Below are 59,186 nucleotides of genomic sequence, written 5' to 3'. Positions count from 1 at the left end.
AGAGGGCACCCGCAGCGCCCTGTGCCTCCTTCACCCCGCCAACCCGGCGCTGGGGCTGCGAGAGCGGACACCCCTCACAGCGAGGCCCAGAGGCCGCGGGCGGGGGCCGGGGCGGGGCGCAGGCCTCCCCGCTCGGCGCCGCGCTCCCGTGGCCATGGCAACGCCGGAGGCGGCCAAGCCAGGCCGCGGCGGGCCGGGCCCAGCGCCCCGCCCCGCCCCGCCCGCCCGCAGCGGCGGACGAACGGCCGTTGCAGCCGGGAGCAGGCCCGGCCGGGAGCATGGGGCTGAGGATGGAGAGCGGTAGCAGGCGGAGCCAAGGTGCGAGGGGCTCGGTGGCGGCTCTACGGCCGAGCGGGGGGCGCGGGAGGCGGCGGGGCGGGGGCTGCCTGCTCGGCGGGGCGCGCTGCCGCCCGGCCTCCGCTGTGCCAGCCGGGCGTTGGGGGTGCCGGGCGCGGCCCGTCTCCAGCCGGGAGCTGGGGGCAGTCGGAGCCTCCCCCTTCCCCGCTGGCGTGTGACTGGGGGCTGCGGCGGCCCGCTCCAGGCGCCGTGGCTCTTGCAGCTCGGCTGCTCTCAGCTGTGCCCCTTGTTTGTCACGCGTGGGGGGCTGGGCCCGGGGCCGGGCTGTGAGGCAGCGCTGCTTGTGCCGCCCGTGCGGCGGTGGGAACAGCCAAGTGCAGGCGCTTGCCCTCAGTGAGCGAGGCTGGACAGCTGGGGCTGTGAAAGGCTACACAGAAAACCCCTGAAAGGTTTTAATTCTCCTAGAAACGTGGCCTTAAATTGTCCAGCTTCCAGCCAGCATCACAAGTGTGCCTATGTATTGTAACGACGTTTAATGCTGCTGTGGTGAATGTTTCAGGCTGCCAGTATCAGACGCTTCATTTCCGAGGCCTAAATTTCTGTGCTGTTTGGAGTCAACTTTTTTCTTCTCCAAAACTGGTATTCATGGGTTACAATGGATTTTACCCTCTGTGTAGAACAGCACTTACATCGTGTTTGGATGTAGACCCAAGTTTTTTTGGTTTGGTGGGATTTTAATGCAAGTATAGTTGAAAAAGAAAAAACTCAAAAGCTTTGAAGCTTTTATAAAGTGATTCCTTACCCAGATTTAACGAGCTGTGGACTGCTCTTGTGTTCTGTTCCTATGAATAATCTTGCTGTGGACTGCTCTTGTGTTCTGTTCCTATGAATAATCTTAGGGGCATTTGTAATTCATGATGAAAACAGGCATAGACATGCAAAAATGTTTGCACAAGCCAACTGTGGCTCTTGGAAAATACCTAAAATATTTTCAGATCTGAACTGGATTATATGCATACTATAAAACAATGGTAGGAATTATTCAGTGCGGCACTGTAATGTCAAAATCATACATACCTGTATAAGGTCAGATTCTCTGAGATAATGATATGCTTTCATGTTGCATTTTGGTGCCAGTTCCAGTCTTTGGAAATAGTGATGGATGTCACTCTAGAAGATGTCTGATATCAAAGTAGAGTTTGAACATGCATTCTAATACTACATGGGGAATATGAAATTCAGAGTAAAAACTAGTATCTTGTGTACCCAATTTTTATGCTCTCTTATGTGTTGTGAAGGCAATTTTATTACAAATTTATCCTTTTTCTGATTATTACTAATTTTTATTCTCAAAATATTTTTACAGACAATCAGAAAACATGCTGGTTGTCTGTTGACTATGAAATGAGAATAAATAGCATGCAAGATCTAAATTTCATTCAGGTTGTAGCAAGCTTTGCATGAATGACTCCTGTTTTTTAAAAAAATAAAATTAGTTCAAAAGTAGGAAGGAATGAATGTGTGTGTTTACACGGGAAGCTATTGTTTGGCTGCATAGAAGTTATCATTGAGCCAGTAGTTCGTGAATGAACATCCCAATGTCTAGTTTCACTGACACACGGGAAGAATCCTTACAGGCAACAGGGATTAGCACAGGCAGAGATACTAATTCCTGTCAGTGATCTAACCTAGAAGTCTGTGTGCCTGAGTAAACTTGGCAGAACAGCCATTGGATTGCTTGCAGTTTATGAAAGAGACGGAACACATCGTATTTGTGGTTTCTCTATAAGACAGTTGTCCACGCACTGTCTATCCAGAACATTAATACAGAAGAAGTGGGATACCCTATTTCATGTCCTGGTATACACTATGCAAAGTTTCTTGTTCAGAGATGGCCTTGTCGTTGTAAAGAAAGAACCAAAATTTTATACTTGTTTTGTATCAGGGTTTCTGTTTTGTCTAGTGAGAATATTGCTCAAAAAGGGAAAAAAAAAGTTTAATATATTTGTCTATATAGAATTTGCATGTAGGTCTTTTCAAAGTTCAAATAAAGCTGAGATTTTTTCCCCCCATAAAAATATTGAAGAATTAATCCTTAATGTTTTTCCCTAATTCTAGGTATAAACCTCCAAGTTATTTACTGTAGTAATTTCAGGAGTCAGTTCATACAGTCACAGATTTATAGTATGATGTAAAATAATCTGAATACTGTAATTCTAAACCAGCTTTGTTGTATAAATCCAGTTTTCTGTATTGGGCTGTTTAATTCCCACAGCCAGTGATTGGCACATACCCGAATAGCAATGAAATCATATGCTTATTGTTAATAAATGACACACATTTGTGTCACTTTTATCTTGCAACAATGGGGAAGTCACCATTATTGCTGCCCGGAGGCTACTGTTAGGTTTAGGCAGTTTGCACAGCCTTCAGTGACTCTAAAACAAAATTAAAATACTTCACATATTTACAGACAACACCATCTTATTTAGATTTTTCTTGCATTGCAGGAAATCCTTGCACTAATCTGACTGAAGCTGCAAGGGTTTTAACACACATCTGTGACTTTTGAACTGCATTCGTTTGGTAATACAGTTCAATTTTTTCAGAAGCTGAAGTTGCCTTTGACCAGCAGGGAAGTTGAAAAAGAATCTATTTATATCTTCAAAGAAGGAAGGGCATTTAGAAGTTATATTTGAAACATAATAGTACATTTTAACTGAAATTGGGAAATGTTAATCACTGTCCTTAATTTTTTACCAAATGAAAACCTTGGCTCAGCAAATCACTTAAACCTATGCTTAATTTGCCCATTAGCCAAAAAGTCTATTAAGTGAGTTTTAGCCACTTAATGTGACTAATTTCATCTCAGTTCAGCAAATAATTTAAATCTGTAGTAAGACTTAAGTACCTGATTGGTCCCGTTTCATTGAAGATTTCTTGCATGCTTCAAGTGAAATATGTGCTAAAGTAAACAGGATTCAAATCATTAACCCTAACAGCTATTTTGCTCCAGACTGTACCCTGCAACTTTCTCTGAAGTACAGTGGATCAAGGTTTCTCTGCTCTCCATTCTGGGTGAGGCTGGCTGTGCCATAGTTTTGCTAATGCGTTTTCCGTTCGAAATATGAGGGGCTGGAAGTTAATAACACTAATGGGGAAGGGAGGCTTCCGTGTAGGCACAGATTATACTAGCGAGATTTTTTCCAGTATGTATAGAAGAGTCTAAATATAACGTGTCTACACATTTAGATGTATACATATATTTTATCTGTTGGTTGGTTTGACAGTAGATATTGAAACACCTTCAAAATGCATGTTCATGGGATGCCATAATGTTGAGTTCACGTAGCAGTAGAAACCAGCAGATACATTCATTTGTCATGTAGGACGTGCTCATGAGCTAGTGTTCTAGCACCCTTGAATAATAGCACCGTTCCCAGAGGAGAATTGTTACAGCACATGGTAGTGTATACTCGTGGATTACTCTGTGCCATCTTGCACAGGCATAACTATCCAGTGAACTCAGGTTAGTAACCTTTTAAGCCAGAATTTTCTAAACTGTGATATGAGTATTGATAGTTGTACACATATCACTTAAAAGTAGCGTACGGTCACTCCTGGAACACCATCCCTTGCATACCCTCCTAGAGAATTGGAAACTGCTGGTACCACTGCTAACTCTAGAGATGCTGCCCAAGTGAATGATGATAGGACTGACTTACGTTCATTTGCTTCTGCCTGAAATTTGTATAACAAAATGTGCCGCTGATACACACAGCTGTTTGCTCTATTCATACTCCAAAAGCAGAAACAATAACCTGCATCCAAAACTTCCCTTAATGATCATGTGAAGCCTGTAGCTAGGAAAATTGGAACAAATATTTTTCAAGAATTACTTCATCAAATATGATTCAGTTACCATATTTGAAGGCTACTGTACGCTACTATTTCATTTGATTTCTTACATTTGTCAAAGGAGGGTTTGACTCTTGAAACTGAAATATGATTTTGATTGCATGTTTTTAATTTATGCAGAATACTGTTAGATTATTAGTTGTAAAGGACTGAGAGACCTAACTCTTGGGCATTAGGAGTAGGTGTAAAGAAGAGCTTTTGTGTAATCCAGCATAGTAAGTGTATAAATAGCATCCATCTAATTAATGGCTAAGAAGATTATATATGGTGCATATGTCAGGGAGTGATACATTGTATCACTTTCATCATATTTTGCCTCTGACACAAATGATCCCATGCAAAATTCAGATGGAACGTTTGGGACTTTATTTCAAAATCAGGGTATTGTAGCTGCTTGGGGCTTTATTCATCAAGTTTTGCTTCAGAAAATTTAGAAAATAATGACTATTTTTTTCCACTGGTGTATTCTGCCATTTCTTAACAAATCTTAAACATGATCCTGTTAAAGCAGGCTTCACATCTAAGACTTTATACTCTCAGAATTTATAGGAGTTTTGTTATCACTGAAAGCAGAAATGGGTCCAAGAGGCTTCTGTCTTGCTTGCATGAACAGGAAAAAAAATACAGGTGTGATTATGAAATGCTCAGTTTTGCCTCACTGCACGTTTCAAATAAAATGGAATACTATCTGTATTCAGTAACCAGCTAAATCTAAAGCCATGTTTGAAGGTCCTTTGTGATTGCATAGGTGCTGCGGAAAAGTAGTGGAGACTTGCCGTGTTCTAACCTGTTCTCCTAAAGGAGGAGGGTGGGTCACTGCTGTCTGCTGGCCTTTCCCTCCTTCCAGTTCTGCATCTATTAGCCGACTTCATCCATTTGTGAGTAAGAAGTAGGTACTTAGTGGTCAGTGGCTGGGTAGGAGAAAACCCAACGAATCAATATATATTTTTCTAGAGGAAGTCATTCTGTTCTGTGTTCATTCCCAGATTATGCAACTAGAGGATAAGAACTAGTCAGCCAAGGATAAGCAACCGGAGAAGCTTAAACTAGGTGACCAATTATAACACCTATAGCACCTCATCAGCCACAGTAGGGGATATTAGAGTGATGGGGGAATGACCGCAGGTAAGGAAAAGGCAGCAAACGGGAAATTGAAAAGAGTTTAGGGGGTATGGTAGGAAGATGTAAGCCACATTGGTAGGAAAGCAGGGCTCATTAGTAGTACTACTAATAGGGCTTCCTATTCTTCTTTTTTTTAAAGTATATCATCATGCTAATATAAAAGAAAAATAATTAAACATAGAAAAAATAGTTTCCTATTTAAATAAATCAAATTTAAATCCAGTCTGGATTTTCATAACCAGGTTAATGTCTTAATGCACTTTGAGAAAGCAGTGTTTACTCTGTATATTTCAGTGTTGTATTCATATGCACAACAATTTCTGTAGCATAAAGACTTAATGGATACTCAGATTTAAAAATTCTCATGGTACCAACATCCAATATTTCAGGTCCTAATTTCATTGCTTTAAATATGACCTTTTCAGATGTGTTAGATTAGATGCTTGAAGGAGCTTCCATCACTACTACTAAGTCATTCAGGATTTCACAGAGATTATTTAAACTACTTCTGTTCTTTCCTCAGTGTGTGTACAGCATTAGTACTGTAGAATACTGTTAGTGTGTACAGAGTTAGAAGAGTGAATCCATAGAAGGAAGCCCACTGAAAAGATGACTAAACTAGTCAATAGAACAAGGGTGGTAGTGATAGAGCATCCTTGACTTGTATTAAATTCACAGTACAAAACCCCTTCTGCATGTAGTTGCCTGAATTGCCCACTTGGACAAAGGTGTCTCATTATTTTTGGTTTAGAGCACTGAGGTATTGGGGAAGAAGAGAAGCTGGTAGTGGAAGAGACAACAGCACCAAACCTTTAAAAATTAGCGTAGTGGCTAGTGTGCTTGCAAAACATTTGTCAATGTGGGTTGAGTGTCCACATCTCATGCAAATGACGCAATTCTAGTCCCTTAGAGACAGAGGTGCTTCCTTCATTTCCAGATGACAGGAGGCCACTGTGCAGCTGGGAATGCGAAAGTCCTGGGGCCACCAAAAAAACAGTGCACAAAAGGGTTGGTGCTTTGGCAGAGTGATGAGCGTGTTCCTCTGGGACAGCTGGGGAGACCTGAGGTCTAAGTCCACCTGGGGCTGAGCCTTGTGTGAACCCAAGCTAAGGTCTAGTTGCTGCTCTTTGTACAGATGTACGAACACTGTATTTTCCACAGTTAGACACAGGAGGTTTTATGGCTTGTAGTGCTGTATTTAGATGCCTATATCCAATATCCCACCTAAGGCCTCTGTATTTTTTATGGATTATCTTTTAAGTAACAAGTCTTGGTGGGTAAAGGTAGCCTGATTGATCCCCCCATTTGCCCTCCAGTATTTTTTAATTTGCTGTGTCTGAAGTACAGTTTTGTTATAAAAATAGTAAGTCTAATACTTGTTTTTAAAACCCTTCCTATGAGAAAGTTGTAATGAAAGACTGGGCTTCTTTCCAGCACATATTCACGTTCCAAATCTGAAATGGCTTTATAGAAAAATAATTTCCATAAATTCTGCATATCCACTAACAACTAGGAAACAAAGTAACAAATAGAAGCCGCCAATTTCCATCATTTTTAAGACTGTAAAATTAGAAATAAAGATAGGATGTATTTTAAATGAAAATATAATTTAAACAAAATATCTTAAAAATCTCTTTGGAATAATATAGTTGTTACTCACCTTAGGTACCAGCTGGAAAGAATTATAGAGAAAGAGTTTTTAAAATTTTTTCTCTCTTTGTTGTGTAGTGTCACACACTTGTAGGGGAAGCTTACAAGAAGCAAATAGAAGCATTAATAAGGAACTGAAAGTTCTAATGAATTTTTAGAAATATTTAATTTGTTTGCTTTCTGTACTTTAGAAAAACATACAGTGTGAGAATCCTGATTTTTTTATTCATTGTGGACAGTCCACTTACATCTATGAGGAAATGTATGTTTAGATCACAGATAGGAGTCCATTATATGTCTCGGTTTCTGAGGTTTAAATCTCAGAAAATAGTTTCTTAAACAAAATGAAATTGTCTTGAAGAGTTTCCAGTCCAGTTCTGGAAATATATTTACATAGACCTTTAATTTGTGACCAGAAGCTTTTTATTGTAAGAAGTAGACATTGTGCATTTTAGTCAGGAAACCTATTGCGAAAGCTGCTATAGTACTGCAGGTACTAGGATGAGTTCTGCTAAGTCCAGTTCAGACAAGTGTTCCCAAGTAATTTATTATTTAAGAATCATCAACATCAGTAGAAAATTTTTCACTGAAAAAATTCTCACTTGCATGCCTGGTTTTGAAAAAAAGAGGTGAAAGAGCCAAAATGCATACTGCTTTCACTCTGCTCACAGTCCTGAACCACCACATCTTCATCACTCCTGTAGCTATCCAGGTGCTGTAATTACTATGCTGTGTAGTTATCATCCTTTCGTCTGGTTTATATTTGGTTACTATGTAATTTGCTGAAAATCCCACCTTCTCCTTTAAAATTCTCTTCACATATCTAAGCCTTCAATTTAAGTTTAGTTTCTGCTATTGTGCAGATAGCCTTGAAAACACAGACTGAATCTAAAAAAATACTTGTTCAAGTCACGTAATCTGGAATTATAGTTGTAAAACATTTGAACATTAACACTTTCTACCTCACTTCAGTTGTTTTGTAGAAACTGTAAAATATATCAGATATCCTCCACATACCAAATCCTCCAATTTCTCCTCTGACATTAGCAATGTAAGTCTTCACTGTAAACATTCAATGCTATAAAAAGCGGTTTTGAGTTTCAGACTGAAGATACAGAATCATAGAATAGTTTGGGCTGGAAGGGACCTTTAAAGCTCATCTAGTCCAATCCACGTATAGGGAGGGTATCATAAGTTTAATTCAGTGTAAAAACAATACATTTGATGGAACATCCACATGAAACAGCCTGGGATCCTAGTAAAACAAAGGTTTACTTGTTATTATTCTTTGCCTCTTCTGGTTTCAACAGTGCTAAGCATTATTTCAGCCAAATTAGTGTCTTTGACCCTTTTTCTGTGATAAATTTTCTACATGTTTTCTGAAAACAGGTAACTTACAGAAAGTGAGCCTCAAATGCCCTCATTGATGAACAGATTACAAAAATATCTCAGTGATATTATTTGGCACAAAAGTCAGAGAGTGTAGGAGCGAGCACCATGGGAGGACCATAGCAAGCAAGTTCTGCTTTCTGTTTATGGAAATATTTTTAAGTTAAAGACTGTTCTGCTCTTTAATTGAAGCTATAAGGATTATACCTCCGCCCCAGCCTGATGCGGATTAATTGCAAAGGACAAAACCAGTAGACAGTATTTTTTTCGATAGAGTTTATCCGTGTGCCATCTGCTGGTGATGCAAAGCAAGTGAACGTTTCAAAATCGTCCGCTTTGCCTGTAGTGCTGAACAGGTGCATCTCCAGCTGAAGACAGTAAAAGTGACAGGTTTCTGAGCGTCTCTGATCGTCTTTAACTCAGGGCAAAGTCATTTAGCTTACCTGAAGGGAATCAGCTGTAGTTTTGACAACGTCTCTGCTTTTTTAAGATGCCTGTGCTTACCTTTCTATGATTCTGTCACATAAAAATTAGTTAGAGGTGGTGGTGTATATCTAACAGTACCACGTGTCTCCATCTGGAATTATAACCTAGCTCTCAAATACAGAAAATACTGCAATATTTAGGCTATTTTGAGCAACTGTGAATGAAACCCTTTGATTTTCAGGTGTCTGCTATAATCTAATTTTGTAGCATATGCCTTTTTTTTTATCATTAGGACAAACTTTTATCAACTGAAATGTTATAATCTAACATTCAAATGCTTCTGAAGACTTGCATTCTTTAAACATGTGAACTTTGTAACTTCAGGAACTCCTGGGTTTCAGGGTGGGTATCCAGCTAGATTTTGAATACCACTCATCTGTAATAGTGTACGGTAGGGAAATATAATACTTAAACAAGAAAGAATGCCATTATTGACAAAGGCTTGCAGTTATTATGGAGACAGTAATTCTAAATCTAATAAAGTCTTGCCATACGTTTGGAATTGCAGTATTTTTAAAGTAATTTAGCATTGTTTGTCCTTATCTATGTTTAGATCACAAGTAGCCATTAGCAAAAGTTGTACCACGAGAGGAATTTAAAATTAGCAGGAATGTTGTCCTTTGGCTTTAAAGAAAACCATATAAAGATAAAACAATTGCAGGGCAGGGTTGGAAAAATCTGCAGTAGCATTTTCTTCTTTTTTTTTTTCTTGTCCCTTTCCTACTGCTGGTCTGGCAACTTCACAGCAGAGTAGTGGGAGCACTATTGTTGCAGACACCGCCTCTAATACTGTAAAGCCAGAGAAGCCTGTACTGTATAAAGGCTGGCTTTTCTAAGCGTGAAATCCTCATACTAATTCAAAAAGGCCTTGATATTTTCTGGGCTTTGTAAGAGTGGGGATTGAGTTTATTGATCCAGAGTTAGTGTAATTCAACAACAGGGTCTCAAGAAAGTACTCTGCAGATTTCCATATGCTAATAATTTCAATTTTATTTATTTTGTCAAGGTACATTTTGTTGCTTCCCAAACTAATCCTAGTCACTTGAAATTTATTAAGGTCTTTTTATAAGGCCTTTGCGGAAAGGATATTAAAATGTTATTAAAGGAATAGTTTGTTTTGCTGCAATCTCTACTAATTAATAGTCAGTTTGTTAACCATCTTGTGCAACATGCTGTTGCACTTAAAGCAGAGCTACAGAATGTAGTACTTTCATACATAATTGCAGTAGTACTGTAACAATCATTATACAACAGTGGGAAACGGGAAAAAAACCAACCCTGTAAAGCCAGGTGCTGGGCATGCAGGAGGTAAGAAGCCACGAGAGGTAGAATTAAGGGGCTTTCAACATGTGTGGCATGACTTCTTGCACCCGCCCCCCCCCCCCCCCATCAGTCTGTAGTTATGTAAGCCTTTGTCGACCCAGATGAAGGCCACTGAGAAGAGATTCCCACTCAGCTTGGGTAGGTCTAGCTTGCTGCTTCATCTGATGAAGGGTGGAAAGCTGGAGGTGCCCTGTAAGCGTAGAGCAGTAGAGTTACTGCCCCAGAGCTGTAGTGGCTGCAATTGCTAGGAGACACTTACATGGCAACTGCAGACTCTTGAACTGACAGATGAGAAGTAGGATGGGAATGGGAAGACCATATGGACCTTGATAGTAATAACAAATTTGTAGAAATTGACTGTATGGTTTTATAATTGATGTTAAGTAGGTGTGGTATATTTACTCTGTTAAAGAAATCTTGTTTGTTTTTCTCTACTTTTTAAGCAGGATCCTGGAAACCTTAAAGGAAAGCTTTGTATGCACTAGTATATATAGTAATAGGGTATCTCCTGTTAAAATTTGCTCTAAAAATGGTGCAGTTTCTTAATTAATTCAGGTGCAGGTTTTGAAATTGTAGGTTGTGTAACAGACAGTAGTTGTAAGCCTGACAGTCCAGCATTTCTTTTCAAGGAGGAGATGTAGAGGTTTTAATTCACATCCTTCAGTTTTTTGGAACAACTGGTTGGTTGTGTTTTGTCAGTATCTACACTTGTCTGTGGAGTTGCCAGTCTATTGAACTGCCAGAAGATTGAATGGCAAACTGAATTCCTCTTACATTAACATCAGATTTTTGAAATAGTGTATTCTCTTTGACAGAATGATTTTCACACAAGCATAATTCCTTCAATCCATTAAGCTTGCATTTTAGTATAATACTAACCACAATCATTGTCTACGCACAGAACATTTTTCACGTTAGTAGTTTGATGTAATGGTAAAATTTGATCAATGAAACATCAAAATAGTTGAGAGGTTAGCATAGGTACAAAACTGTGGCCATATCTGCGTGCAGTTTAATGACCAGTGTAAAGTTCAGACTGAAGTGATCTAGTGGTTTCTTCCGCTATTTAAGTCCATGAATCAGTGAAAGTACTACCATTGTATGTTGGTGTTTAGATTGTTACTTAACTACACTGTTGTACTTCAGTAATAGAATTACATTTAAATACAATTTTTTTCCTCTGTGAAAAAGATCCGCTACAGTTGTTCGTGAGTTCTTTGTGGAAGGATTCTCTGCTTTATCTTGTCTGTCAAAATACGCATTTTCTTTTTTCTAACATTTTGTTTTGTTTGATACTTTAACAAAGTGAGTGAATACCCAGCTGTTGGCATTCCCAGATGTGGTCCAGCAAGTCCTTTTAAAGGACACTTGAGTACTAAGAGTAATGGTAAGTAACACATGCTTTCATCAGAAAGCTGACATGGTTCTTTTATGTGAATTCATTGACTTTATGATTAAAATGTTTTTATAATTAAAACCTTTGCATTGATCTCAATTGGTAAAGTTTAATAGTTGCACTTAGTGTGCATTACTGAAAATACTTTTGAGGAGTAAGTTTTGCCTTGACTGTACTGCTAGCTAGAAACAGTTAGCAAGATATCCAAATATATATAGGTGTTGCATCTACATTAGTTGAATATAGATATGGTTACTGTTTTAAAGAACCCTTGAGATGAAATGTATTCCTTTACAGTCAGTAATTTACATAGTATGTGTTTCTGTGCCATACTGCCACCTCAGAGACTTTTTTCAAAAGAGCGTAGAATGGAGAAACAGGAAGTTGCCATGCTGACATTTTTGTAGTCCAACTTCAGCCACTTCTGCAGCTATTTATTGAGTTAATGGCTCAGTGGGGAAAAAAACCACAAAGGAGACAGGATGATTTCATGTGATAGTAGCTGCTAAAGAAAAATTAATTCCATGGAGCAAAGAAGTTAAGCACACAGTTATTTAAAATTTGTGGCTTTGAATTGTGGTTAATAACTGTTTAAAATTTTAGTATTCTTGTGCCTGCCTTTATAATGTTTAAATGTATTTTAATCTTACAGCTTTCTGCATTGACTCCTCCCGAAGTCTAACTAGCCAGTACCTGATCAGAGATCACATGATGTTTCATTATAACAAAATCCTTTCAGCCAAAGGTAAAAAAATGCATATATGAATGACCTTTCTACCCCCAGATTTAGCTCATTCTTTCAAAATAGGCTCATATCAGAGGGAATGATATGATTGTAGGAAGTGTGGTTTTCTTTCTGTTACATACTTGGACTGATGTTGGCAAGGCTGCTACTTAACAATGCTTTTGTATTATTGGAATGGGAAGTTTTGTCTGAAAACGTTTTCATTAAGTGCTACCAAAATTAATACTTTTATTTCAGAGTACTTTGTGCTGTATTCTCTTCATTCCACTTTTGATGAAATAATGAATTATGAAATAATATGCTGAACTGAAAATCATGGAGATAGTCACAATAGCAAGCATACAGAATTTATTTTATGAATGAATGCAGAACATTTTCAGTTAAACTCAGACCACTGTGTCTTGTCTTTCTTTTTTTCCTTTTTTTAAATTTAAAAATGCTCATTGTCTTTTGTTCATATTTCCATCAATGGTACTAGGTAGTTTTAAAGACTTTGCAAATTGCCCCATGTGTTTGCAAATGAGAAAATCATGCTACTAATCTGTATTATTAAGCACTGAATATTGATATGATTATTCTTCCTTCAAATACATATTTTACTTTAACATATTTATCTTGCAAATTCTCTGGCTGTATTACTATCAATCTAATACTTTAAATACACAGCAACTAGCATATTTTAAAATAGAGGAAAGTTGCTGTGTTCTAATTAAATTAGTCTTCATGTTGTTTTATTGCTACTTTTTTCTAGCCACCTCAAATGCTAAGTAAATATTGAATCACTTTTATTTTTTTCTTATTTTCAGCAGCAGTAGACTGTTCAGTACCCAAAAGTAGGTTGACCAGCATCAAACGTAAGTATTTGTGATACGTTAATTCTGCAAAAGCTTCTGTAAAACTAACTTAACAAAAGAGACAGAGGACTAGAGGAATAACAATAGCATTCATCTATTTGCTTGTTTCTTCAGCTTTTTTTATACTGCTCCAGCTGTTTGTAAGAATGCTAGTGAGATGGACCTAGTCTGTTAGTGATTATGTGTGCTTAGCATCACAATTAATTTTGCTTAGGGTTCTTTTCACCCACACAGTTAATAGAGCACATAAGGAGAATTTCAGCATTTTACCTCTCCTTTCTTGTGATATGCGTGCTTGAACTTTCAAGAAGGGAGCTCACTAGTGCAAAATCAGGAGGAATTTTGGGAGTGTGGGCACCTGGAGACTGGGACTGAAACCTCTTGTTCCATTTCACAAAAAATAGAGCCAGTTACAAGTGCACAGTCTGTATTAAACTGCAGTAACTTTTCCTGGGAGTTGTCTCATTTCTTAACACTGCTTAAAGATATCAGTACTGTGGCCTTACTTCACAGTGTTAGCTGAAGAGTAATACTTTCAAATCATTGATTTGTGGAATACTAAATGATGTGTATTAATCAAAGGGGATAAATAGCTGCTTGTTAAAATAACAAAGGTGTATTTCTGTTACTTGTCTTTTTCTCTAATGCAATTAGAGAAAGTTCTTTTTTCTCGATTCAATACCTCAGCATTACAACTGCTGAGGTACTGGAAAAAATTAAAGTATTCTTTTGGGATGGAAAGATAAATCTTCTGAGGACAGAATACTTTGTGGTTAGTCTCAAATCCAGTCAAACCAGAGTGATACTGCCATGTGAAATGATCACAGTAACTAGAGCTGATGCAGGAAATCAGTCATGCTTTTGACAGAAAGACTCAATTTCATTAGCATTTTTTTCAGTACTTCTGCATAATGGGTTGAGACTGAATTAAGCAACAAGCTTCACCAGGATCAGAGATGCTGTATGTGGGTTTGCCTTCTGCTTTCAAATCGTGCAGCACAAGTAGCAACAGTATCGCAGGGATATCTAGAGTCTGCAGGTTGCAGTAAGAAATTTCAGATCACCTGTTCTGCAGAGTACTCTGCAAAAAGTATTCCTTCTCATGCTCCAGGTCTACCAAGATTTGCTTTGAAACGAGCATGAAAATACCAGGTTGGTGTAAGAATAAAACTTACACCTATGTGTTTATGTAATAAAACCCTCTTGTAGCTTTTCTTTCTGCATCTGCTAGAATCTTTCTTAGGTTCCTTAATGAACAATTATTCTTCCATACCCTTTCAGGTCTTGGGTCATTCTTAACACCAACAAATTCCCATTTATTTTAGAGTCTTCTGTCTCTACAGATAAAATGCTCCTGAGCTGTTAGCTTGTGTGTTTTACGCCAGAGGGAGTTTCCCTGAATAATGTGTTCATTTTGGGAGACAGCAACAGTGCCTTGACCTTAACAGATAATTGTCGTGACACTAGCAGGTGTACTCTGTAGTGAGGAAATTTCCATTTCAGATAGCAAGGTTTTGTGCAATATGTTTCTCTTTCAGTTCATCTTACTCAGACCAGTGTCTGACTATGTAACTCTGTCCTGGTCACAGACAGAACATTAATCTCCTATACAGGGTGTGATGGAAACATTTCACCTTTGCTACTGCTTTTGTTTTTACCCATCTGTTTGATAAAATTGGTACACTAAATCCTCACTAAATTGCTCTTTCACCTATTTTCAGACTGGGCTGGGAAAAGGTGCTTCTGTGTTTTATCTTATTAGAACATGCATACAACCAACACAGCCCTAGACTATATTCCTGTTCACAAAGGAAAAAGTCTAGCTAGCAGAAAAAAAATAAAGCCTTTGATTAAAAAAAAAAAAAATTCCTCAATTTACCTACTGTTTTTCTAGCCTAAGACTTGGAAGTGCTAATTGTTACTTAGTTGAGAGTTACTATATTCCCAAAATAGAGCTAGCTCATAAAGTGAAGCTGAGCATTGTAGCTTGAGGATCAGGATCCTCGTCAGGAGCACAGGATTCATGGAAGAAATGTTGGACTTACTTCTCGATCTCACAGAGCTGAGTATCCAGTGTGGTTAGAGCTTTTTATATTTAAATTTAGCTGAGTTCTAAAATGTAGTTTATTTGCTTGATGTTCTGCACTGAGAGGAATTGTGCAATTATAAAGTGACAATTAATTTGTCATTTTTAAAAAACTGTTTAACAAAGCAATAAATAATGTTGTGGGGGGTTTTTTTCCCTAAAAGTGGCTTCTCAAGACAGTATAATGTCTCTGCCCTAATTTTCAGGTTTTATTTTGTGAGGTACTTCATGCTCTCTAATAAAAATTAGTGCTGAGTGAAAGACAGAAAGCAAAGTAATAAAGCAAACTTATGTAAACAATATCTTTTTATTAGAATAATCCTCAACACAGTGTTTTTACTTTGCAATGCTGAATAATGTTCCCATTCACATTTTTATCTTAAATTGTCAGCATGAAGTGCTACAGATACTTAACTTTTCTTGCAGTAGGAGATTCCCTTTTTTTTTTTCTGCAAGAGTGAGAAATGTCTCAACATCTGATTTCACTGGAGATCAGCACTTGCCCCAGACACAAGGCTAGAACTTCTACAGCTTGCTTGCTGGTTCTGTTTACCATTTCAGAAGACGGTCTTTCTACCCAGTTGAGATGAGAAACACTGGTTCATAGATTTCCTGTGTAGTGAATTCTTTTCAACAGCTGAGTCTGTATACATTGTCATTTCTCCTAATGTTTTGGAAGATCAACTTCTGTTACGTACCTGCCTTCATGGAAGCATAGAAATGTTGGTTGTAAGGGGCCTTCAGAGGTCATTTAGAGGTCACTTGAGCTTCCGCCTCAAGGTAGGACTTCTGCCAATGCTAGATCAGTCAGACAAGTCTTGGAAACCTCCAGGGATGGAGATTCTGCAACCCGAGTAACCTGTTCCAATGTCGCAATATCCGCATAGCTAAAAGTTTTTTTTTTTTTTCCCAGATGTCCAATTCAAACACTATCAGGATTAGAACTGAATTTACTTGAAAGCATTTATCCTGGTAATTCTGGTTTTAAAGGGCAAATTTTGGATGGTGGAATATAAAGGATTTAGATGCCATAGTTGAAATTGTTGTTTCGTGATGGCCAATGGCAAAAGTGTCTGAACTGCAGTAGGTTCAGGATTTTCACTTATGCATTTGTACCAGATACTTAAGATTATCCTTTCTTAATAAAAGTCTTTGAGGATCAATATCTATATTCAATGTGTGCGTGTAACTGATATTTTTTCTTCTGACCTGCTTTCTTCATATGTTCATATGTCTCACCTGACTGAGATCACTTTATAAGCAGATAAGAAACTCTGCCACAGGCTGAAATTTGTGCAGAGTTAGCAAAGGGATAATTCCATGGTGCGCATCTACATTCAAATTCTTCATTATTGGTCTCACTGCTTTCAGGGTATTTAAGGTTAATACTACTCGGGTATCCCTTATCCAGTATCTGCACTGTTCTTATAAACTCTAGAAGTTTAGAATGAAATTGAAAATTATTTCAATTTATTTCATACTTAAAATTAGAATGGTTGGGTTTTTTTCCTATGGTTCTATGCATTATTCATCAAGAACCACAAATTTCTGTACTGTAATAATAGCACAACCAAGTGTTATGTGTTCAGGTGTTAAGCTCAGTGCAAGGTATCATTTGTGGTGTCTCTGGCAATCCACCAGAGAATAGTTTTTCTTCCTCTGTCTTTTATGAAACAGATTATGTAGAGATGACAGACAATAGGTCAGGCAGTAAGACTATTGAAAATGTACTGAGGAAGAAAGTACGGGCAAAGGATTTTTAGAATATTTTCAAACCAGTTTCTTTTTTCTTGCTGGAGATGGGACACACGATTTCTCCAAGCACAGTTGCAACATCAATATGACTGAATATGGGGGGAATCTCTGTAGTTGAGGGGTTTACAGCTTTATTCTCCCAGCGGTTTTCTGCCTGTCGTTGCCTCAACTGAAGCATATTACTACTTCTTGCTTTTTGTATACCTTGTCTTACTACTTATTGCATCCCAGATAAAGTTTCAGTTCCCCCTCATATTTCAAAAGGCGTTTGGGAAGGGGGGTAAATTTTCAGGTTGGAATGCTAAGATTTATTAATAGCATAGAGTTACAAAACAGAATTCCTGCAGATAGTGTTAGAAAACATTCCCTGAAAATGTGCTTCATGTACTGCTAAAATAGCAGGTGAGTATTTCCCTTTGGGGTTGTTGCCATGAATCAGTCATTAGTGTTTAAGAATTAAACATGATACTGTAGCTGGCATTCCCCCTGGCCAACTGAGTGTGTTCTGTCCTTAAAGTGGATTTAGTTTCCACTGTTCTTTTCCTGGTATCTTAGCTGGCAGCAAAGTAGGCAAGCTGCCATGCCACTGGGCTAGCAGTGAGCATGTTCTTGTGTATTAGATCAGCCTTATTGACTTAAAATAGTTGTTAAAATGTGAAACTTCTTGAAATGTGAAACTTCTGTGTTCAGAATTAGTCCAAGCATGTTGATTGATACCAGTGGCCATTAGAAGTCTGTGGTTGTGGAATTTGTGCCAGAAAACTTGACAAAAGCTATGCCAAGACAGACAGCTGCTGCTACACATGCCTGGTTTCTAACAGTACTAACTTTTCAACCCATATGTTTAGAGGTTTTTCCACAGGGCATATTGATAGTACAGCCTGAACCCAGTGATTAGTGTGCTTGGGAATGCAGGTCTCTGATACTGAGGGGTGGGGGGAAGAAGAAGAAAAAAAAGAAGTATTCTGAGAAGTTACCCACCAGAAATCTGTTTTAGCCTGATGGAACTTTAATATCTGGGGTGGATGGAGGCTGAGAGATGGGGGGAGACAACAATTCAGACTGATCAGTAATGTTGTTTTTCTACTTTTTGGGGGGTTAGGTTCAAGTGCAACTGATACAGGTTCTTTAAAATCAAACACTCGGCTAATTCTAACATGTATGTTTTCAGGGTTCAAGTATGTCTTTGGAAAGATGTTCTAGTATATTTATCAAGTATGAATTTCTGAAAACCAGGAAGACCCACTGTGTAAAATATCTTTATGAACCTGTACTTTTAACTGTAGTGATTTTACTTTCTTTTTGTGGAAGTTATTTACTTTAAAGTCTTTTTTTCAGAAAGGTCCTTTTTTTTATTAGAGGTAATTCATTTGAGATATGCATTCAGTACATCAAAAATACATTTTTCACAGAGTTTTTCATTGTGAAAAGACACTAGATCATCTAGTCTCACATCATGAGATAAGCAGACCAAAAATTTCATCCAGTTGTGCTAATATTCAACAACTGTACTGAATATGGTAAATAAAGCACACAACAAGAAAGGCCTGCAGCCTTGACCTGTAAAGGTCAAGAAATAGAGAAAACATTATTTTCTTTTGTAGTTGTTTCAGTAGTTAATCATCTTCGTTACTGAAAATGTGTCCCTGAGTTTTAACCCATCTTTACCATCTGTTCACTGGGCGGGTTGTTTTTTTGTATACCATTTTCCACCATTACTGAGGATTACAAAATAGCTGTAGTATAGTAGAGAACAGAAAATTATGCTTTCCACTTTTATTCTGAGCATTAGCTCAGTACAATATTCTAAATTGTCCTTGGGGGCTGCCCCAGTGGTACCCTGAGAGAAAATCCACTGTCTGAGCTTACCTAGAAGCCAGATGGACCTCTCTCTAGGATGCACGAATGGAGGTTTACCTGAGCAGGCTCAGAAGTTTTCTTCAGCGTTGGTGCAGCATTTCACAATAGCCATGTAGTAGGCTGTGCACAGGCTGCTGTATTCTTCATATAGCCAACAGAAGTATCTGTGAGATGGCTGTCAGATGCTTAAGTCATGGTGTATTGGGAATTTGTGTAGACCTAGAAAGGGGATAGTAAAAATTCTTACAGAAGGAAGAGCTTGCTTGCAGAAGTAATATCACCAAGTGATATGCTGAACATTTTAATTATGGTCACTGCAAGCACTTCAACCTCAGCAGAAATGAGATTGATGTTTGCATTGTTTATTGAAGAGAATTCATAAGGGAAATAATAACCAAAAGTGTGTTACTGCAAAAATAGCTGATATAAAAACACAACTGAGAAATGCTCAGCGTTGGACAATTCTTTTGTGATACATTGTTCTGCAAGCTGAACTCAATTTAAATCTAACTTAATATTTCATTGTCTGCCATGGATTATTTACGTCAGAAATGAAATAACTTGAAAGTTAACTGCCAATTGTACTGTCAAATAACATATGATAAATTTAGAAATTGGAAATTCAGAGCGAAGGACAACCACTGGTATTCCAAATCGTACCGTCCTTATAAGCACAGAGCTTTCAAGCTGCTTAGGAGTGTGATATGTATGATTATTTTGTTTCTTCCAGTTTTATGACATTTGTTTTATAACTCTAAGCATGTGTCTAGAAATACTGCTGCAGTCTAGACTTAAGGGAAAAAAAATCAAGCCTATAGAGGGAGTATTTTAACAGGGAAATAAAACTATATGATCTCTGCTTTGGAAGTGTGGTGTACTCTTGTTACTTCTATGACAGATTGATCAGCATTTTATAGGTAGCTCTTTATGAAGAATGCTACAGTTTAACTTCTAAAATTCATGGTCTTTTTTGTGCTTCCTCTCATTGACGACAGAATTAAGAGAACAGATTCATGGGCTGGGTGCAATAAGTTCTGGAATTTAGTTTCACAGACTCTGAATTCCTCTGATACAAAGTAGTGATTTTTGTGTTTATATGCTAATACATTTTCTCTTTACTATACTACAAATCTTTGTCATGATTTTGAGCACAGGAGTTAATGAAATATAATTAATGTCAAAGTTTCTAATAAGGCTTTAAAAGGGACTTATGTCATTTGGAGCTATAGACTTTTTAAAAACATCTAGTTTTCCCTTTTTAAAGAGATTAAAAAAACCCCAGTGGTTTTCTTTTTTATTTGTCACAAGTTACTTACTGTCTTGAACTTTTCTCATATTTAACTCTACAGATGTGATACATTTCTGGAGCCAATTTACAGTAAAAGCTACTTGCAGTGAAATTATTAAGTATCTGTTAGCGAATGCAGTTGATGTTTACTTCCCACTATTCTATGACAAAATGCCAAGGGCACTCCTGTCAAATTAATTTATTAATCTCGTGAAACGTAGAGAAGCTGTATCTGTGATTGATTTGAAGCAGAAGATACCTTTAACAGTGAACAACCTTTCCAATTAACAGAGAAATTTACCTTTTAAAACGGCATGTTTCTTCCTGAATACTGGTCTCATTCTTTCTGCATTTAGTATATTCACAGCTGCAGGACAAGTGATTATGTATGGCAGTCTTAAGTCTTTTCAGCTCCCAGCAGTTGTAATATTGTGATTAGTCCCTCAAAGATTCAGGCCATTTGCATGATACCGTTTTCTGTCTGGCTAAAGTCAAATGGAAAGACTGGATTCTCCAGTACCTGCTTGGGGAAAGGACATGTGAAGTAAGGGGAGGTAGGCAGCATGCATGTTTTTGTGTCTGTACCCGTACTCTTGTCTGTGTTACTTGCTGACTGCTTCAGGGCTATCCTAACTTAGATCTCGCTGTTTACATCTATGTTAACTCTTCTCAAGAAGGATTTCTTTATCTCTTGCTTTGCTGGTTTCACAGTTCCCAGCTTTACCAGCCGATCTAGCCTGAAAATTCCCTAATTTGGCAACAAGATGGGTACACTGCTGGGATTTTCTGCCATTCTGTTTTGCCTATGTCTGCTCTGCCTTTCAGTATGCATGAATGACTTTATAGCTTTTGGAACGCACTTAATGGATTAGCTGAGCCAAGCTCACTATATGAGTGGTGCGAGGCAAAGACTTTACATTTCCCATGCAGGTGACAGTAGTCCCAGTGGATCATTCTGACATCCAAAGATAGCCTTAGCTGGCATACTTGCTGTGCTTTCTTTCTTTACTCATGGGCATAAGCCATGCTTTGTCTGAGAAGAGTTGTAGTACACAGTCCTGGAGGAGGTTTGTAATACCTGGCTTTTATATCTTTGAACACCAGCAGTAGGAGCATAATTTGTCCATGTATATTAAAGCTCAGACTTTATCCTGTAAAGAGCGGAATAAGGAATACAAGAGAACTCAATTTTGCAGTAATATTCACACTGCTTTGCAGTTTGCCCAGAAACTCCTATTAAGCCATAGTATGCGGTTAAAACATACAGGAAAATGATTAAGCCTGTCTTGTCTTGGACAAACCCACTTTCCACCCTAAGCACTTGGGTGTAAGGAAATTTCTGTTTCAGGCATCTATTTGCACTTACAAAATGAGACACCCATACTTCTGTATGATTTGCATTTTTGCTTTGTAGAGCTGTCATTCATTCGTTGTTTCCCTAGATATTTATTCAACACTCATTTCAACCATCACCATTTTACCTGAGCGGTAGGCAAGACTTGGGATTTTACAGCATGTGCACACACAGACACACTCTGTTGGCCTAGCACGAGTAATTATTTATCTCAAACATATAAAACTTTTGACCTGTAGCTAATTTTTGAGTGCTCATCTGTAACTTTTAAGACAAACACAATTAGAAATAATAGTAATTTAGAATAGCCACATAATAATAATTTAGTGTAGGAAGAAAAATATTGGGGTTTAATTATTTAATGGTACAGTATATTTTTTCCTTCTGTTACAAGGCGTATTTTTAATTCTGAGTTGTAGAATTTAGCATATCTTAACTTCAGCTAATGTTTTTCCAGTAAAAAAAGCAACTTCATATTGTAAGTACTCTAATGGATATGCTGAATAAATCAGCAGCTATAAAAAGAAATTACTTCAAATTTTACATATCAATTGTAAGAATTGAAAGAAAGAGAAAGAGGGAATTCCCTGAGAATCCTCCCTGACAGCAAGGATTTTGCATCTGAAAGAATCGTTTCTAGTTTAAAAGGGAACTAAAATGTTTAATAAAATGAATACATGTACTTAAATACTTCCTCGAGATTAACATGTCTGTAGGGTTAACGTATACAGATGAATGTATTTTAAAGGTTGATTAAATGTCCTCAGATTGCTGTAGTTCTCAGCTGTCTAGAAGAATGTATCCCACTAATCCACAAAGTTATTTACATTTCCATGCATTAAGTGTAGTAGTATGTGTAAAAATTGGGTCTACCAGAGTATGATATAAATACATTATAAAACCAGAGGAAGAAATCTGCAACGGCCTGTCTGTGTGTTTGTATCAAACAAACTATCCATACACTTGTGTTAAGTAAATGAGGAATGTAGTCAAGAGTTAAAACAGGTTTCATTGTGTACACAGACTTCAAAAGTGTGCTTGCTTATATAAACCCTCTTCTTTCCCATTTGGAAATGAAATTATTAATCATTAGCCTCATTTGGATTTTTCACCTTTGTGGACTTCATCTGTGGCACCTGGCTGCTCACAATAAACAAAAAACTTTGGACTGTATTATGCAAGATATCAGATGTAGGTGACTGATAGCAAACTCGAACACAGAAAATTTACCCTTCTTTTGGCCTCATCTCTTTATCTGATGGCATAGACATCGAACAAATCTCTGTGCTGCACGGATGCTGTGAACAAAGTCTTGAACTGCAGACGAATGTAGACTGATAACAATTTCCCCTTCTGATCTGAAAGTGGGCCTTTCACAGTGTTTGCCTTCTTTTTTTTTTATGTTCTTGACATGAACATGTTTGTTTTGCCATGGATTTCTGTACTTGGGAGACTACTTGCTATTTTTCCACGATGTGAGCATGGATTTTCTTACATGTCGAACTCATGAATCACAGAATCACAGAATCAGTAGGTTGGAAAGGACCTTCAAGATCAAGTCCAACCATTAATCCAGCGCCACCATGTCCCCTAAACCATGTCCTGAAGCGCCACATCCACACGTTTTTTGAACACTTCCAGAGATGGCGACTCCACCACCTCCCTGGGCAGCCTGTTCCAATGCCTGACCACACTCTCAGTGAAGAAATTTTTCCTAATATCCAATCTAAACCTCCCCTGGCGCAACTTGAGGCCATTTCCTCTTGTCCTATCACTAGTTACTTGGGAGAAGAGACCAACACCTTCGTCGCCACAACCCCCTTTCAGGTAGTTGTAGAGAGCGATAAGGTCTCCCCTCAGCCTCCTCTTCTCCAGACTAAACAAGCCCAGTTCCCTCAGCCGCTCCTCATAAGACTTGTGCTCCAGACCCCTCACCAGCTTCGTTGCCCTTCTCTGGACACACTCCAGCACCTCAACATCCTTCTTGTAGTGAGGAGCCCAAAACTGAACACAATATTCAAGGTGCGGCCTCACCAGTGCCGAGTACAGGGGCACAATCACTTCCCTACTCCTGCTGGCCACACTATTCCTGATACAGGCCAGGACACTGTTGGCCTTCTTGGCCACCTGGGCACACTGCCGGCTCATGTTCAGCCGGCTGTCAACCAGCACCCCCAGGTCCCTTTCCGCCGGGCTGCTCTCTAGCCACTCCTCCCCAAGCCTGTAGCGTTGCATGGGGTTGTTGTGGCCAAAGTGCAGGACCCTGCACTTGGCCTTATTAAACCTCATACAGTTGGCCTCTGCCCATCGATCCAGCCTGTCCAGATCTCTCTGCAGAGCCCTCCTACCCTCCAGCAGATCAACACTCCCACCCAACTTGGTGTCATCTGCAAACTTACTGAGGGAGCACTCGATTCCCTCATCCAGATCATCAATAAAGATACTGAACAAGACCGGCCCCAGAACCGAGCCCTGGGGAACACCGCTTGTGACCGGCCGCCAGCCGGATTTAACGCCGTTCACCACAACTCTCTGGGCTCGGCCATCCAGCCAGTTCCTCACCCAGCAAAGAGTAAACCTGTCTAAGCCACGAGCCACCAGTTTCTCCAGGAGAATGCTGTGGGAGACGCTGTCAAAGGCTTTACTAAAGTCCAGTTAGACAACGTCCACAGCCTTTCCCTCATCCACTAGGCGGGTCACCTGGTCATAGAAGGAGATCAGGTTGGTCAAGCAGGACCTGCCTTTCATGAACCCATGCTGGCTGGGCCTCATCCCTTGGTTGTCCTGCAGGTGCCCTGTGAGCACTCTCAAGACCAACCGCTCCATAATCTTCCCCAGTACAGAGGTCAGGCTGACAGGCCTGTAGTTCCCAGGACCCTCCTTCCGGCCTTTCTTGTAGACGGGCGTCACACTGGCAAGCCTCCAGTCTTCTGGGACCTCCCCTGTTAACCAGGACTGCTGATAAATGATGGAGAGTGGCTTGGCAAGCTCCTCCGCCAGCTCTCTCAGTACTCTCAGGTGGATCCCATCACGTCCCATAGTCTTGTGGGTGTCCAGGTGATTTAGCATGTCCTTGACTGCTTCCTCCTGGATTGTGAGGAGTACATTGTGCTCTCCATCCCCGTCTTCCAGCTCAGGGGGCTGAATACCCTGTGGATACCTGGACTGGCTATTAAAGACTGAGGCAAAGACGGCATTAAGTACCTCAGCCTTGTCCTCGTCCTTGGAGACAATGTTCCCCGCCATATCCAGTAGGGGATGGAGATTAGGAAGTTATCCTCCACACGCTCCAGGAACCTCCTAGACTGTTTCCTCTCTGCTGTGTTATACTTCCAGCAGATGTCCGGTAGGTTGAAGTCGCCCATAAGAACAAGGGCCAGCGAATGCGAGACCTCCGCCAGTCGCTTATAGAATGTCTCATCTGTGTCTTCATCCTGGTTGGGTGGTCTGTAACAGACTCCCAGCAGGATATCTGCCTCATTGGCCTTCCCCCTCATCCTTACCCACAAGCACTCTACTTGGTCTTCACAATCTTCGATTTCTATGGAATCAAAACACTCCCTAACATACAGAGCCACCCCACCGCCTCTCCTTCTTTTGGAAGAGCTTATAGCCATCCATTGCAGCACTCCAGTCATGAGAAGCATCCCACCATGTTTCTGTGATGGCAACTACGTCATAGCTGTCGCACTGCACAATGGCTTCCAGCTCCTCCTGTTTGGTGCCCATGCTGCGTGCATTGGTGTAGATGCACCTGAGCTGGGCTATCGATTTCAACTCTGGCATGTTGAACCTACCCCTAGGTTCAACTCTAGTGAGCCCAGTTTTATCCTCTCCCCCCTCCAAATCTAGTTTAAAGCCCTCTCAATGAGGCCTGCGAGCTCATGAGCAAGAATCCTTTTGCCCCTTGGCATCAGTTGCACTCCATCAGCTGCGAGGAGGCCTGGTGCTGTGTAAACCACCCCGTGGTCAAAAAACCCAAAACAGTAAACATGTTTTTTTTTGCTGAAATACTGGATGAGAGTGTAGTCAAAGGAATTCTATATGTAAAAAATTGAGAGCAAACTTGTGAGTTTTTGCAAAGAATGCTGTGTTAGCAATACTGATCTTGGAATTCCTGCATAGTGATGTGTTAATTGTTAGATGAGAATACTTCAGGGAAGCTAAGTAGCTTCAGCTAACGTACAGCTTCAGCTACCAGCATACTCTTCATATCTTTCCTCTATATAAGAATATAGGTGATTTTTTGTAATTGCTGTGTGTTGGAAGTGGAATGTATCTCAATAGTCTGACTTTGCTGAGCTATTGGAAACCCCCTATGACATTTTCAAATCACTTAGGGCAAAAAAAGAGTAATGTTTCAGTTTGGATCTGACAAATTTTGTCTCTTTCCTAAGTTGCTGACCAGCAAAGAAGAGAGAAACTGAAAAAGAAGCTAGCAAGGTGTGAAGAGGAAACGAGTGTGGGTAAAACTGCCTCCCGATCCAGCTCAAGAAAGAGTGGAAGGCTGCTTCCATCCTTATTTGGAAAGGTAGATATTTTAATTTTGTTTAGTAGATATCATAGTCTGCCTGCCTCCCATAATAACAGCTGATCACTGCTGTTGCAGCAGCTCTACAGGGAGGGCTGGCATATTTCATGCAGCAGAAAATAGACAAGGGTCTTCCTGGCATGTGCCCAACTCTGTTGATTTTTAACAGTAAATGCTTCATATGCTGTTTAAATAACTGTAGAGCTGGAGAACATTTCCAAGCAGTACAGAAAACTCACCATTAGTTTCTTTCTGTGTGACTGGTTTTCACAGCAGGCAGGCAGAGTGTGACCTTACTGCGGTGCAGAGAAATAATTCTTTGAAACTCAGTACATGGCTCTTAGTTAAGGATGAAAGTGCAGGAATGCATAAGAAAAGGGAGGAAATATCATATTTAAAATCCAAATTTTATTTTTTTAATACCATTTTGTTCCTTCCTTGTTATTTTCTGCAAACTGGGGGGCAGGAGAAGTTCCTTGAATTATTTCATTGTGAAACCAAGTAAAGTGTGCTTAAAATGTATCTCTAATTACTGCATAAATTCTCAGTTTTAAAATGAAAGGATGCACTTGTGGTCTTTAATATAGCATGATAACAGGCTGTTGCGTTTTTCTTCTGTTTTAATCTTTTGCAAAACAAGGTCTTTCTAAAATAATACTTGTCCCAGTTTTTCTAATTACTTACAGGTGCCTTCCCACCAACATTTGTCTTGGAATTGTAGTCTGTATCATGCCAGCAGAAACTGCATCTTTCCTTGTGTTTGCTATCTTCAGGGTATAATTCAACAAACTGTCTGAATCTGAATTTCAAGTTATCAGCTGAAAAATATATTTTAGTGATGTTGGGAAACTTGCCAAATTAATGTGTAACCACACACACAAAATAATTTTGGGATATAATACTTTTTTTTGCCTCTAGGTGTTTGGGTTTTTTAACTTTACAAATGCAAAGAGTAATCTTCACTAAAATACTATTTGACACTTTGTTAATCACATCACTGAATACTGGACTTACCAAATATGTTTCACTTGATGATCTTGGAGAACTTTTGCAACCTTTGTGATTCTGTGATAAATGAGAGCACCAGTGAGTCAGTAAGAAGTGAAAATCTGGCCTTCTGGTATAGAAGGGTAGGCAGTGGAAGTAATTGGGCTGTCATATTTTTGTGCTAAAAATGAAGCCCTATTTGAACTTTACTTCATTTGCCAAAATACACATTGATTTCCTATGCTTGTTTATACACCAAGGGAGGATTCTTCTACTTCAATGATTAGATGTCCTCTAATGCATTGTGAGGGTGAGTTAGCCATTCTAATTGTATTGCTGTAGCCATGAGGATATATTGATAGGTGACAGCTGGAAAACAAATTCTAAGGATGCCTATTAAAGCATATGATAATGTAGAATATTTTTGCCACACAGTAATCCTATTATTCCTGTCACTGTTGCCATTAGGAGAAAGCTGATTATACATCCTCTATTTGTGGAACTGCTCCAAAAATTGTTTTGTTGAATTAAGATATTCCTGGGTTGGGGTGAGATTCAGCACAAACTTGAAGCAGTCAACCTTGGAATACTCCAGGTTTCCAAGGAGGTCATGGCAAGAGTAGAATGTGGTCCTGTGCTTAATAGCATGTTACAGCATTACAGGAGGAGTGTAAGAAAAAGAGACAAGTAGAATTCCCCTGGCTTTGCCAGGGTTACATTTAAATGTAAGAATACAAAAGTTAAAGAAATTACTTTCATAATGCATAATTTCTTGCCTAATAAAATGTGGCTCTTGTAAAATGTATATAAATTTGAGTAACATACATACATATATATGTATATAAAAATATAACCGTTGTAACTCTGACAAGGTCAATGTCTGACTAGATTGTAGGCTAAATATGTGCTAACTGGCTTTGATGTATGCACCTGACTTTCTCTTTTCAAAAGCCTTCATTAGCTTTCACTTTTTATGCATTCTGTTAAGTCTGGTGCCTTTATTTTATGTTTCTATTTTAATTTTTCACATAGCTGCCTTTATTATTATTTAATGCTGCAATAGAGCACAGAAACTGTTTTCAATTGAGACTGTGCTTTATGCATGGTAAAACCAAAAAGAAGTAAAAATAATTTCTCTAAATTATATAATGCATGTTATACATTTCTTAAAACCTTTGTGATTTAGTCAGTGTATTTTATTACACACTGAGCCAACTGTGAAACTGAATAGCTATAATGTGTCTTGAACCTGACTGGCCTGCTATTTGACTGTTTTGTACAAGGGTTTAAATGCACAAGAACAGTGAATTCTTTATCTGTTATATCTAGTTATAAATGTAAAGTTACTCTAATGTGAGAATCTGTGATATGTAATGAAGTGCAGAAGTTATTTCTGTTGTGGTTACCTAGATTTCATTACTGACTTTATGAAATAATCAGTGATTTTAATCGAAGAGAGTATTTTGGTCACAGAGATAAAAATATTCCATCTGCAGCCATGGGCTAAGATGTGGTAGATGTTTATGGTGCATCATGCATTTTTCTACTTCTAGCAGAAGAACTAAGTGAGAAGCTAAGGAGCAGGCTCACTTTCAAATGGCACAATGGAGCAGTCTTTTCATGGGATTGCTAGCAACCAAGTGACTTCAAGGACAGTAGTTTCTCTCTCAACAGTCAAGCAGGGGGATAGGGAAAGCGTAAGATGTCCTGGGGACAGCTGTACTTTTCTTCCACTCCTCTCTTTCATGTAGTGTAATAATGCTGGTTGACACCATGTGTGAAAGTTAATCAAAATAGAATGATAACTACAGATACGGACGCTGAAAGGGCTGCTTACTTTGCGTTTCTGTGTCTTTGTGAATATGTAATTTTTAAGCAAGTATTTAGAGACTTATTTAGATGGATAAGCAGCACATTTATGGGTATCCACTCACTTATCTGGCAGCAGATTACTTGTATAGACTGCTTCTTTAATGAATTACTCTAAGTTTTCTCACAATAGAAAAGGCTGTTTGACAGAGTCTGGAAAATAACTGTGATGTCTATGAATAGAATGCCATTACCATGTAGTCTTTCCAACTGCTGCCAGGGATGGAAAGCTATATCCTAGAAAAATCCCTAGATTTTTATTTTCTGTTTTTCTGTTACAAAGCTGATTTGGGTTTTTAAACATTCATCTGAGTGATTCAGTGGGTCAAACTGCATGAAACTCAATATGACTTACCTCTGAAGCAAGAAAACCTGAATTGAGCTGGCCATGAGTAAAATCTCTGATTTGAGCAAGACTTGGTATTTCATATCCCATGTTCAGATAATCCTATTAATAGGCATTTCTGACCTCTAACAACATTTTTTTTAAAGCAGTTAATCCATGCCAAGAGTCAGTTGGAGGAAGGCTGTTCCATAGGAGGGTAAATTTTCTCTTCTTTCTCTTACTTCAGTTGTTTGAAGTATGGTTGCCATTGCCTTCACGTTTCAAGATCCCTTTCAGACTGTTTTTTGAGACTTTTTTGATTTCTTAAGAATGACAGTTGTGACCATCTGCTTATGCATATGGAAATATAGATTAGGAAACACCATTAACTGTTTCTAATCTCTCTTGTTAATTTTGTATGCAGCACATGTGTGGCTATGTGACTTGCCAACTCAAATGCTTTCTATTTAAAGATTTGTTATAGTGTTACATATTAACAGTCTGAAGATGTATTGTGCTTGAATTACTTCTGTCAGAGTGAGAGATGTAAGTGACTAAAGAAAGCAGAAGAACCTTCTGAGCATCAGAGAAAGGTATTTTCATCAAGAATGTTCAGTACAGATTTCCTTTCAGGCTTCATAGTGACAATCACCTCTTATGCTGGTTGTTTGAATTAATAAATTTCCATATGCATATTCAGTAATGCCCCTTATTAATAACATCACAGTATTTGATGAAAGTAGGAATATGCCAGATCATACAACTGAATACCACACACACACAAAAGGAAAGAATGTAACAGGAACACAGTTTTGAATGAGAAAAATTGTTATTATTGATGCCAGTATGCAAACCGTTTATATTCATACAAGTTTTACTTGTTCACATATTTGTGTGAATTTTTGCTCTTGCCTTTCTCAATTCTTAACTAATTATCAAAGTGTGTAATGAAATGAACAGATGGCATACGAGGGGGTTATGAGAGCAGCAACTGTAAAGGCAGCTTGTTACTTAGTACAGGAGGTGTTTCACAGAATCATAGAAGGTTTGGGTTGGAAGGCACCTTTAAAGGTCATGTAGAACCTTTGCTCTGTCCAGGCAGTGGAGACCAGGTGTTTGGCCCACTTACAGCAATATTCAAGTGGCTTATAAATGGAGCTGTCTCAAGTTAAAAGAATCAGATGCTCATTTATTACAAAATTGCAGCTTCTGTATCTTGACAGTGCAGTTCGTGAAGTATCTGTTGGGTCTCATTTTATGATGGTAGATGAACTATTCTATTGGAAGACCTTTTCATACAAGAACAAGTTAATTTCAAGACTTAAATTCATCTTGGTGTAACTTCAGTGACCCCAGTGAGAGGTGGCTTTGGACCTTTTATGTGAAAATAGATTTAGCAGGCTTTCTTTTCAAAGTTTGTTTTTTATAAGGCAGCTGATACCTCAGTGGCTTTTGAGTTGAGAAACTAAACTTCCTTTAGAAAGTAAAAGTAACTTAGAGAGAAATCTGTATTCTTTCTCTGTGTTACTTCTCTTGCCCATCAGATCATAGCAGTATGCTTTGATCTGTTTTTACTGAACTTTCTCTTCCACAGAGTCCGTGAAGATTCAGGGGTCCTCTCTATACAAGCTTGCTGCAAGTAATATTCCATTTAGCCCAGTTTCATGACTAACGAAATTGAAGCATAAATATGTATGTTACAAAACTTTTTAAGGGGGTTATTATTGCCGAAATGTATCATTGAGTAAATTTGTATCTTTCGAAACAAATTACAGTTGGTTGAATCAATAAAATAGGAACATATATTGGTAAGCAAGATAGGTGTCAAGACTCTTGACTCCAGATCACATTAGTTATAGTTCATGAGAGAGCTAATGTCCAAAGCTGTGATACTTCCATGGAATAATTTCTTTAAATTTTATCTGAAGAATAGAGCTAAATATCTTTCAGTCAGTATGTTACTGCTTATTTGTAGGCGTGTTTTTGTTGTCTTTTTTTTCTCCCAGCTAAACATCTGATGTTTTTATAGATATATTAGAGAGGAAAATGAACAAACTTGCTTACCGTTAACTTGCCTACACCAACACAGGTGTACAAACAATTTTCTGAAAGCTTGGTGGCAAATTGCAGACAAGCAGCATTCTCTGACACTACTTCAACATCTTTTTGAAGTCACCAACGCAGTTTCTTGTTCCTGATATTGTTTCTTTGTGTATCTGAAGGCTGAACTGCCTACCTGTTTGGGCAGTAAAGGTTTACCCCAGGATAACGGCTTCAAAAGACATTCTTCTGTCTTAGTACTTGAATGAGTACATGTCAAGGATGACACAAGTACTTGGGTTTGCAGTTTTATCTAGTCACTACCTTAGCTACTTGGTTTGTTCTAATTATGATACATTTCAGGAGGAGGAGAACAGAACTGCCCTAAGCTTCCTCATAAATAAGGAATGCTTAAATTTAGGATATTGCCAGATTTATCTTGTACCTTTTTCTTGTTTTAGGATCAGCTCAACAGCTTCCAAGGAATAGAACGTGTGGCTTTCATGAGGTGTAGTTCTGTAATTGGCTAATATCACTTAATATCTTTTTTAAATTATTATTTTGTATTTTGCAGGGCATCAGTCATCATATGTTCACAAATGCTTCTACAATCTGATTTATATTGCAGCTCCATGAATTGTTTTAATGACTAAAAGTAAAAAGTACACAAGAAAAATTAAGCTGTTTATAATACATACTGAAGGGTATGGAATTAGCTTTTCAAAACATCTATATAGGTGGATTCTGAAACTTTCCAGTCTTATCTGTTTTCTATACTGCTGAGCTACCACAGCAAGTACTTTATATGCAAACAATCACACTCTAAGCCTTATTATACTGCTTGCTAACACGGGCATTTGTTTGGCATTGTTACTGCATGTTATCAGTTCAGCATTTAATTATGCTGTAGTAGTAAAATAAAGTTGGCTCACATGAGACACCATCAAGAAGGGCTTATTTTGCTTCAGCTAACTAAAAAAAAACCCAAAACCTCTTTGTATTAGGCATCAGCAACTATGGACATGTTGGCGTACTGGAACAGCATAGACAGGTCTTACTGATGTGGGAGAAAATTCTTCTGTGGAATTGTGAAGGAGAGATATGGTATGGCAGCAGTGTGATCTGTGACTTAATTTTGATGGTAATCTATCTGCATTTTTTAAATATTCCTCTAAATAGAATTTACTAAACGCCACAAAATGTATATTCATCATCTTGAGTTTTATTTTAAAATATTAAGTGGTTCTGAAAGGGAAAAAATGGAATAGTGTCGATTCAAAGCAATAACAGTAGTAGTATTATGAGAAAATGCATATATGCATACATGCATATAGAGTAAGTCATATTGCTTAGAACTTTTAGAACACCTTTTTAGGATTTGAATTATAGAATAGAAAATCTGTGTATATTTACAAGCTATACTATGAATTACATAGGCTAATGTATTATACTATATATTGCTACTTTACTAGTATTACTATCCTAGGCTATATATTAGTAGGTGACAATGTCATGAATTTTCAACGAATGTATAAGGACTTCCAAGTTTGGTTGCTTGTTTTTTCCCCCTCCTGACCTTCCCCAGTAGGAGACTTCAAAAGTCTTACAAGTATTCATTATCTTGCAGAATTCCCACAGGTACTTTTTTTTACAGTTGATTTTGCTGCTTTTGTTGGTGGCATTCAGTCCATTGTGACTTACTGGTGGGGAAAATCACACATCCAACCTTCCAGCCACATCTTAGTCATCTGATTATTTTCAAAAGGTGAAGTGTTCTTGAGGATTTTCTCCAGGTTTATATTGTACTTAAGCAATGAAGCACCACTGGAAATCCACTGAATCCGTGCTTCAGTGTTAGTCTCTCAAAATAATTTCCTCATGGATTAATTATAAGATCAGGGTGGGCTGCTGGGTGAATCTGTGAATCTTCTCAACTGGCAATTAGTGTTGTATGTCATAAATAAATGCATATCACAGCATATGTTTAAGTCATCATACTGGATCTACTCTTTCTATAGAGGAGCTGTTCCTTCAGTGAATTCAGAAATGTAATGCTTCTACTTAATAGTTTTTACTTGTTTGATAGAAGCATAATAGAGATGAATGGAACACATGCAGAAATCAACTTCCCGTTCTCCCTTTTTTCACTGCAGAGCTTCATGGCCTGTACAGGTCTCTCCTTAGCTTCCTGTCCTTTGTTGAGGTACATCAACAAGTTAATCTCTGTGTTAGCATATCTGAACCTAAACTTCAGGTTTGTTAAAAATCTGGTTCTTAACTGGCCTTAGAAATTGAATTTTCTTCTTAGGAAAAACCTCTACTTGTATACATTCTCTTAAATCTTGTGGCACTTGGTTGCTGTTAATGTGGAACTATATAAACTGCCCGAGTGTAAGGAAAGTAAAATAATTATTTTTAAAAGTCTGGCTAGCTAGTTAAAACTGAATTCATTTGGGTTTGTTAGCTGTTTGGTTTTGAATTGAGTTTTCTTAGGTGTCATTTTATTTCAGCTGTTATTTTGCCTTGTATTACACTGATTGCACAGTATGGCAATGAGATTTTCTGGAATAACACTAGCCTGTCCTCAGCTTGTTTCCCTCACTGTTGCAGGACCGAGGTGCAAGCACTGTCTCTGGAACTTGTACTGCTAGGTAGTCTGAGTACGCAGTGTGAGTCATCTCTTCTCCATCGTACAGTTGCGTGTAACAGAACTTGAATTGCATAAACAGTTATACGTGTGGATGAAATAAGTTAGTTTTATACAAAATTTTGTTTGCTGTTGCTGTAAGGCTTCTGGTTTAGTCTTCTAATTCTGCAATATAGCTGTCCCTGGAGGTTGTAAAATGTCGTAAATACTTTTCACTGACTGACAGTGGGTGGCTGTATTCTGGGGAGGAAAAGAATATACAACAGCTGTCCTGCTAAGATGCTTCCTAACTTCTCAGACACGATGTAAAAAGCACATTTACTAGTGCATGTACCCTGTCCAGGTATTTATGCTTTGAAGTTGCAAATTTTTCAAAATTCTCTCTATGACAGAAGTAAAATTTCTATTGACTTGTTCTTTCTCATTTGACACACAATCTAAGTGACATCTTATGTTTTGGGGTTTTTTTTTTAGTTGTGTTTCTGTCTTACTTGTCTTTGCTACAGTGTCATAATGCAATTCAAGAATAATGTTCAGTTTTTAAGCATTAAGATTTTTTTCTTCTGAAAGGAGAAAAAATAGCATGGTCTTTCCAGAAAGTTCATTCTTTAACCTTTCCCAATTATAGTTTTCGAATTTTGATTTTAGGTGATCAACTGTGTTCTTATCCTTGGGATTAAAATTATGTTTCTGATAAGACTCAGCCCTTCTAAATTTGAATGGTTTGGAAAATTCCCCATCACCTTCCATAGGACAAATTTATGTCCACAGTCCACACTTGTGTCTGGTGTACTTGGCTTCTTCATTATTAACTACTCTTAGTATTTCTTGCAGTGTTTCACTTCACTAACTTTTTAACTTACTGAAGACTTAAAAATAACCTTACAGATCTCAAAGAGAAAAAGAAGAGATGCATAGATGAGCTTTTGCTGTAAGGTTTCCCATTTTGTTTTGATGGTCTTCCACATTAATGAGCTTTGTTTGGCTAGATTCTATACAAAATAGATGGTTACTGAAAACTGCAATTAGGCTCTCTTACTAACTAAAGTTGACACCTGGACTTCAACCTATATATAAATTAGATTTATATTATGCTGCTTTTGGTGAGGAGTGAGTTAGCTGACCATAATTTTAGTCTGAACCACACACTGCCTACATCTTACCTGAGCCATACCACCATGTACTACTGATTTGTCTCTATTAGTTTGTTGTCTAACTTGTAGCCTTTTAACTGTATCCTTTTAAAGTAACATTGAATATGAGTTTGCTTCTGAGAATTGAAGTACATTTTTAATCTCTAATGTGTTAAAGAGTTAAGAAATGGGAGCAGTTAATACCATTTCTCTACCATCACCTGAAATTGAGTATATCTATGCAACTCAGCACATTGTTATCTGTCCTGTTTAACTGTAGTAAGCTAACTACTTGCACTGATGGCTTTCTGTAGTGTTAGATGGAAAGTTTCACAGCTGCCTATGTACCCGCTGGGTTGAGAAACCCAAAGGAGAACAAGATAGAAACTTGACTGTATCTGCTGGAGGACATTACAATTGTTTGTATTATCATCATAGCAGTTAGGACGTTTCTCATGGAGCAGGATGCCATTACACAAGATAATATCCTGTGTTTGTATAGCCGTACCAAAGATGTGCATCTCCCACCTACAGGAAGAAAAGGGTCACACATGGAATAAACCGTTTGTAGTAGTTTTCTTACTCTGTGTCTTAAACCACATTACAGTATTTTTGATGTTGGTCTAAGTTGAATCAGTGAGTGGTGCCCTTTACAGAATATATGTCTTACAAAGACAGTCGGTGTGTGATGTGCTTTGAAGAGAGAGGCAACATCTCCGCACTTGAAGAGAATATGTACTATGTACTAGTCTGTAGGATGATTATGGATAATGTCTACCTTACCTTGCCTGGGTGGTATGAACAGAGCATACCCAGATAAGCTAATCTGTCTCAGTGCAATGATTCCTTGACTTTTAAAAATGTATTGAGGCTTTGGACTAAAATGATTACAATTCCTGGTTTGATGTAGCCATCAATATTCTGTAACAAAGCACTAATGTTTTGCTACTGAAGCAAACAATTTTCTTATTACTCTCTTATTTCCAATGACTAGGTTTTAAAAAATCTGTTAGCACCAGGGCTGTTCTGAAACCAGTTTGATTTTATGAAAATTGAAAGTTTTTACATAGAAAAAACCTCCAAGTTGGTAACAATAACTGGGAGCACTAACTTGAGCAAAGCTGGTAACTTGCAAAGCAATCAAACCTTGTTTTAATTTTTTCTAGAGTTTCTTGGAAGCAGGAGGCAAAGACGGTCTCTTCCCCTGTGCTCGGCAGGCACAGCACATATCAAGAGCGCTGTCTCCTTGCGGCAAGCATGGCTTCATTCTCTCCAGTCCAGTAAAATATACCAGAAAAGATTCTTGGAATACATCTAATGCATCTAACTCAAACTCAAGTGGCAGTACATCAAGTACACCAAGAAAATGCTCTGGACTTTCATGCAATTGCTCCACTAATAGTTTTGTGAGCATTAGTCATTCCCAGAGGTGTCAAGGAAGCAGCTCCAAAGTATGCAGTGGGGATCTTCTAGACAGGCACTCTGAATTCTTTACTGATAGACGAAAACCTTTTACTCCACGCACCTTAATATCAGATGCTAAATCTTTCCTGTCAGAGTACAGGTATTACACTCCTGTTCGAAGGAAAAAGAAGAATCACTGCAAGAAGCGTGTGGAAGCTGAAACGCAGACTGATGTGATCAGGTACAGAGATGAAAACTTTATTTTGAAACTGTGGAATTTAGATGTTATAACAGTATCTTCATAAAACCAACATGTTTTGCTCTCACTTACATTTGTATAAAACCAGAATAATTATTCTGAAGTTATTCTAGATATGCCTTAGAAAAGCTAGAACAGAATGTGACTTTCCTTTTTTCACTGGCAAATTTTGTTGTCTTTTCTCTAGAGCAACTGGTTTCAGCTATATAAATTGGATACAAAGTGCCACTAAATCCAAACTCTGGGATCTCACATCTCCTGGGGATAGTTGTTCCCTCTCTCTTTTCTTTGTTCTCTCCGGTGTATAGTTGTGCTCTCTGTCTTCTAAAGAATTAATCACTCTAAGCATGCAAGTAGTTCCCCACTGCTGCCCCTACAGTCTCATACTTTCCAATTCATTAATTAATATATCATGCAAAGATCCTTTTTTTTTTAAACTCTTGAATGCAGCTCTAAATTGTCTTTTTATTATTTTAACATAAATGACTTCAGATGTATCCTATATGAAGTATTTTATACAAAATTAATGTCCTCCTCCTGCATTGAACTTCTCCTTAGCAAATTAAACAGTTTTCATTTAGTTTTGTTTTTACTGATAATACCTCATAAAGAGAAATTTTTTCTCTTTTGTGTCCTCAGCACCTGCATGTCTAACTCTGTTTTTGTCCTAGAACAAAGTAGGAATTTCATAAGACTGGAATTATGATAGCTTCGGCTCCATATTGCAACTGTTGATTTTCTGGCTGTGGGTCATATGTTTTCCTGGTGCACTTTTAATGTATAGGATCATCTCCATTCTGAACAATTATCTTGGCTAATTTAGTATTCCCCTGTAAATATGCAGCGAAAGAATGGATTTGATGACCTATGTGTGACTGTTGTCATGCTTCAAATCGTATGTGAATGGAAATCTGGTAGAAATTTTCTAAACTGTCCAAGACATTTTAGTACTAGGTCCCTTGCAGACTGATGGGAAACTTCCACAGTGGCACTGGTATTCTCATGCTGCATATTTTGAAAGTAGTCGTCTTGGAAATCTAATACATCTCTAAATTTTGTAGCTTTCCATCTGCAGACAAAGCATCTGAGAGAAAAATTATGACTGAACAGCAGAAGATCACACTGAAGGTAATACATCTATCAGTCATCTGGGTACTGTTACCACACCCTTCACCATCATTTTGGAGTATACATTTCATCTCTGCCACAGCAGTATACAACTGATTTAAGTTTCATTTTCTTTATTGTCATGAGATGAGAGGGTTTCAGAAGAACAAGTAGAAACAATAAGAAACAATATTGAGGCATGTGAAGAGATCTTAGGATATTACAAAATTTTAACTTTTTTCTTTCAACAGCTTTTACAAGTGCAGTCTCTCTTAAATATCTGTTAATGACAGATAATTGGTACATTATTTTTCAGCAGCAGAAGGTACCTCTTCTTCAAGGATTTTTTTTTTCTTCATTTTTACATTGGATAACATATTCTAAAAAGCCCTCAACAGAAGAATTGGAACCAAGGAGTTCGCTCCTCTGAGGAAGCACCTAAACCAGCAGGTGCTGAAGTTTTCCCCAATACTGCTTGCATTTTGTCTTGCGGAATATATCTGGAATGCTTTAATGAAAAATCCCACCACTTCAGATTCTACTAGCTCTTACTATTTTTACAATCACAGAAATGTTTGCCTCCGTGATTTTGATTTGAATTGCCAAGTGTTTGTGACAGCTGAACTTAGTTTTTCAGTTACTTGGTCGTTCAGAAATTGCCTTAGTGTGTGGTGGTTTAAGATTATTGAATTTTAAAGATGAAATGGTATACCTGCATCCTTTGGAAGGCACAGGGAAGCAAGTAAAAGATGTGAAATATTTTGTAAGACTTCAAATCGGAATTTATTTTGCCTTAGTTTTTACAAATAATGGATGGAAGTGTTAGGTTAGAAGTTAGGCTCTTTCTTTGTGCTTTATCTTGTATCCACTATACAGACAAGTCCTTAAACAAACAGCTCTGTCAAACATAAGAGAAGTACTTGAATAACTGTGGACTTTCTTCCTGAATAAAGGCTCTTCATGTCTCTAGCTTAATAAGGCAAATAATTATGCTTTATTCATTCGAGGAGAGGGGTGAGAGAGAATATTTATTTATAGCTTTACTGAAAATAGAAGAGAGACCACCTGAATTGATCTGCATCTGTGACTGACCTCATTAAGAAAATGTTAAATGATTATTCAGAACACTTCACTCTAGTTCCATGAAGAACTTCTGATTTAATTTCAAAACTGTCATATTTTACTTTATCTTTGGGTATTGTAAAAGTGACAACAGTAAGTCACGTAGCTTAATGGTGGCCCTTTCAGAGTATTATTATTTAAAATGCAGGTAATCAGCAACTTTACTTTCCATCAGTTTTGTGCAAGGAGCTCAAGAGATATGATCTAGAGTGCTGGTTCCTGTTTTTGCATACCAAATTTTACTCCTGTTGGTGACATGGACCCCCTCTGGCTTTTAGAGAATTCATCTTTGACATACTTGTCGGGGGAGAAGTATTCCACATCTCCTGTAGCCCCTGACTAAAATTTTGGATGTCAAAGCTGATGACCCTTTGCAGCCATCGTCTCGGTTTACCCAAAGTTTCTCAGAAAAGCCATAAAATTTGTAAGGCTACTTAATTACACATAGTTATTAGGTTAATTTTAATGGTAAAATTTGCTCTGTATTTGCACTGGTAATAAAGATTTTATCTCTGTGTTGTAGGCTGAAGATAGAAGATACACTGTGGATGAGCCTGAGAGAAGAATAGCTGCTTTTCCATACTCCTTCCTAAGGTGCCTGATTTACAGCAGGAAGGAATATTTGAGGCATTCCTTCTTGCTTTCTATCCAGCTGTTTCTTAGGCCATAAGCTTTCACTGCCATTTCTTTTTATAAGTCTCTTCTCACAAGGCTTTGGCTGGGTTTGTTAGATCAATGGCCTTTCCCAACTTTAAAATTCATGATTTTCTTATGATAAAGTTCCACTGGGAAGCCAGTTAAGAAAGAGAGCTCTGAAATATATGAGTATTTTTGTCAGGAGGGAGAGTGATGGCAGGTTAATACAGCTGTTAGTTCTGTACATCTGGGCATACATCTGAGCTTTACAGACTATATATTTCTTATACAGTACTACAACTAAATAGTGGATTGGTATTCCAATTGGTATTTCCTTTCAGGAAAAAGGGTCTTCAGCCATCCAGCCTTTTGAATCTATGATTGTGAGAATTGCAGACCAGAAGCATTCCCACATCTTTTTCTGAAAATGTAACACTGAGACTTAGAATATTGTCTACAATGCAAGAACAGTGTTGGAAATCAGGCCAGAACCCAAGGGCTCCCAGCAGATTCTCCTCATTGCTGACCAAAGTATCATGCATGACTCGCTGATTTGCTCACTGGCCTTTTCATACAAAGGCATTTTTACCTGAGTTAAAAATTGTACTCTGAGTAAAAAAAGCACTTTTATGGATAGTGGAGGGCTGTATAGCATTTGAAGTAATAGTGAGGTCTTTTGAGGTATGAGAGCACTGCATCTAGTGAGATGTTACAATACTCTTGAACCATATTCTTTCAGGCTTCAATATAAGCAGTGGATTTTGCTATTGGAGCAGGGTTTGGGGATGTTTTGGTGGTGTTTTTTTCTAAGAGGAAGTGGGATAATGGCACAGCATGGCTCCAGAAGAAAGTGAGATACAAGGTAGTATAAAGGGTTTTTTAGAATGTTGTTCTCTTTCTTACCCTCTGATTTTCTGATTAGAGAGACAGTGTTGTACTCTCAGCAGTCTTCAGCAAGGAGGACGATCAAGGCTGAGTAAGTATGCTTAAACCATTTTTCTGCTAGTTTGCAACATTAAAATGGAAACTCTTTCTCAAAACTGGTGAATCTGAAACAGTAAATGAGGACTTAGAATAAACTGTTCAGAATTTTACAGTAGAATTGACATGACTATGAATTGTTATATAATACTTAAAAATTTACATCTGAATCTAAAAATGAAGAAAATTCATTAGAACTTTGGAAGAAAGACAGACTTATCTTGTTGTCTGTTGGCTATACTTTAAATGTTTCCAGTTCTTTTTTGGTCCATCATCTTGGAAGCAAACGTTGGCAAAATAAATTGACATTTGACGAGAATTAGAAGAGGTTTGAGTTATATTCAGCAACACTGCCAATGCTTGATGGTGTGACCTTTGGGAAGTTATTTAATTCTTTGTGCTTTAGGACAAGCTTGTTCTTGCTTAACTTTTAAGGATGTAATATAGGTGCCAAAGATCAGCTGTAGATATCTTTCTTGATTATAGAGGGAACCAAAATGACAATCTTCAGGCCAGATGACAAATTTTACATCATGAAAGTCATGCGAGATGTATCCCACTTTTTTTTTTCTGTTTTATTAAGACTGGAGGATGACTTGAGAGCTTGATTGGATACAGTCATCTTTAGAAAGATGTGCTATGAAAGAGAAACAGCACTAAAGTAATTTCTTCTGGAGTTTTCTTTCTTGTTGTTTTCCAAACAGAACTACAAACTTTTGGAGAGTCTCCCATTTAAAGCAGTTGGCATCAACAAGAGGTGAAAACCACATCATCACTAACAAAGATTTTGTACATCAGAGTTGTTGTTTGAAAGACATGGAGGCTGTCAAATAAGCACTTACATTTTTCTGAGCTTCCATTGAGGACTAGCAATTTTCAGCTGCAGTCAGATTCTGTGGAAGCTCCTTTGGAAGGCATTATTCAGAGCATCAGACTGCAATTTTACACTTTCTTCCCAGTTAGCAGCCCTTTCTCCTTGAGTGCAAAGGAGGTTCTGAACACTTTCCAAGATATGCTGATTTCTTCACTCAGGATTCTGTGCTAATTTATAACACAACAGAAAGTTAGCATAAACACAAAGCACCATAATACCCTTTGCAACAGTCTGATATTTTACACAAGGCTTAGTTTGTCCTGATAGAATTACCTTTTTGAAAAATAGCAGCTGGTGCCAAGAACTATACGATCTTGTGAATGGCATTTCCCATAAAGGTGATTGGACCTACTGCATTGTGTAATACGTCTCTCTATTTTAAAGCATTTTTTAAAACATTCTATTCTATTTCTATTCTCCCTGCAGAGAAGAGCTTTTGTATTTAGCTTTCATTGAAGATGTAACAAATGAAATTCTTAGCCTTGGACTATTTTCTAACAGGTAGGTTACAGTTGCTTTCAGATTTGTAATGCTGTGTCAGAAACACGTGGACTCGCTAAGAAAGGGAAGTAGTGTTTAGTAATAATTTCTTTGCCTTTAAGAGCATATAGATATACAGTTACCCCTTGCTTTTGTTTTCCTTTTCTTTATATAAGAAAGGGTAACTGGGAAGGACCTGTGGGTCCTCTACTTTGATCTGCTACTATGAGATACAGTTAGAAACTGACCTGGAACACTAGATGGAGTAATGCTAAGAAGAAATCATTTTACTCTGGAACATCTGTGTTGCTAAACAAACCAGGTTACTAATCTTTGACACAACAGATCCTCCATCTCCCCTTCTGTCCTTGTTCCTGTTCCAGTATGAATTCAGTCATAGGTTGTCAGGATTACATGCCGTTTCAGATGAGAGTTCACCAGTTGCTAAATCAGATTTTTTTCAATAATTAAACAGTAAGTTATGATACAATTCATGTATTTGAGTAGTACTCCCAAGTTCTTTTCCGTACCAGTTTTTTCTGATAAAGAACTTCCAGTTTATAGCAAAAGAACCCTGCAGTATTTCTGATACAGAATTTTAACCCATTTTTGTAATTCCATTTTCAAAGCAGTCTAATTTCAGCATATTCTGATCTTCCTCAGGGTTGATAATATTTCCAGCTATTTTTCTATTCTGTGCACTCTCATTTTTTTCCCTCATGTCAAGGCTATCAACGAGAATGTTAAATACACTAAATCAAAAAATTAATCTTGAAATTTCTCAAAGACCAGTCACCCTCTGGTTCTTTTTTATAGTAATATTGTCTTCCCTTAAAATCCTTCTTGCACTAGTTTTGGTTTTTCTTAATAATTTCTCATTTAAGCTAGATGAAATTCACTTGACCTTCTGGAAATCTGTTCCAGTGACTGTGTACCTTAGTTGTCACAGAACACTTCCTCTGTCCTGAAATTTTTTTCTCATCCTGCTTAAGCAATTGAAAAGAGAGCTCTCGGGACTGAGGACTTTTCTCTGGATTTTTTTCTGAAGCTGGATTTTATTCCTTCCGTTTATTTACACTTGTGTATATCAGCCACTGCAGTGCACCTAAGAGATTTTGGATACTTCAGTATGCCAGTAGAACCACCACTGGAATGTTGGTTTCTCCCACTGCATAGACCCACCAGACCAAACACTCCCAGAGTTGTGCTAGAAATCACCCCATGGTGACAGTCTGCTGCTCAAAGCTGGTCTGCCTGAGCTGAGCTCGTGCCCGGTGGGATACCAACTGCAGGTAGCCCTCTTTTTTTGACAGCGTAATTGAAACAATCTTAGTGATCCCATTCAGCTAAGAAATGAAAATAAAAAACTAAGGTCATTAATTTAGTAGATCTGTTGAAAGTTGGTGGTCTTCCTGTGAAATCATTTAATTGTTCATTTGTAGGGTTCTGGAACAACTGTTCGAGTGTCATATACAAGAAAATAAGAACCGTTTGGATGAGGTAGGTGCTGCCCCTATAATATTTTCCTTCTCTGCATATGACTTCAGCAATGTTTCCAAAGTACACAGGAAATGCACTGGTATACTTGCGGGTAAAGGTAACCAGGCTGCTGAGTGGAGCAGCAGATGAGACTTGCAGACTCATGGATTATGGTAGATCAGGAGTCAAGCCACAAAAAAGGGACAATAGTCAACTCTGGTGACACTTACTGTATAATTTAGTCACTTGATTGCCAGCAGCCTCCCTTTCCTTATGTCAGAATTAAGCCCCGAGTTCTGGGCAGATAGGCGCTGTGGGGCTGGAGAAGTGTCACCTCTTTCTTCCTTCATCCCCTAGAGCAAAATGCGCCACTTGTTGGATGTACTAAAAGCAGACCTCGGCTGCAGCCCCAGCAGTGGTGCGGAGCAAATCCATGCAGGCTGGGAAGCCTTTGACTCTCTGGATCTGCAAGAGTTTGATAAGATGGAAGAGCTCGAGTTTACCAGTAGTAATCAGAGGCAAAGAAAAGCTACAAAAACTGAAGGATTCTTTGGGACCAGGGACTTATCATTAAAGGAACCGAACAAATGCGAATCACCAGTATGCAGGGAAAGTTCAAAGGAGGCACAGAGAAAGGATGACTTTTCAGATGATGTCGCTGAAATGATGGATGCTGGGACAGAATCTGATTCTTGTGCGAAACCTGAAGACCCAGGCATTTCACCCTCATGTGAGGCAACTTTAAACTTGACTACTTGTGACAGTGATTTGGAAGCCAACAAGGAACTTGATGATCTTGAGGAAAGCTTTGCAGAGGCCCTTCAGATCTCACATGACTATTCATAATAGTAGCCAAAACTTAGCTGTTAAATAGGGATAGGGTTAGTTCTGTAGAGAACTTCTATTTGTTAAACCAAATAATTTACTACTATTTATTTTCAGTTTGTCTGTTTAAGTACTGCTAAAATCTCTCTAGCAGGATATTGTTAGTTGGGCATTAATTAATCTCTGTATTAATGTAAACTCTAGAGGGTAAAGTGTCAGTGATCAAAAAAACTTCATATATTTTGTCTATATTAAAATTAGATGTATTTTTAGAAAGCTGTAATAGTAAGTTATGGAATATTTATTGGTTTTTATTTATAATAAATAAATTAATTGTTTGTGCAGTTGTGGTCCTGCTGTAAAGATATCCAAGATTGTGTAGTCTGCAAAAATTCAACTTATCCACATCAAAACACAGTATGCTACATACCTGCAGAGCACAGATGGAACTGTTTGTCTGTCCTGGAAGAGGGCATTGTTTGATGTTAAATCCTATTGAGGCACAAAGTTCTTATTATCAACTTTTTCCTTTTACAGTAACTGTTGAATATAAATATGTTCCTTACATTACCTAGGGTGAAAAAAAAGAGTAAGTGTGGACAGGCAACTTTCTGAACATAAGAATTTCTTTTGGTGTTGGTAGACAATCATTCCTTCTTCAGCCCTCAACCGTGAACTCAAATGTCTTATTTGTTGTACCAATGGGTATAAAGAGCCATTTTGCAGTATTAGCTGCTGTCAGTCTTTGCCTAACCTCCTGTCAGCTTTCTGGCCTGAAAAGGACATTTATCTCTAGCAACTGCATATGGCAGCACTCAAGCTGTTTAATATGCAGCTCTTTTGTTTGTTTGTTTTATCTGCAGCTCTTGAGCTGTTTAATCCTAGTTGTCCATGATTCAGCTGATATTTCTGGAAAGGGAAGACTGCAACAATTTTCAAACGGCACAACACTGAAATACATGGTTCAATTTCTTGCATTAATGACAACCTTAGCATAGCACTCTGCATCAAGCTTTGATTTTGAAAAAAAGAGTCAGTTGGTTACTGATTGATGATTAGGACTATCTAGTAGAAGACACATCAGGCATCCTGTACAGCAAATGGAGAAAAAGTGGTCTATTTCATGATTAAAGTTTAAATTGAAGTTAGCACATGCACTGCACAATGTCAGCACAAATTTCTTTGTGCAGCTATTGCTTGGCATTCACGCTTCTGCAGAATGAGCTCAACAGGTTCTGAGGAAATGGCGGGAAGTTATATCGTCTTGCTGTAGGTGAGGAACTATAAGAAGCCTTAGCAACCGGATAAAACCCGTCTCCAGCTACCTCTTAGGGTTGGGCATAATCTGCTTCCTCCAAGGACAAACCCAAGTGGTTACAGTTCATACATACAACTGCTACCATCTGTCTCCCCTGTGGCTCATGAGTGTCTACCAAAAACCATTGATTCTGTAAGCTAGAAGACCAGCTGCAGCTGTGAGTAGCTCCAGCAGACACAGGACGCTGCTTCATTTGTGAAGCATAAACTTTTTTGGGGAAAAACAACCCAACTGAAATCTCAAAAAAAAACTCTAGAGGAAGGCAGTCAAATAAAAGCAACATTTCTGGCACGGTCATCAGCATTGCAGTACAGAACGTAATTCCCCCAAAAAGCAAAAGGGACTTTCCTGGCTGCCTTAGCCACAACAATAAATTACTTGTTGACAGTGACAGCAGACTAAAGTTTATTTTAGCCATCTACATGTGGCCGTGCAGATGGGCACTAGCCTTTCATCTGCCACACGCAGCTAGCTGTCCTGTAAACCTGGCCTACAGCTTGAGTGCTCTGGCTCACCAAAAAGTAGGTAAGGTAACATGAGGATTTTGCATAGCTTCTCTTGTTGAAAACACTCCCCCCACACAGGGCTGATCCAGTACAGTGCAGGGATGGTTCGTCCTCAATCACAAGTGATTAAAGCTCTTCTCCCACCCCCAAGGAAACTCCCTCTCTATTCCTCACCCCACAGAGCTGAAGGGCACGATGCACCTTGGGAAATATTGTTTCTATTGTATGAACAATTTTAACGCAGAGGGAGTGGTTAGAAAACTAAAGAGTTTCTAATGAGGGTGTTAAACTAAAGAGGGCTACTCTTGGGGCCCTCCATTCCAAGTTCTCCAGTCTTGGTCAACAATGGAATTTAGGGGGATTTTTCCCTGCCTATCAATCACAACAACTCTAACCTGCACATCATAAAAAAAGTTCACTCAGCAAACTTTGGTTTGTGGTAAACATGAGTCTGATTAAAGATTGATAAGAATAAATTCCACAAATGAAAAACCCCTAAGCACCACAGCAGTGAAAGTGGTCATGACATCACCTCACAGAAAGGTGCAAACAGTGACGCACTCAGTTCCTGTAGGAATGAGTAATATGAAACTAAACAAAACCAGTTCCTTGACCATATTTCCTGTCTATGAGCTGTGAACATCAATGGCATTTTTTCTGGGTAGATGGAACTTAAGAGAGTAAATAAATTCATTAAAACAGACCTTTCACAAAGAAAGCATCTGTCTGCCTAAGCCATGACTGCGAGCATTTCTTGGATGCAGAGTGAAATTTCTGGTAAAGAAAGAACCAGATCATCGCACACTCCAGTATCCTAGCAGCTGGAGCAGTCAGCCCAGTCCAAGGAACTGGTTTCTCATTGTACAGCCACTCCTACCAGATAGTAGGGAAAAAAAAAAAAATCATTCTAAATAGCTGTTCTCTATATAAAATCAATTCATTTATCTACAGATCCAAAAGCAAATTGAGGCTATCCAGGGCTTAAAACCTTCTCCCTTTTATTCACTTTGAGGTGGTGCTTCAAACAGAAGTTGTTTAAGCAGCTTGATATGCAAGCCTGACCCACATCACTGATAAGAATAATCAATAGAGCAAGCTTTGGGGATTTTAAGAAATTTTTTTTGGCAGGGGAGGAGTGGTGGGGGAGGTGGTGGGGATGTTGGTCTCATCACCTTTTACTTGGTGACATACTCAGCTGTACTTTGGCACAAGCAATAGCAGAACAAAGTAGTCACGATGCCATTACAAATCCGAATGCTTCAGAAGTAACAAACTCGGGAGCAGTGGGCAGCTGTGATCTGCAGCATAAAGACTTCTTTCTGCCCGGATTTACATGGGCTATGAGCACATGCATAACAACATCTCAATGTTTACTTCAAATGGACAAAAGCCCCCTATTGTTACTTTGCTCTGTAACAAACCAGTCTCTTACCTTTAAAGACTACAGTTTTGTCATCCTGCTCTTGTTTTCAAAGGTAGGATTCTGTTTATTTACAAAGCAGAGTGGGGGTTTTGGTCATTTGAAGTAAAGATTAATGTGATGAAAGAAAAAGGTGCTTAAATGGCTTAGGGTTGACCAGAAAACAAAAGCCTGCAAGCAAAACCCAAGCTATCATTTTATCCCTGATTGACCCCATGTTTAAGACACCTACACATTTTTCATTTAGGCTTAGCTGCAGAATGACTCCGAGGTCCTGCTTCTCTATATTTCTGTACATTTTTACATCATTTATAGCTATGCAACAGTAGTCGTAGAATGATGCAGCTCAACTGGTAACATTTCATAATCCAAGTACTAAACGGCTCCATCAGGCAGCAAGGGGGGAAAAGGACTACTCTTCTCAGCAATGATCTGCGCAAGGAGTATGAACAAGAGTACCAGAGTATCAGCATAAACAAAAATGAGGTCCAGGAGTTTCATTTGCAGGCTGTTTCAAGGCAGCGACAGCACAGCTTCTCAGGAACAAGACATCCAAATAATGCCCCTCAGTGCACTGCTACTGTTCCTCTTCTGTGCATGAGCACCAGTGAAAGATGCCCCAGCCTGGGGGAAGGAGAAATAGCAATGGAAAATGAGTGTTAAAGGGAATGTAGGAAGAAAGGAAAGGAGAAAGAGAAATTGTTATTTATTCCATCTTTTTAAAAAAATGGTGAGACCTATTATCAAGCAGAACGGTGCAGAGTAGAAATTTAGATGTCACTTGTTAGCATTGGTCTTCAAACGTATTTTAGAGCGCTCTCAATTTTTCCACCTCTGTATTGTAGCATTTGTATGTGAGATCTAAAAAATAATGAAAAAGGGAAAAACACCCACAAAATTGTAACTGAGGGTGTACTTAAGGGAGCTACGGGAAACTCCAGCATCTCACTTTAGTTTTTGACCACCCAAGGCAGGAGTATATGCCAATAAGCAAGCGCAGGGCTGCGTGATTAATCTAGAACCACCAAACCTTTCTCTCTGGCACTTCCCAGGCACTTAACCTGCTGTTCTCAGGAGCTAACACCTGGTTTGTACACAGATTACAAGGAACAGAGCAGCAACCAGTGATTTTAATATAAACAATTTCTCACTCTCCAAAATAACCAAACCAGATACTCACAAGCAGTCCAATCTTCCCATTTCCCTTATCAATAGTAAAATCTGCTTCATTCAGAAACAACCATCTTCATTTTCTATTCCAAGTCGCAAAGCAAGCGATACACAAACAGGTGAGTTGTAAATTAATCTGCCACGCCAGCCATTGCACCAGCATGGGTCACAACCAGTCAAGGGATCCAGTTTCAAAGCCTGTAGCAGATCGTGGGCCAGCGGAAGCTGAGCATGTCACAGGGATAAAGCGTCGCTGGGAAGGGAAAGAAGAATCAGCAGTTATCACCGGCATGACAAATCATCAGTTGAGCTGTGGAGCACCCGTAGCTCATCTCCACCTCAGCCACCAGAAAGGAAACTCAGGAGAACTCCAGTATGTCAGGCAGTCCACCAGTAGCAACAAGAAGAGTTAATTCAAGTGAAGGGAATCAAAATTAAGAATGCTTTGTCTACTGTGCACAGGACTTTCTGTTCTCTGTAGAAAGCCTCCAGAGCAGCTGGGCTCTCTCTTCAGGCCTCCTAAAGGGACTGATCCTTTCAGCTCACCCACTAAGCCAAGTCCAGCAGACAGCAAAGGGCAGGACGTGCGCCTGACACCCAGGTGACAACACACAAAAGTTACATTTGCATTTATCTTTTAAACTGCGAGACTGGCTCCCAAAAGGTGCGGGCTCATAACCCAGTGCCACGTTTCGGGCTGGAGGAACGCCAGAGGTGCCGAACGCCCGTCCCCACCGGGCACGGGCTGCTGCTGCGCCCTCGCTGCTCCTGTGGATCACAGGCTTCGGCACACACAGTCCCCCCCACAATCCTGCCAGCCCCACTGCATCGGGGGAATGAAATTAGACCTTGAGAAGGGCAAGTAGAGGCTACATAAATGGAGTAGGGAGGCATATGAAACTTGAGAGAAACTCGAACACAGCCTCAGCCTGGCAGGCCACAGAGCTATGCTGTCCCGTTTTCAGAGAGGACAGGCAGCGTGATCTGTAGCACGAGGTGCAGAGCTCTCTGCAGTTATCCCAAGAATTCAGCGAGCCCGTAGGACTCCCCTTACAGTATCTGCGCGAGGGCTGCGGCATACCTTGCATCTCACAGCAGCCAGAGCCTGATTCCAGAAGACGTGTAACAGAACTATGAGGTGACCCCAGCTATCTGTTTCTCTCATAAGCATGCTAACATGCCAAACAAGAAATAAAGCAGCATGTCAAAGGCCATCAGCTCTCCTGTCAGCCTGAGAATGTCATGCAGGACCTCAGAGGTGTAGCCTCTCCAACCAGAAATTCAGCTCAGAGACATTGGCACCCTGCTTTTTCCCGTTTGACACAAGCAAGACCAGAGATGATACAGATAGCATAGGTTTGGGAGCTGGTTACGTGGCTTCCCAAATGCTGGGCACAACCATCTCAGATAACAGTGGATTATAAAAGAAAGATAGAAGAACTCCTCGAGCTCTCATCTCAGTTTCTCCTTCCTCAGAAAGAAGCTTGCGTGATGGGTCCTCTGCTCCCCCCTTGACAGTCTTAAGCCTTACACAGGGGCTTTCAGTTTAAACATCAGTCTTTCAAAGGCCCTCACTGTAGCTTTCCATAGCATGTGTTTTCTCCATGATTTTTCCTCAATATTTGAACTTTTAAGAGCCTCTGTACAGTTTACTTCATGGTGCAATCAGATGTCCCCAAAGGGTTCTTGGGCACATCTCCACAACCAGCTCCATCCCTTTACCCGAAGAAGCAGCTGGCAGGTGAGAGCACACCCCTGCCATAAAGCACCCATGATGCAGTCTCAGGCATGCTCCAGTAACGAAGCCATGGGGCAGGTGAGCAATGGGACGGGCCAGCTCATGGCCAAAGTTACCTTCACACGTATCAAGACAATTCAGCCTGTAGTATTAGCACAGTATTTCCAGTTTCTTTCAACAGAGAACGTAAATTAGCCTCAGTTCTACTTATTTGTCTTATTTAAACAGCAGCATTGTGTGGAGGGATAAGGCTGACCTTTTGTCCTGAAAACAGGCTCAAATGGAGCATTTTATTTCCAGCTTGGTGGCATAAATGCAGTGAAAGTGCTAAACTCACCTTGGCAGCCCTCTTAACTAGCACCATGGCACTAAGGATAAATTTTGCTCTGCCCGCAGGGAGCGTACACTCAGCAATGCTCCTTATTTTAGGTAGTTTTTTTGCGCAGCGCATCAAAGCTGCTGCATCTAATACCTGTCGTTTAGATTCCTATCGCTCTCTCATCGAGGTGGCTGTGGAACAGCTCCCTCTGCCCTTTACAGCCCAAGAGGAACTTGGGAAGAATACAAATCTTGCATCAGCCACCTACGTTTGTTTCTATTTTTGGTGAACAATTGCACTTTCCTCCTCTTTCCTAATTCATTTTGATCCTCACTACTAACACAATGCAGCGTTTCCCCTCACCTTATGACGGAGAAAACAGATGTCCTCATTTGGACAGGGCATTGCTAGAGGAACCCATGCACTCCAGCAAGAGTCACGGTGCATCTGCAGAAGCTGGTAGGTATCATTTTCATGTAAGGCTGAAAGAGCCATCCAGCAGGACAGAGGAAGAAAGAATCACCTACCAGCACCCGAGAAGGAATAAGTCCTTGGGCCCAGCATCCCAGGGGGATATTTCACCATGACAAGTGGGATCAGCAGGCCAGCTCTCAGACTGGCTGAGCCACTGTGTTGCATGGGATTTTCTCCTTAATCCTTCTGGAGCTGCTGTCAGGAACTGAACTGAACCCCGAGTTTTGACAGACTTGGTTCTCATCTTCTCCCACTTCTCTTTTTCAAGCCAGAAGTTACCCCCAAAGAAAATCTAATCAGATTTACTGGTTATCATAGCTGGTCTACCTCTGCAAAATAGCTTTCAGGACCACAAGAATAAGGAAATAAAAATAATGTCATACTTGTAGCATGTCAGTGAAAGGATGGCTTAAACAGGAAAATCGAGGCAGTAAAATTCCCTAAGATTTATAGTTTTAAATTAAAGTGATTCTCCTAATTCAGGGAGAGAAGTACACATTTGGTGACTGATGGAATTTAAAGTGATGGAGACCTACAGCTCCTGGTCTTCAGGAGACAACTCAAAATCTTGAAATACAGAGTGAGGACTTGCTATTTCTGGAGGCTGAGAGACAGTCACTTTCGAACAAATGAATTTATTTCTATACTGCTATAGTGCAGGAAACTCAATAAGCCCTGATAAATCTGCTAAAATAGTATCTTCCACATTATCAAACTAAAACCAAACTATTTTCTAGTTTCCTGAAGCCTTTTGCTAAGGATTTTATCAATGCAAAGACATTTTCAGCTTCAATCAGTTGTGAATAGCACAGCATGCAGACAGAAGAAATCAGATACACACGTGCACACACAAAGTATGCAGTTCCTTCAAATCGCTGATTATCAGTATTAGCCAGGCTTGACAGGGGCTTTCTTCACAGGTACTTAACACCAGTGAAAATTCTTCATTCGCCTCTGGGTATGATAATTTGGGGTCTGTTCATGGAAGGATTTGGTGTCCTTCTAAATTTATGTAAGGCACATGATTGTCATTTTAGAAATGGCTAATAATAATAATAATAATATGAACCTCATCTGCAAGCCCTCCAAGTCTTTTCCGGTTGTTCTGTTTATTACAGCAGATATTTTAAACCCACAGAATAAGCAGGGCAGCAAATAATAGTGGTTTGGTATGTTGGGGATGGCAGATGTTTGGTTTAAACTCAGGTGTCCATCTGAAAGACTGTCATGCAGATCAGTTTGGGAAATGTAATTGATCAGAAACGGGACAGAATTTTACTAAGCTCTACCCCTTCTAGCGGCCACATCTATGTTGTGCCATTTTGCAAGCCAAAAGCCCAAGAACATGCATGTGCCCTGAAGTCCTCGCTTCAGAAAAACTCCCAAAGAATGCCATGAAGTCAAATGTTACAACATGTCTTCAACCCTGTGCACTGCTGAAACATAAAGAAGTTTTGTAGTAAAATAGTCCCAGGCTCACCCACATCCTACTTACGCTTTTTTTTTCTTTGAATTAATCAGGCTAGTTTAAAGCAACTGTAGCAACAACAGAACCTTAGCTTTTAAGTATCAGAATCACCATTTCCCTAAGCATCACGTTCCACTGGAGCCACAGAACTGCCATCACTCAACCACAAGTGCTGATGGCAGAAGGTTCAACTTGCCCAAGAGCCAGACTGAGCCAATGGGATATACAGCGATAGGAAATAACTTGCTTAGTTCAGAGCTGATGAGCATTTACCCATCACCCAGTCCTCACTCAACTCCAACTCTCCTGCAACATCATTCTCCTGTCAGTACCTGCTAAGTGACATTCCCATCACACTCACAAATTGTGATCATCCACAATTCTCAGGCTGCAGGAGATAACTGGCAACGTTTCTGTGGCACTGGGCAGCTTCTGTCTTCATGCAGAGTCCAGCCTCGCGAGGGATGCTCATAAAAATAGTGGAGAGAGAACATACATTTATATGCTGTCATTGACCCCTCAGGGAAAAGGAATGGGTGTAAAAAAAAAAAAAACCCATCAGATCCTAAGCAGAGCAACTGTCACACATAAAACTTCCAGCTAGGTACCTAGCATTGCTGAGTTTCATATAACCTTCATCTATCCACAGCCATTCCAGTTTTAAACAGACCTAACAGCTGAATGAGAGCTACTTCAGTTCCCCTGCTCAAGGCACCAGGCTAGGAACCTCTCTCATCAGCTCCCCTGAGTTTCTCTTTTACCAAGTCCTGGAGCCCTTCCCCAAGAAAGCTGCTGGCTGGCTGTGCCTCAGGTCTAAAACCAGTATAAATGGTAAGTCTGATCAGAACTGCTGGCTGTTTTCACCATGTCCTTAGGACCCCACGTAGTCACGTTTGCCTCTTCCAATTTTGGATCTATGTCAAACAAGAGAACTTTGCCCACACTGTACATCGCACAGGATGTTCCCAGGATCTGGGAATTGGTCAGACAAGTATATAGATAGCTGGTATGGTACTGTCTTACCTTAAGTTGATTACTGCCATCGAATTGAGCACACCTAGAAGACAAATTTTAGTTAAAAGCCTGGTCATTTCAGACATAGTCAAGTAGGCAGCGCACTACGTGTTTAGCAAAGACAAGGGAAATGCAACTGTCCAGCGTGAAATTGCGATGTCCAGCATGCATTTCATTTATCTTGAAATTATGAGGTCTTGTGCTGCACCAGGTGTTTTACAGCAAGCCTTTTGCACCACCTCCCTTTTTGACTAAATGCAAATTATAAAGTGAAGAAAAACTTCAGTGTTAGTTACTGGTAGCAGCTCCAACAATAGAAGTGTACAATCAGCTGTTTCCTCTTTCACATGCCTTTGGAAAGGGTTTTTCAACTTTCAAAACCTTTTTATCCCTCCTCCACTTAAACGTTACAGGGAAATTGAATGTTCAACACTAAAAAGAGCTTTAGAAAATGCAAAACATTATAAACAATAACGGCAGGGCAGCAGACGCATGATTTTCGTGTAACAAAGATGACAGCTATTAGTATTTGACAGTACAAGTTTTATATTTGCACTGAGATGCAAGACAGTCCTTGCAGGGCTTCAGAAGAGGGATAGCACCTTTGCGAACAGAAGGTGAAATCCCAACCTAGGACTGCACATGAAAATTAAGTTATCTGATTTTTCTTTTAATAATGGAACAATAAAAACTCATAGTTGCTTCAAATATTTATTTCCATGGCAAAAATAGACTATAATATATTCATTTCACATATATTACATTCAGTAATACAAGTTTTTCTGTCTATGAAACACAATTTGTACATTGTTTTACAAACCAATTTCAGTTTTACAAGAATTAAAGCTGTTTTGATTATACATTTTTACAGTATTGGTGGCAAGACAGCAAAAATAGACATGGTAACCACTAGCTTAGTACTAGAAAATAATACTTCATGTTTGCCACTGTTTAAACAAAGTCCCATTTAAATCCTTGCATACTGGCTCAAATAAAAATGGAAAAAAATGGAGCCAGATCCTGCATTCCTCTGACATTAAGGACTCAATCCTACAAAACTGCTGAAAGGACTTCAAACGCCCATTTGCTTTAACCAAATGGAAGAGATTTCAGCAATGTGCAGGAGTGTACATACTTACTGATTTGCCAGGTCAAGCTTCTAAAATTTCCATCCAAGTGTCCCCCAGGTCAGTCATAAAGAGGACAGATATGTTGGGTATTTCAAAGCAATTTAAGAAAGTATCTTTGTAAAAAGCATATACACCTTGTCTGTCAGAATCATCCAGGACTAGCAAGGTGATACACTGGAGGATTTCACATGGTTTTTCCCCATCAAGCTTCCTACCGTACAAAAAAATTAAGGGCATTTGCAAGGTCTTTAAAGTATTTTAAGTTTCCTAATTTTACCTAGGTATTTCCAAATGGAAAAACAGCATTTAAATTCCCTTTATAAAAGTTAGGCACCCTCTGAAACTGTGCTCATAAAATTAATAATTTGGTAGTTTTGATTGCTGCATATCTGAACCAAAATAACGCTACGGTATCTACAGACTTGCTCTCTAACTTGCCCCAGGCTGGATCTACTGTAAACTCTATTCATGAGATTCTTTGCATTTGATTTCTATCTTCGTTCCCTAATTAGAGCTAAGAATAGGCTTCTAAAGAACAAATACACTGGAGGTTATTCTTCAACACTGAACGCAGCATCATGTAGAAAATAGCAAAGAATAGAACCAAAGGCCATTTAGCAACTGTTTGGGTTTTTTTTAAATGCTCACTGAAGTTGACAAATGCTTTTCTTTTCAGCCCCTGTAGACCTTAAAGTAACATATGTGATGCCAACAGAATGCACCAAGTTAGCTGGTCCCCAGCAGGATCTTACTAAGAAATTTTTAATTTTTTTTTTTTTTTTTTACAGACATGTTTGCAACAGCTGTTAAAAGTTTAATATTTTTCTCCCTTACCTTAGCACAGTATTATATTATTTTAATGTCACTGTATTGCAAATGCTGCACTACAACGTAACTTCTAAGCACAATGTTAAATTCCACATTTCATGGGCCTGATTTTCAGCCCAGCTTTAACCTGATGCAATTCACACCTACTGTAAACACCTGGCTGCACTCATAAAGTATTTAGACTTTCAAATCATCTAACCTGCATCCATTAGAAATTATCACTGCAAAATTGCATGTATGCCTATTCCTCCTGCATTTTGCATGTGTAAAACCAGAGACCATGGTTTGAAAAAATCTGACCTTTAATAAGTAAACAGAAACTGAGCTGACAGATTGCATTAAATACATTTGGAAAGGAAGATATGTAAAAGTAACAGAGCCTCTGAAAAAAATATTTGGAGTTTAAAAAAAATAGCATTATAAAAAGCCAGTAAAAATAACACCAATGACTACACATTCACTTACCCTACCATGCCATGGTAAAAAAACACACCGTATGAATCAAACCCTTCTAGCAGCTCTACCGTGGATACAAAACGTTCCAAATCCTCCTCCAAATGCCTTCAGCCTTTCCTCAAATCCTCACTCTCTCCTTCCAACATTTTCTACTTTCACAAAATAGTTTCTTCTGAACTATCTCAGCTACTTTTTCTTTGAATGCTGTAGCTTCATGTATGCACATTCCTGCTGCATTCTTTTGGTTAATTCTTGTAAGCTATATTTAAATTTAAAGCAGATATGTGAGTGTTCATGCTTTAAGGGCTCAAGCTTTCATTGGCAATAAGCCCATTTCAATTCCTACAATATCAGGAAGAACTGCAGGAATTTTGCATCTTGCAGGACTGAACTCTGGCATTGCATGACTCTGCAGTATTGAAAAAACCCCAAACCCTAAAGCACAGAGTTCTTAGCAATTGAAGTGTTGTTTCTTTTAAATTAATAATTTGAACTATTAAAATACAGTAATGAGTTCAGTATTTTTAAGTCCAGGGTTTTTGTAATGGTTACTGATATTAAAACTGAGGTTTCATTACACAGCTAGCTTGTATGATAAACGACCTTGCAGTTCCCAAGTTTGGTCCAGAGGCCATTGGAATCTATAAGCCACTCAACTTTAACAGCTGTTCCAACAAGAAAAATGTAGCAGCAGCCTCAGGTAGTCCTACTTAGTAAATTTAAGAAGCTATTTTTGGAGAAAATTGCTCCAAATGTCATCCACTTCAAAAAAAGATACCCAGGATTACAGGAAGAGCCAAAAATACATTTCTCAAAATGCCAAGAATTTTTTTTCCATTTAATACACATTTCTTTTACTTCTGTTATTACTTTATTTTACCTTTTTTTCCCTAAATGTTGATGATAACATACTGCAGCTGTTCCTCCACAAAAATTATAGCACCTTGCCTTGCTCACCTGCTTTGAATTAAACTTATTTCTAGATATAAACCATAGCACCCTGCACTTGTAGTTTTTACCATTCACTTATGTAAAAGGTATCATGAGAGCAATACTAAGGCATGAAACTCTTCCCGCTCTTCATGGGGAACAGCAGAAAAAGGAGAGAATGGCTGTGCAAAAGCTATGCAAAACTCCCCTGTATATCAGGGAGCTTCTCCCTGACAGAATAGGGCATGGGGTGATTTGCAGCCTACAGCTAAGCCTGCAGAGTCAGTGACATCTTTGCAACAAACAGGACTCTGATTTATGTTCTCTAGAGAAGAGCTTCTAGCCCAAGACTACAAAGATTCATTGGCCAAAAAATCTGTCATCAGAGCAACCAAGAAAGAAATCAAACGTGCAGAAGCCCATACTACAATTTGGGGGTTCTTCTCCTTACTCTTCATAGAATTTGATCCTAAAAACCATTTTCCGCCTAACCCACAAAAAGACAGTCAAATCTGTCTCTTGACAGTATATAGCACCTTTATTTATCCCTGAGAGCTCTGACATCCCTAGAAATCAGCATCATCTTTGCCATTTACTTCAAGAGTGTCTTCATATCACCTCTCTTGCTAAAAAAAGTCAGCTCAAATCTTGCATAATAATCTGGTTTCATCCCCATAAGAACAGAAGCACATTTGGCAAAATAGACAGGCTTACAGTGGAATTTCAAGCTTTTGACAAATAAATCCACCTCCAACTGGATTTGGACAGTGGATGTTCTTGTAATGTCCAACACTTCATGAAGCACAACTACATGTAAAAAAGCATCCCTTTTCAAGGCTCCAAACAAAGTGCTAAAAACTGAATTTTCTTTTAAAAGTCCACTGAAAATCTAAACAATGTTTTTAAAAATAGTTTTGTTACAGAAGGTTGTGATGTTTATTTTCATTTGGTATCTTTAGAAGAGAAACTGCTCATTTTCAATGCTCACTTAGAGCCATATGCTTACATACAAAAGCAATCCTGCTATCTTCAGTAGGAAAACTCACATAAAGTCAAGTCTATTAATGCTGACTGCTGATGGACAGAACTGAAAGCTGAAGTGGAGGAGGTAGCAGTGTTAAGCTTAAAAAAAAATAAATCAAGACTGTGAGTGACTACCAGATTAGAGAGCAAACGCCTCTAAAAGTGAACACAACTTCTTTCAGCAAAACAGAAAAGCAAGCCAAAAGACACACATTTTCCTCACCCACCTCAGATAATTCCATAAATTTTGGATTAAATTGCTGCTTGTAACTGCTCCTTTTAACACCTCACAGCTGATGTTCTGTCCCAGTAACTGTTTGAACAGCTAGAAATTGTTGCTTGAAGTTGTGGTTGTATAAAATTTCATTAAAAACTGCAGGTATCAGGTTGTGAAGATCACAGCCCGAAGTTAGAAACGGAAATGGTACAAGCTACATTTTAGAACGTACCTCCCCATTCAAAACTAGTTCTGAAGACAGAAGTGAACTGTGGCAAAAAGCAGCAATGGTTTTAAAACACAGCAGGATATGAATAGCTGAGTATGTCTGTTTCTTTCAATACTTCTGTTAACACAGATACATCAAATTGGTTTGTTTGCAAGATTATATATAAGGAATCAGTCTTCAGTAATTGGTTTCCTCTGGACTTCCTGTTTTACATTCAGCAGCTAATACTTCCTAGGCATTTTATAGTTACAAAAAGAACATTTTTTTTCCACCCATCTGAAATATTCAATCTGACTTTTACTGAAAGTAGAATATTTCAGACTGCCTGAAAGCAGACCAAATGCACTGGATTAATACCGTGTACTTTAAAGTGATACATTTTGTACAGAATGACATATCAGCACAGTGTCATTTGGATCGTGTGTTTTTCTTTGTGGAAGTAGCTTATTACAGAGGAAAATGAGGTAACCTATTTATTACTATTAATTAATGTTTTGGGAGACAGTTATTGTTTTGAAGGGTTTTTAATTATTCCTAATAGTTTCCAAACCCTTGTTACAGCTCCAAAAAGTAACATAAGTTCACCAGTGATAAAAATGACTTTCAGTCTCATTTCGTTTTGCTAATCAGGTATCAAGGGAAATGGACACTTAAACATCCCTGCGGACTGGTCTATCACAGGGTTTTTTTGAAATTAAACCAGCTATCTACAAACTAACAGTTC

General features: G+C 38.8%; 1 protein-coding gene across 1 annotated transcript; it reads left to right on the top strand.

The window, feature by feature from the left end:
• Positions 1-278: 278 nt before the first annotated feature.
• On the top strand, positions 279-44,243 carry SPATA7 (spermatogenesis associated 7; the record flags this gene model as incomplete). Its single annotated transcript, XM_082000981.1, has 12 exons — positions 279-318; positions 11,492-11,572; positions 12,234-12,326; positions 13,133-13,180; positions 25,921-26,054; positions 36,222-36,700; positions 37,780-37,870; positions 39,471-39,541; positions 40,506-40,559; positions 41,865-41,939; positions 43,361-43,418; positions 43,755-44,243. 12 exons carry the CDS (start codon positions 279-281, stop codon positions 44,241-44,243), a joined length of 1,713 nt encoding a protein of 570 aa, XP_081857107.1.
• Between the last annotated feature and the right edge of the window lie 14,943 nt (positions 44,244-59,186).

Source organism: Phaethon aethereus, assembly GCF_964289735.1.
Source record: "Phaethon aethereus genome assembly, chromosome: 5".
Lineage (NCBI taxonomy): Eukaryota > Metazoa > Chordata > Aves > Phaethontiformes > Phaethontidae > Phaethon > Phaethon aethereus.
The sequence above is the reverse complement of the archived record's forward strand: the minus strand, read 5'-3'. Positions and strand labels throughout refer to the sequence as shown.